We start from the raw sequence: 72,089 nt of genomic DNA on the forward strand, positions 1-72,089 counted from the left end.
GGAGAGATGATCAATAGGACAGTCTTGCTCTTCAAGGACCTTACATCTTTGGCATTCTGAACCCCAAGTAACTTCCAAAGAGATAGCCACTAGAAAGAAACAACAGTTTCTGGGGTATAAAGTGTGTGTGTATTTATTGAAAGGTGGTATGGCATAGCAGTCTTGCACTTGGTGGCAGAAAGATCTGGACTGGAAACCTAACTCAGACAATTACTGCGTAACCCTGAGCAAATCACCTAACCTCCTGAACCTTAGTTTGTCTAATTATAAAATGGGAGTAATAGCACTCACCTCTCAAGTTTGTTGCAAAGATCAAATAAATTGTATACATCATATCATTGTCAGCTATTATTGTAATTAATGTTGTACTCTGTGCTTTAATTTGCTGGACACCCCACAATTTTTAAGTCACTCGGAGATCTGAGATATATCAGAGGGAAAGAATGGGGAAAAAAAGATGGTTGGAGCTTTAACTGTGTTTAAAAAAGAAGAAGAAGCTTAGGCTTAGGAACTGAATTCTCTGTGTGAGAGCTGAAGAACCACGGGAGTTGGGTCTGTACCCGTGAAAATCTAAAGGAAAATAATTTGTCTGGCTAAAGCAGGGGGTAATCATTCCAGTGACCACTAGGAGGCAGTGTGCTACCATCTTTCCCGAGCATTCCAGCAAGTCACAACTGAAATTGCTCCCCTGAGAATCTAGTTGCCAAGGGGTGTATAGGAGGAAAGCAGTTTTATTTGGAGTCCTTGTTACTAGACTAAAGGAACATTCTTCTGAGAGGAGAGTTATGGTATTAGTCCTTGGAACTGTCCTGAAGAAAGGAGCCTGAGAAAATGAATACTTCTCTTTGTGTATGATGACACAGGAAAGGGCAATGTCAGTCAGTTAAACATTTAAGAAGCACCCACTATGTGCCAGGCGCAGTGATAAGTGTTGGGGATGATGTTGTACTTCATTGTCAAAGAAGACCATGACATCAGCGAGGGTGATGTCATGACATTCAAGTGAATTGGATTTAAGTTAGGCAGAGTTGTGCAAAGTCACTAGCCTCACTTTCTCCTCCAGAACCATCTGGGTCCTGTGGCCAGATATAGATCAAGACGACTGGAGATGGCTCTGGTGGGGATACAAAGAGAGGCAAAAGGCAGCCCCTGCCCTCAAGGAGTTCACAATCTAGTGGGAGAATCAATAATTCACACAACTATGTACAAACAGGTTATATTCAGTATAAATGTAAGATAATAACCAGATGAAGGGCACTAGAATTTAGTGGGAAAGGCTTCTTTGCAGAAGGTAAGACCTTGGCTGAGATTTGAAAGAAGCCAGGAGGCAGAGGTGAGGAGGGTGAGAGTACAAGGCATGGGGGGCAGCCAGGGAAAATGGTGGGAACAAGAGATGAGTGTCCTTCTCATGGAACAGCCAGGAGGCTAGTGTCACTCTACTGAAGAAAGTATGTGAGGGATGGGAGTGTAAGAAGGCTGGAGAGGTGGAGGTAGGAGGGGGCGAGGCTAGGAAGGGTTTCAAAGGCAACCAGGATTTTATATTTGACCCTAGAGGAGATAGAGAGCCACTGGAGGTGACGTGGTCAGCCCTGCACCTTAGGAAGATCACTTTGGCAGCTGAGTGGAGAAGGACAGGTAGTTGAAAGGAAGTCATTTTAAGAAGATTATTCTGGCAGTGGTGGGGAGAAGAGATTGGAAACATGAGTTCATAGAGGTGGAGAGACTAGATCATTGGCATACTCATAAGCCCCCCATCACAGAAATCATAGGTTGGGCATATTATGCATATACATTTATGTAGATATGAACACATATACACACATATCTATATCTAGTTAGAGATCTTGTTCCACGGAACTGAAACCAGGCAGAGCTGCAGATACAAAGTGGAGAAAGCTGGAAGTCCAATCAAAGTGGAGAGGAGGCTGAGGGAGGCTGTGGCATAGATCAAGGCTTGAGTTAGCAGCATAGTGATGAGATTAGGGATGATGAGAAAGAAAGAAAGGGAGTGTGAAATACAGAGCAACACAGAGAGACAGAAAAAGGGAGTGGCTGTCAGGCCAGCCTCTGAGCCAGGAAGAGCTAGGTCCCACCTCTGACACTTTTTGCCTGTGGGACTCTGGGCAAAGTGCTAAACCTCTCAAGTGGTCTGGGCAGCTCCTTAAGAATTGACATTTCAGAGGAGGTGTTGACCTGCTTGAAGGAAGGGGTTTTGTCACCAATGAAAGGAGTTCCCTAGACCAATGAAATCACAAGTCTAGTCCCCAGACCATCTATGTTATACAGGGTGTCCCAAAAGTCTTAGTGCAGTTTTAAGATTATATAGCTTCACCAGCTTAAAACTGCACTGCTTTTTGGAACACCCTGTGTTTGAATATCTAATGGCTCCCACTTACATATACCACCAAGGTTTATAAAGCACTTGACATTCGTTATCTTATTTGTTCCTCAAAACCCTATTAGGTAGGTGTTATTACTTTCATTTTAATGATAGGCTTGAAAAGGTTAAGTGACTTCTCTGGGTCACCCAGCTAGTGCCTGAGACCAGACTTGAACTCAGGTCTTCCTGACTCCAAGTATGGTGCTCTATCCATTATACCACACTGCCTCACCTCTAAAGCCTCATTTAAACAATTACCTTCTACGAGCAAGTCTTTGCATGCCTCTTCAACATGAGGATGTGATGACAGTGACGATGATACAATGGGTGGCATTTTCATAACACTTTACAGGTACAACATGATATATATATGTATATATATGTATGTATATATGTGTGTGTATGTATATATACATATCTGTACACTCTGTGTGTATATATATATATATACACATATATATGTATATACTGTCTTATTTGAATCTCATAATCCTAGGAGAGTTGTTCAGTCATGTCTGACTCTTCATGATCCCATTTGGGGTTTTCTTGGCAGAGATACTGGAGTGGTTTGCCATTTCCTTCTCCAGTTTATTTTACAGATGAGAAAAATAAGGCAAACAGGGTTAAGTGATTTGCCTAGGGTCATACAGCTAGTAATAGTCTAAGGCTGTATTTGAACTCAGAAAGGTGAGTCTTCCTGACTCTAAGCCTGGCGCTCTACCCACTGCACCACTTAGCTGCCAGGGAGATGGGTTGTACCACTAAAATAGCCCTCTCCACTAAAATAAATATCTATTTAATAGATAGCAGTCAAATTGAGTCTCTAAGAGGAGCAGTGACTGCCCAAGGACACACAAGTAGTGACAGAGACAATTAAAAAAAAAACAAACTCCAAAGTTTCCCCAAATTCCCCTGCAGATGGTGTTCATTGAGCTGCTGGTGACATTTAGGTTGAATTGTCTTTGGGGGAAAAGGAGTTGGGCTGGTCATATAATGATGATTCAATGAAAGTCTCCAGCGCATTGGCCCATCCACATTGGCAGATTTATAGAAAGATCTGGATGAAAAGGCATGGGGAGAGAAGTCATGATCTGCATCAAAGGTAGGAGAAGGGTCCATCCTGCTAAATGGGTTCTTTTGATCACATGTGCCATCACCTTTACTTGAGCCACAAATGCTGTAGGTAGGAGGAAATTTGACTCATTTTGAACCCACAAAGAAATTTTCTCATAACTTTCTAGTTGCATCTGTTATTTGCCCCCAGAATAGCATTCCTTGGGCTGGTCACCCCCATTTTGTCACGACTTGACTCCAAGGGACTTCTTGGAGTGCTTCAGTAATTAAATCATTGAATCATTGAATGAAGATTTACCACCATCAAAGGAAGAATTATCACTATCTGAGAATATCCAAAAGAAGGTGAAATTAATTGACTTGCCAATGTACCAAGCAGAATGCAGGGCTCCAGAGTTTTCAGAGAGTGTTCCTTCTCCAACACTGCAGCACAGCGATCATGTCAAAGGTCCTTTCTAGAGCTAAATGCTATAATCCGATTAATGACTTCTCTAATGTTTTTGAGCTCTGGAGTCTGAGAAACAGATTTCTTTGTTTCTTCCCACCATCTAGTCTTCCTTGCATTCTTCCCCCACCCCATCCCTCACTTATGTAGCACTAGTAGGGCTGTTTCCAAAAATAAAAAGTTATTAGTCCTTCAGCTACTCTCAGAGGAAGGTCTCCACTCTAAATGTGACTTCTTTGCTAACAGCAGCCAGTGCTGTAAGGGGGAGCCCTACCTGGCTGATGTGTGGCTTTTTTTTTTGTTTTGTTTTTAATTTTTATTCATTTGAACTTAAATACAAACAGACAAAAAAAAAACATTTCCATATACACAGCACAGTATAAAAAGAGGATTCAATATAAAACCATGAATTTCTATTTCATACTGTTTACTTTTTTTAAACTATGTAACAAATACATATTTTTGTGTGCTCATATTATAGTAATAAATATGTAATAAATAAAAAACACATTGTTTTCATAGCTACCCTGCTTTTCTGTGCTACCTTCTAAGTTTTCTTTTGTTCTTTTAATTGTTTTCTCCCTCCCTGCCCACCCCACACTAGAGAGGGCTACTATTAGACACAACTAACGTATTCAGACATAAAACCATACTATACATACTTTTATTTATCAGTTTTTTCTCTTGATGTGGATAGCATCTGCCTTCATAGGTCCGCTGTAGTGGATTTGAGTATTTATGATATTCAAAATGACCTAGTTGTTTAAAGTTGTTCTTAGAACAACATTGCTATTACTGTGTATAATGTTCTCTTGGTTATGTTCATTTCACCCTTGTGGCTGGGGTGTTTTTGCATCACATTTGTTCTTTCGTTCTAGGTGAAACAGATTAATCAGGAAGGAAGGTTTGACCTCGTGAATTTTTAAAGCACAATGATTGGCCTTCGTTAGTCTATCAATGGGATGGGTCCCAAAGATCACTGAGACAAGGACTCATCAGGCAACTTTGGATGTGAACTTGAGAGAACAATGCTAAATGCTATGTAGAAATTGTGTCAAGCCCAAGGCCACTCTCCTCAAAGACCAAGGAGCAAAAGTGTTCCTGAGATGCTGGGGGAAATGTTTGTTGCTTTTTCTTTTCTTTTCTTTCCCTTCTTTTTTTTGTATCCTAAAAATAGGTATTCCTTTGTAAAGGCTAAATTTTTTTTGAGGTTATTGAGTAGGTATCTAGTATATATACTAGGCAAGTGTCTGAATCAGGATTTGAACTTGTCTACAAGATTTCAAGTCCAGCACTCCATCCACTGAGCCACCTAGCTGCTCTCCTAATTACTTATTTTCATAGGGCCCTACTGGCTAAGTGTTCTGTGACATCAGCCTTGCTAAACACATTAAGATGTTAATGGATTGCAAATGGCTCAATGCAGGATGACTGATTTAGAACTGGAGAGGATGTCAGGTCATCTAGTCTAACTTTCTCATATTTATATTAGAAACAAGGGCACAGATTTCTAGAAGTCCACTGGGCAGATGTTTTGGAGCTCAGTGCACACTTGATTGAGCAACAGCAAATGGCATTTCTGGAATGCCTGGCCTTTGTCCTCCTTCGGTTACTGTTTGGAATGGGGACAAGGCATTTGGATAAGTGAGTTCCAGTGGGCTTGTTTAGAAACGCCAGTCTCTACAACCCCACTTTCTTCAGTACTTCCCCAGGCCCCTTTACAATGATTCTCTTTCCAGTTAGAAAGGAGGGATTTTCCTCAACCTGATCTGCCCATAGAAGCTGGAAACTGCCATAAAGGGCACCTTGAAATTAGCACACAATGGACGCCTTGACTAGTCTCTGCTGGCTTCGCCTGCAGTTTTCCAGCCTGACCTCCGACACAGCTTCGTTTCTTCTTTAAAGACTTTCACCCCCCTTCTTCCCAACTTTTAAAAACACATTTAGAACAAGTAATACCCAGCTTTCCAATAGACACAAGGCACCTTTTCCGTAGCGTAAAATCTCTTGTAAACAGTATTATGACTATCATGAGGCATCATGGACCTCGGAGCAATCTATCTATCCATGTATCTACCTATCTCTACCTGTCTATCTACCTATCTGTCCATCTACTTGTTATCTATGTCTTCTCTCTTTCTTTTTCTCTCTCTCTCTAGCCACACACACACACACACACACACACACACACATATACATGTATATATGGATGTATACATGCATATATATGAAATGTTATTTATTCTCATTCACTTGATCCCTGGGTCACCACATCATTTCTTTGGGTCCTGATTTCTTTTTATACACAATGAGGGGAAGGGTAGCAGCATTGGGTATTAGAATGCCAGCTCAATTCGGAGTCAGAGGCCCTGGGGTCAATTCAGGGCTCTGCCATTTAGCATTGTGAGGAATGCTAACAGTTTGGTTCTCACAGAATCAATAGGAAAACAGGACAGAGGGAGATTGGTTTATGGGTTTACCGATTTACACAAATATGTAAACAAGATGAGGGGGAGATTGGTTTTCACAGACTAAAGAAACAATAGATATTGCATTTCAAACACAGATGTTACACGGGATGTGCAGGAATGTTGGGACAAGTTGGAGGTTAAAGTCAAGTTATCCTATATAATCACTTGCTCTGCTTCTGTATAGGTGTATGAGTCCCACGAAGGATCATACACCCAATTCTCGCCAGAATTGACAATAAAGTATCTCTTCTCTCACTCCACAACTGTGATTTTGTTATTACTGGGCTAACTCTTGTTTGGGGAATTCACCGAGCCCAGTCTTGGGCTGAATTCTGATTTGAGTCTGGGGTTTTTATAACACCATGGAAAGCAGCTTGGTGAAGAGAACAATGCCCTGATTGTAATCACAGGATCTAGGCTGAAATCTCAGCTCTGCCACTCATTCTGTGGATGAATTTGGGCAAGTCATGTAACCTCATGAGTCTCGGCTGCTTCATCTGTAAAATAAAAGGGGTGGGCTTGAACTTCATGCATCTGAAGTCCCTTCTACTCTGTAGCTGTGACCTTTGTATATCCTTGGGCAATCATTTAACCTCTCTAGGCCTCAACTACCCCTATTCATAAAATACGCATATTGCCAAAGGAAGTCAACGACATAGGGGAAGGAGCTTTGTATATTGTTAAAAATTATAGCAATTTCTGAGTTCGCAAAGAACTAGTAACAAAGCCGGTGCCCATGGACTGTGAAATGGATGAATAAATCGCGGTGTTTTGGATCATAGCATTTGTACACGTCCATAGAAAACTGACATTTTATGTTTTACCATGCAGATTTCAAAATCTGGACACTTCAGCAAAGGACTTGCTGTTCAGTCATTTTTCAGTCAAGTCTGACACTTTTTGTGACCCCATTTGGGGTTTTCTTAGTAAAGATACTAAAAAGGTTTGCCATTTCTTCCTCCAGCTCATTTTACAGATGTGGAAAATGAGGCAAACAGGGTTAAGTGGCTTGCGCAGAGTCACACAGCTAGTAAGTGTCTAAGGCTGGATTTGAACTCGGTCTTCCTGACTCCAGGCCTAGCACTCTGTGTATTATGGCGCCACATAGCTGTCCCCAAGGACTTATATTACCATAATTCTAGTGACTTCACCAAGCACTTACTAAGTGTCTAGTGTGATGTGGGACACAGAAAAGTAACAGCATTAAAGAAACTTAAAAGCAAACTAATTAATTTATTTGTACCAAACAGACAAAACTATGTCATCACCACTGAACGGTGACTAGTTGCATCCCAGGAATTCGAACAAAGGGGAAAGTGGTGGGGGCCGAAGAAGTGGCTGAGGCTGCCTATTTGGGGTTTCTCTTCCCTTGGCTCAGACCCTGTCCATGTACCCTTGATCTTATTTCCTTCTGTCTCTTCAATCAGAATGCCCCTACAGGCTCTCCCAATCTACTGGCTAGATGGCATAGTTGATAGAGCACCAGATGTGGAGTCAGAAAGACCTGAGTTCAAATCTGGGCTTGGACACTAACTCTGTGCCCCAGGACAAGTCACTTAACTCAGTTTCCTCATCTGGAAAAGGAAGATAATATTACCATTTACTTCTCAGGATTGTTGTGCTGATCAAATGAGATAATAATTGTAAAGTGCTTAATCTAGTGCCTGGCACATAGGAAGGGGTTTATAAATGTAACCTCTGGTCTCCTCCATCCTTGACCCTACTATCCTCTCAGGCTATTATCCCATATCTCTGCTTTCTTTGTAGCCAGACTCCTAGAAAAAATGCAAATGTGTCGACATTGCTTGGATTTCCTCTCTTCTTGCTTATTTCTTATCCTCTTAAAATCTGACTTCCAACCTCATCAGTCAACCAAAATGGTTCTCACCAACGGTCTCTTAAGAGCCAGGTCTAGTTGCCTTTTCTTAATCCTCATCTTTCTGGACCTCTGCCCTCTCTGCAGCAGGTGATGCAGTTGACTGCCCTCTCCTCCTGGATCCTTTCTCCTCTCTGGGTTTTCCTCAACTCTCTGTTTGTTCTCCTCCTACCTGTGTGGCCATTCCTTGTTAGTCTTTACTGTATCATCATCGGTATCCCACCCCCTAATTCTGGGTGTACCCTAAGGCTCTGCCTCAGTTTCTCTTTTATAATAGGGGATCTGAATATTCCTGTATATCAATTTATTCTCTATTTTTTTTAAAGTTGTGGCTAGATTATCACATTACAAAAGCAACCGTGAAGACAGAACGAATATGGCCAAGCTGTAATTTAAAGCACAAATAGCAGAGCTACTCTAAGTATCTAATGATATGCATAATCATCTCATCTAATCAGCTCCCATGGGTTTAATCATCATTTTGATGCAGATGATTCCCAGATCTCTCGGCCTCCGGCAGAGCCCCAGCTTCTCTCCTGACCTCTAGTCCTGCGTCACCGACTGCCTAATAGACATCGTAGACTCAATATTCTAGAGGCATCTTGAACCCAACACGTCCACCCAAACCTCTTCCTCTCCTGAACTTCCTGCTTTCAGTTGAGGGCATCATCATCCTTCAGTCATCCCCAGGCTCATAACCTTGCAGTTATCTTCAATTCCTCTTAATAATAACAATAGCTAGCATTTATATAGCACTTTAAGGTTTGTAAAGTACTTTACACATATTATCTTATTTAATCCTCAAAGGTAGGTGTCATTATTGTTATATTCATTTTACAAATGAGGAAACTGAGGCAGACAGAGGTTAAGGAGGCTTGCTCAGGTCACATAGCTAGGAAGTGTCTGAGAGAGGATATGAAGTCGTGTCTTCCCAATTCCAGGTCGAACACTTTATCTGCTGTGCCACCCGGCTGCCTCCTCACACAATCTCACTTCTCAGTTGCCAACTTTTGTAATTCTACCTCCATATCTCTCTCTCCTGTCCCCTTCTTTCTACTCACAGGGCCACCACTCTAACTCGGGTCCTTATCATTTCTTGCCAGGACAGTTGCAATAGCTTCCCAATTGGTTTTCTTAACTCAAGTCTCTCCTCTCTCCATTCTCCCTCCTTCACACAATGACCAAGGGGATGTTCCTAAAGCAAAGCTCTGATCGTGTGACTTCTTTGCTCAATAACCTTTAGTGGCTCACTATGATACACATAGGTTTGAGCTTCTTAGCATATCAATTTATTAAGCAATGCATGCCAATTGCATAGCAAATTGGGACCAGGTCTCCTTGGCTCGGCATTGGACCCTGAATACAGGGGGATACAGATGTTTTTGTGCATTAAAAGCAAATTAACAGAATATAAACCAGGTTACAAGATTAGGTAATCTAATTTCTAACTGAAGGAAAGATTAGGGGCTTTCCGAGTTGGGAGGGGGAGAGTGAACAGATGCAATTCCCTGAAATCAGAAAAAGAGGTGTCTCACTTCTTCCAACTGTGTTTGTATTTAATCAAAGGAACAAGGAAATAGTAACTGATTAACTAGTTCATGGCCAGTTTTCACTTAAGCCATATGGGTTGTGTGAGATACATAATTGTGAGAAAGCTCCTTGTATCAATCTTCTGGTCTGACTGGGTTTCTGGTCAGCATAACCTTGGTCCTTAGTTAAGAGTCTCTTAAGCATCAGGTAAAGGTGTTCTAGCTTCCCCGCCATACGGGGCTAGGTTCAAACACTGCAAAAAAAGTTTTCTCACAATTCCCATAATTGATAATTCCCATAAGTTTTCTTACAAGACAGAAATTGAACCATAATTGAATAGAAAGGGACCTGAGCTAGATCAGAATTGAATTACAAAATGGAGTCAGTGTGGTTCACTCAATTCAATGAAGGCTATTTGAAAAAAAAAATATGATATGATAGATGATTTGAATATCGCCATTTTCCCTGTATGTTGGCATACCTTATAATTTTAATAGTTGTAGGTAGATGACAATGTTACATGAGCATCTATGAAGATGGAGCAAACATGGTCAGGTTCTCATTTAAAACATGAATAGCAGTGGTACTCTATATAATAATCTCCATAATCATTTGTTTTAATTAACCATAAATGGAAAATCATTCAGTTAAGTTATACTTGTAAGTGGGACATTTAAAAACATAACTAAATGAAGTATTTAAGGGCACTACAGTAGATGGAGAGAGGGGAAGGATGATCCCAGGAAATTAGGGACAAAAGAGTTTTTGGCTCCTAGCCCTCTTCCCTTTTCTCCAGGAGATCCGATCATTGTTCCTCCTGCACCCAAATGTGGGAGGGCAAATCTTGATCTAGCTTTTAATTAGTACTAGAGTTATGGGGAATTTCATGGGGAAAGGTAGTGCCTTTCAAAGGAGATCTACCAGCTAGATTAGTGCTATCAGTCTGGAAGACTATATAGATCCCTGGAAGAGGTGAGGTTTACCAAAAGTTCCTTGGCTATCTAGCAACCTTGGAGGCCTGCTGGGAAGAGGAGGAAAGGTATCTTGACTGTTCATGGACTTGGGTGAGTGTGCTTTTCATTTTGTGTCCATTGGGGGAAACCGTTTGTCCTTTATATGATATATTGTTCGCCTGAATTCTAGACTTGGTACTGTATTCCTTTTCTGGAGAGACCTAGAGTCATTTAATATAAGTCGAATTCAGTGGTTCCAAAGGGAGACTCTAGGTGGGAGCATGAACAGAAAATAATTTGTCTGTAGGCGTGACCCTGGGCAAGTCACAGTTCTTCATCTGTAAAATGAGCTGGAGAAGGAGATGGCAAACTGTTCTAGTATCTTTGCCAAGAAAACCCCAAATGGGGTCATGAAAACTCGGATGCAACTGAGCAACAACAAAAGTTCATCATGATTAAATTTGAACTTTGAGTGCTGGCCCATGAGTTTGAGAAAGGCAAATGCCCTGGGGAAGGTGGAATTCTAGAATTTCAGAGTTCTTTAGGAGGCTAAAGTGACAAGTAAATGTTTCCTTCCTTTGATAAAACAAGTGGCAAGAGAAAAGCTGGATTTTTCACACTCAAAAGTTGCTGTAATGGCAGCTGGAGAAGAACCAAAAAGCAGGGTGGCCAAGAGCAGGAGGGAGACGCTTAAGCAGTGGAGTAGAAATGTAGCCTTTTTGAGTGCAGTGCAATAATGTGGTTTGTCAGCTTGCATACCTAATGATACCCATCCTGGAAGCAAGGGGAATTGGTGGTGGTGGTGATGGGAGGGGAAGTGGGGGAAAATGTGGGGCAGAGAAGTGATTTTGGAACATAGGGCACTAACTCGGGGATTTTGGCTAACCACATAGCAGCATTCTTCCGTCATTCAGATGTCTTCCCCAAATTTTTCCTCCCTCACTCCAAGAAGTGGTCCTTCTCCTTCTCCTTGCTAAGGCAAACCCCTCTCTCTACATATACCCTTGATCCCATTCTATGCTCTCTTCTGCAGGTCATCCCCTCTATTATCCTCACTCTCACTGATCTTCCCCATAACCCTATCATCTACTGGATCCCTTTCCACTGCCAACAAACACAACCATGATTTCCCCATCCCTAAGAAAAGCAAACCAAAAACCCTCACTTGGTTTGACCATATTGTCCTATAGCTCTTCTCCCTCTTCTAGCTAAATACCTTGGGAAAGCCATCCACATATGGTGCCTTCATCTCTTTTCCTGTAACACTCTTCTTGACTCTCTGCAGTCTGGTTTCCTATCTCATCATTCAAAGGAAATTGCTCCCTGCATAGTTACCAATGATGTCTTAATCACCAAATCTAATGGACTCTTCTTGACCTGCATCCTTCTTTACTCCTCTCTAACTTCTGACACTGTTTGATCACCTTCTTCCCCTGGATACTCTCTTCTCCTGAGGTTTTCTTACCAAAGCTCTGCATGATTCTGACCTGTCTGTCCCCTTCTTCATCTCCTTTGCTGGCTCTTCCTCCATGCCACTCCTAACTGTGAAGTCTTCCTCAAGACTCTGTCCTGGACCACCTTCTCTGCTCCCTCTCTACTATCTCCCTTGGTGATCTCATCAGCTCTCATGGGTTCAATGATCATCTCTAAGCAGATAATTCTCAGATCAGCCCTAACCTCTCTCTTGACCTCCAGTCCTGCATCAGTAACTGCCTACTGAACAGCTTGAACTGGATGACCAACAGACATCTTAAACTCCACATGACCAAAATAGAACTGATTATCTGCTTGTCTTCTCTCCCCACCCCCATCCTAATTTCCCTATTACTGTCAAAGGCACCACCATTCTCAGTTCCAGTCACTCAGGCTTTATAGCCTCTCATCCTTGACGCCTCATTTTCTCTCACCTCATACATCTAATCTGTTGCTAAATCTTGTTTCTGTCTCCACATCTCTTGTATATGTCTCTGTCTCCCCATGCACATGGCGAGCACCTCATGCCTAGACCACTGCAATAACCTCCTAGGTGGTCCCCCTGACTCAAGTCTCATCCCACTCTAGTCCATCCTCTACTCATCTGCTAAATGGATCTTTCCAAAGCACAGGTCTGAGTAATGTCATTACCCTGCTCAATGGATTCTAGTTTATTACCTCCAGGATCATTTGTAAAATCCTCTGTTTGGCTTTTAAAGCCCTTCACAGCCTGGTCCCTTCCTTTCTTTTAAGTCTTCCAGAACCTTACTCCCCTCCATATTCCCTTTAATTCAGGGCCACTGGCCTCCTTGCTGGGACATTGGTCTCCCACAACACTCCATTTCCTGATTCTTGGTACTTTCACTGGCTGTCCCTCATTCCTGGAAGGCTCTCCCTCCTTCTCTCCCTCCTGTCTTCCCTAAACTCCTTTAGGTCTCAGCTAAAATCCCACTTTCTATAGGAAGCCTTTTCTGATCCCCCTTCAGGCTAGTGCCTTCCCTCTGAGATCACCTTGATTTTTTTCCTGTCTGTATCTTGCTTGTACATAGTTGTTTATACGTTGGATCCCCCACTGGACTGGAGGCTCATTGGGCACAGGGACTGTTTTTGCTTTTCTTTGTGTCCCCAGTGCTCAGTATCATGCTGGTTATACACAGAGTAGGTGCTTAATAAATGTTTGTTGACTTGGACACCCTGCCCCCCATCTCAAGAACAGACAAATTCTGACCTTTCCTTTTTCAACATTCTAAGGAATTTGGCCCTTGGAAGGGATGAGCCTCTTCCAACCTAGCTGAGTTGGTCAGGGACATCCTAATTATCCCCAGTTCCATACTTTTCAGCTTGATGAGACCTGCCAGAGCTTATACTCCACCGATGTAGCCTTCAGGAATTCAGACTCACCACTCCATACCACCATGAAGCATCACAAAAGGACTGTAGTACTTTATACTAGGAGAAAGAAATATGATCATTGTTTATACTGTCTTCAAAGATGTCACCATGGATGACCAGGATACCTATAATGGGAACTCCTAGTATTAATTTTTAGTGGCTTATGCTTTTCAATGTGATTCACAGACATGATCTCATTTGATCCTTCCAACTACTCCATGAGGAAGACAGGCCTGATAGTGCCATTCCTATTTTACAGATGAGGAAACACAGGCATAGAGAGATTGAGGTGATTTGCCCAAGGGTCCCATAGATAGTAAGAAGTACAGGTGGTATTAGAACTCAGGTCTTCTGATCTTAAATTCTGCCATTTTGTATATGTGTACATATGAATGAACACACACACACACACACACACACACACACCCCTTGTTATGCTTGAAAGACCCAGTGCCGAATTAATAGTAAACACTATATTTGGTAACAGCATCTTTTGAAAAGGTTGCAGGTTGCATGCACATTGTGGTTGCAAAATGACTGGGTGAATTTCCATGATCAATGCATCACCATCTGTATAGTGATGGGGCAGGGCAGGGCAGGGTAGAGGAAAGGGACTGGATTGGTTTCTACGCTTGTCCTACTTCATATCACCATACCCAAAGCTGCTGCTTTTACACCAGTTCATATTTTGAGGAAGTGAAAATCTCAGGGGTTAGGGAGGGAAATAAGGAGAAAAAGGGTGCTAGGAGAAAAGGGAAGGAAGGAATGTAAAAAAAAAATTGCCAAGAGGTCAACTGAGACACTTCTCTCTTTTCTTTCCACCCTCCCCCACCCCCATCCCCTTCTCTATGATGAAGGCAGTTCTATCAATTTTCCAGTAGCAAATTGGTGACTACTCCTATAAATGAATTTGTTCCTATCCACATCCATCTTACGCTTCTGGTCACACCTCAGTGTGGTGTAGATGGTGTTTGCTTGGTGCTTATATTTTTAATTTCCCATCTGACTAACTGCTGGCAGTCTGCACAGAGTTTTGGGCTGAAAAAAATGAGTTGGAAAGGGCTTTGGGATCAAAGTAATACCATCAGAAATTAATAGGACACTTTTCTCTGGAATCTCAAGGTTCACTATAGTCTTTATCTGATTTGTCTTCTAAATATTCCCAACAGATCAGTCTGGAAAGGTGTTATTGCCTTTCCTGGACAAAGGTAGCCCCTGAGAAGATGATTCATCCAACTTAAAGCCCAGCTGCCACCAGACAGCTGAGTGACTTTTGGGAAAAGCACCTCATATCAGGGGCTCTGTGGTTTCCTCATAATAATAGTTGACACTTGCTTAAATACCATAAATGTTCATAAAGCACACTACACACCTTATCTCATTGAACCCACACAACACCCCCCCCACCACACACCCCCAACTACAGCTCTTATTATGTCCGTATTTATAAATGAGGAAGCTGAGGCAAAGTGGTTTGCCTGGAGTCATGAAGCTGATGAGTGTCAGGCAGGATTTGAACTAGTCATTTCTGATTCCACGTCTGGTGCTTTTTCCAGTACATTCAGTTGCTGTCTCACCTGTACAAAGAAGGGATGAAACTAAATGACATAATTCAGTTCAATTGACCAAGAGTTTCCTAAGTACATACTACGTGCCTAGTTTATATTCTGTGGGGTAAGGGAAGGAAGGACATGTGTTTATAAATTTAAAAATATATTTACAAATTACATCAAGCACACACACATGCACACATGTATAAGATGTAATTTCTGAAGGGAGGACACCACAGGTCTAACATGAAACTGATGTATTAAGAATAGAACAGAGGTCCCAGAGGATATGATGGAAGGATAGGAAAGACCATGAGAGAGACCCCGAGAATGGAGCTGCTGCAGATGGGAATGGAGAAGTAGGGAGTAGAAGTCTGGAAAGGAAATGTCTCCCTGGGCAGACTAAGTTAGAGGCACTGGGATTCTGAGTGAGTCACATGGTAGTAAGTTGTCAGCGGATTTAGAGCTGCAAAAGTAATGTTGATTTCATTATCAACTCCTAAGCAACTGGTCAAAAACATTTATTAAATACCTACTATGTGCCAGGCACTGTGCTAAGTTCTTGGGCTACAAAGAAAGCGTAACAGTCAGTCCCTGCTCTCGAAGAGCTCACAGTCTAATGGAGGAGACAATATACACAAATGTAGTACAAATAAACTCTATGTAGGATACATTGGAAATTATACAAGTGAGAGGCAGCGTGGGGAGAGTGGAGAAAGAGCTGGTCAGAAAGGACTGGGGTCAAGTCCTCCTGTCCCTGTCCTGTACTGGCTGTGTGACCCTGGCACCATCCCTTAACCTCTTAGTGCATTGATAGAGGGAACTCCCTCATGTGGGAGTTCCCTAAACCAGTGAAAACACAGGCCTAGTCTCAAGTCCTATCAATGAGCAAGGTGTGGATGGAGGAGTGGAGGTGAAGGAGTGCCACTCATATAGCCGCTAAACGGGCTAAGCCTCTCTGATGGTCAAGGCAGGGGCTGGTGGAGTTAGAGAGGGATGAACTGTACCTTCCCCTTCAAACTGTCTGTGGTTCTATAACGACTTGGAAAATGGGCAAAAAAAGAGGCAACTTGACCTTCCTCCACTGACTCACACTCTTTGTCAAGTCTATCACGTAAAAGAAGGAACTACAACGGGACCCATGACATTATAGGGAAATCAGAGTAGAAGCAACTGCCTTGATCACATACAAACCAGTCTATTTTGTAGTGATTCCTGTTCCAAAGCAGCACCCCAGTCTCTGGTGGAAGATCTTGTAGGACAGTAAGATCACCGATCTAGATTGGGAAGGACATCTAGCCTTTACAGATGAGGAAACTGAGACCCAGAGAGGTTGACCGACTTTTCTAAGGTGAGGCAGTAAGTGTTGAGGTGAGATTTCAGCCAGCTCCCCTGACTCCAGAGCTGATAATCTTTCCTTCGAGCACGCTAATAATATTCATCATTCCATTGGTAGGCTGATCTAATCGTTCGAGGATTAGATCCAATTCGGTATAGCCCAGTTGAGCCATTGATTTTATTTCCTCAGGTAAATAGTCTTAGGCAGTACCTGTTTGTGAAAATGTGATTGAATCATTTTGTGTCCCCGCCCCACCCCAGGGCAGGCTGTGTCCATGTGTCCTGGACAGGTTCACCCGCTGCTGCCCCATAGATCTATCACATGGCACCTTGATCAAAGGATGAGCTCCCATGAGCCTAGCAGACAGAACTCTATCCCTTCCTGCTCTCAACTCCTCTGACTCCATCATTTGATTGTCTTTCTAGCGGACTCTTACACAGAAGCCAGTCCGTACACTGACATGTTTGATAGAAGCCTGGAAAATCTAACTTCCACTATGCTTTGCTGAACACATGGCAGGGAGTCTCCAGTAGTATGGTAGAGTGGAAAAAAGTCAGGACCTGGGTTCCAATCATGCATGTGTACTAGCTGGGTGACCTTAAGCAAATCACTTTATGCCTCCAGATGTCAATTTCTTTATCTATAAAATGAGGAAGATGGACCAGATCAGGAGTTCGTAATCTGGGATCCATGAACTTGGTTTTATTCATATTCTGATAACTGCATTCCAATATAATTGATTTCCTTTGTAATCCTGTGTATTTATATTATTCATTTAAAAACATGGTTCTGAGCATGAGTCCATGGGTTTCACCAGATCACCAAAGGTGTCCGTGACACAAACAAGGGAAGAACCCCAAGATGAAGTGACTTCTAAGGTCACATATGAGCTCAAAGGGATTCTAGGGAATGAGGCTTTGGATATCTTCGAGTAGATGTACTTGCTGCCAAAAGGAGGAAAAAAAAAAGCAATAAGGACAAGAGGATGAGGCCAAGCCTTACTTTAGAAGGATTATTCTCTATATTGGGTTAAAGTTAAGTCTCTTGATATTTGAGGAGCATCAACATCTGGGGGAAATGGGCAAGAATGACAGAATTTTGGGTCCCGACTCCCAGGCTAAGTCCCCTTTCCCCATTTAACACTATCACGTCTATCCCACCTGATAAACTTGTCGAGAATTGTGCTGCCCTGTGTTAGTAGAAATATAGAGCAGAGTGATTTGATAAGAACCTGGACTGCGAGGTGGAGAACGTGCACTTGAATCCTAGCTCTGTTACTTGATCACAGGGAAGCTTTGTCTCTTGTCCCTTTATTTTCTCACCCATAAAATTGGGACTCAGACTACGTGATCTTTCTCCCCAACTCTAAATCCTTTGTTTCCTCATGGGTTAATTTCCGATGTGTTTGAGCAAAAGATTATTGAGGTAGAGAATCCCCAAACACTCCCAACCTGAGAGCTCCTGAAACAAGCTGGAGTAGAGGGGAAAGCAATATCCTTGGGCACCTACTAGAAACTCTTTTGCTCCCTAATGTGGAAAAGGATTGTCAGGTTTCACGGGATGAATATCTGGCTCCCTGTCTCTCACTGTGGAAGAGCTATTTCAGGCCACAATAGCAGCCCTCCTTCTTTCCTTGTTGACAGATAAGTATTAAGAAGGGTTAGGTGGCATTTCTGTCCTTCCCTGGGAGGCCCTCTCAAAGGGCATATATAGGCTTTCACTATAAGCAGTGAGCTACCCACTGGTCACAAGACACATTCTCTCTGGGAGCGGTGGGCTTCAGGCCAACTTTCTCGGGCTTTTAGACATTCCTAAGTAGACATGTTATGGGGAGGGAACTGGTAGACTGGGGTAGGCCCAATGATTCTGATCTGGTCCTGGGCTCACCTCAGATTGCCAAGAGAATCCTTAGTTGAGTTTCCTTCTATATTCCCCCCTCTTACACATATTTCAAACCCTATAAATTGATCGGAGGCCTAGAATAATACCTTGGATATTAAAGAAGTGCTTATGTTAAAGGTGCTTAAAGAATGACATTTATGTAGTACTAAGATTTACATTACACATACATTGTCCCCATTTAATCCCTACCACACCTGTTTAGTAGGTAATTCAGATATTATTGTCCCCATGTCTCCAACATGAAAAAGTTAGGTTTGGAGAGGTCCAATGTGTCAAGGGTAGTAGACGCCAGTCACTTCTGACTCCAAATCTAGTGTTCTTCCCATTATACCACACTGCCTCTAAAGCCGAATGTGAAATCAAGCACAGTTTAGCAGCTAGCTTTTGTCTTTAGCTTAATATATAAAATACAGTGTAATTATTCTGAAAATTTAGGAGGTGGTATTTCTATTGTTGCTACCAAGGGTCACGAATTGAACTGACCGATTTGATGACCTCTAAAGTGCTTTCTAGCTTTAACTCGATGATCCTGTAATCCTGGGAAGTAAAGACAAGAGAAAAGCAGGATGCCAAGAAACAGTTTCGATTCGGCAGTTGATCCGTGTGCATTTTAAGAACATGGAGAAAGAGCAGATCCCAACCCCAGGACTCATGAGTAAGCATCTTTCTGAACCTCCCACCAGGTGAATCAGAAAGGTCAAAGCCTTAGGCCAAGCAAGTCAGACCAATTATGAAGTCAACCTGCCTTTTATCCTGGGCACCACTCCCAGCTTTGAACCATGGGAATCTGAAGTCCAACCTAGTAGTGAGTCACCCGCCAAACCTTGACTAAGACAGAGTTTTGTCTTGCAGATCCCGAGGATAAGGCCTGCAAACGCCAAAAGGGATCCTATAACCTGAGTGTGAAAACCAGAAAAATCCTAAGTTGCTTTTTAGAGAATCCTGGCCCACCACATGAACAGTAGCAAAAGAAATCTAACTCGATGAAGCAAGCAGGGAAGTGAACGGCTGTATGTGGGTGCCAGAAGGACATTCAGGGACAAGCTAGTCTGACCTTTGCTTTCTGCATGTAAGCTTAGAAAGGTGAAGTTACTTACCCAAGGTCATCACCAGATCTCATCGTTTTGTAAATTTAAATTTAATTTGAAAGTTTCACATTTTTATTTTCAAAATCTTCATTTTCTAGATGCAAATGACATAGCATTAATTATAGTGCTTCAATACCTGTAAGAGGTAGGAACATCTCTCCTAGAATAGGAAGGAAGGCTCTGCGATATAATACATAGGGTAGAGGGCTGGGAGTCAGGAAGACTTGAGTTCAAATCTTATTTTTGAAATTCGAACTGTGTGACCCTGGGCAAGTCACTTAACACCTCTGAGTCTCATTTTTCCCATCTATAAAATGGAGACAATAATAGCATTTACCTCACAGGGTTTTTGTGAGGCTCAGATGAGATAATGTATGCTATATAAAGTTGAATTCGTTTCTTTATTCAGCAAGTCACTTGACCCCTCTTGAGCCTCAGTTTCCTTATCTGTAAAATGGCCGTAATAAACCCAGCTGGAATATTGAGGCTTAAATGAGAGGCATATGAAGTACTTCACAACCCTTAAAGCTGTCATGTAAATGTCAGTTACTTGAGCCTCACAGATTATTAGAAAAGGTGCTCATTTTAATTCAGCAGTCGCTTCCCAAGGACTTACTCTGCGGCCTCATTATGTTACCCAACTTTTTATTTGTGTTTCTAAGAAGAGAGATTCTTAGGGGACTCGTGGTTCACTTTGAAATTATGTGAAAGGCTGCTGTGTGGAGGAGGGATGGTTCTGTTTGGCCCCAGGAGTGGGGAGGGAGGAGCAGAGTCAGGCTTGGGTAAGGAGACCATTCGAATGCTTGCAGATGTACTGGCTGTCACAGGAGGGAGTGCGGTCCCCAATCCTAGAAGTCTCCAAGCAGAGGATACAAGACCACTTGTCAGACAGGGATGCTCTCCGGGGTCAAGGGGATTACTCTAGAGACACAGGTGAGACAAGATGACTTAGGAATATTTGAAAATTTCCTAACTAGCGCCTCGGTGTTCTGAGACCAAGGCCAGTGTTCTTTCCATTGCATATTCTTTTTATATATAACATAAGCTCCTTTGGGGCAGAAGCTGTTACTTTTTTCTTTATATCCTCAATATTTATCACAGTTTCTGGCACACCGTAAATGCTTAATAAATGCTTGTTGATTAATTGATATGAGGAAGAACTTCTTGCCAATGAGAATACTACAAATATAAAAACTTACTTTCTTTTTCTCCTCACTCTTTCAAGACTGGGTCTCCCAACCTCATCTAGGCTGGGAGTATGCAGATCTCAGATCCAATCCTGGTACTGAAGCTTTAGCCTGCCTCATTTAAAAAAAAAATACTTCATTTATTTATTTATTTAACATTCATTTTAAAAAATTGAGTTTCAAATTCTCTCCTCCCTTCTAGCCCCTCTCCCACTATTGAGATGAGCAATTTGTCAGTTATACATGTAGAGTCATACAAAACGTTTCCATACTAGTCATGTTGCAAAAAAATAAAAAAATTAAAAAAGCAAGGAAAACCAAGTGAAAAAAGTTTTTCAATCTGCACTCAAAGTTAATCTTTCCTCTCTCTGGAGGTGGATCCATTCCATTTTTCTGATCTGGTTCACCCCTCCTTAACCTGACCATAGACTCTGTTTTGTTATTGTGTGTGTGTGTGTGTGTGTGTGTGTGTGTGTGTTTAAGGCAGTTGGGGTTAAGTGACTTGCCCAGGGTCACACAGCTAAGTAAGTGTCAAGTGTTTGGTCTGAGGCCAAATTTGAACTCAGGTCCTCCTGACTTCAGGGCCGATGCTCTATCCACTGTGCCACCTGGCTGCCCCAGACCATAGACTCTGGAAAGCTATTCCCTAGCCTCAGCTTAATCGACAACAGGGACTCTGGGTGTGTGCTACTACATCCGGCTAAAACATCACTTTCTAAAGCCAAGTCCACAAGAATTAGACCCAGATCCAGTGGTTAATCTTAAACCTTTTCCTGGTAGGCCTTTAAGCTAAGATGCATTGAAATTTCTGTGAGGATGGGAACCAAAGTCAACAGCGGAAACTCTTCCTGTGCTTTCCTGACCCTTTTCAATGCCCTACTCTCATCATGCCGAGGCTTATGGGAAATGAGATGTAGCATTCCTTGAAAATAAGGACTTTAAGAGCACGGCCCCCTTATTTTTGCCAGATGGTGTGGGTGTGGCTCTATCAGAAGGCCGTGTCATGGCCTTAGAGCAACGCTGTCAAACTCAAATAGAAAGGGAGGTGCCATGAAACCATACAAAGGGATCCCTGTGGGCCACATGTCAAGGTAGAAGACCACATTAACATTATCTATGTTCTATTATAGTTTTATTTAATTTGGAAAATACTTCCCAATTACATTTAAATCTGGTTTGGCAGCTCATGGGGGTATCATAGGCTGCATGCAGCTTTGGGCTGAGTGTTTGACACCTCTGGCCTTGGGAACTTCTGAAAATCTCTGCAAATTCTGTAATTCCAGAGGGTTTTTTTCCTTCCAGGTATGAAACAGATAACCTTATTCCCACCTAGAAGCCCGTAATGCTAAGCAATAGAGAATCACAGAATAAGTAGACCAGAATCCACCTCTTACCTTTCCCTATTGGTATCATCATCGAGGGGCTAATATTTCGGCTTTATTGCGACATTTGCAACAATTTCTTGGTGAAGGCTGTCATTTTACATTTCACCTCTAATGGACACAATGATCAACACCAAGTGTGTTCTTTCCTTCCGGTGGTCTCCCTTTTTGCTTGTTGACTGACAGAAGGAAGGTACAAATAGGAGGCATCCCTAGCCTGTACACAGGCTTACGTAAGAATTCATGAGCAGTGGTCTGCAAGTTATAAAGAGGGGTCAGGGAAGGATGTACATCCCCCAGCCCCTACTCCACTCCACCCTTGTGCAACCCTCCAATACAGCTCAGAGGCATCCTTGCATTTGGAAGCTGGCAGGAGGGCCTACAGTACTTCTTGATACATGTGATTTTTATTTAATTACAACCTTGAACTAAGCTAGAGAAGAGAAAAATAAAAGCTGAAAATCTCTGGCATCTTCAAAACTATTTTTAACTTGATATGTATAGCAATGAGCCTCATTTTGTGGTCTACTTTCTCTTAAAATAAGGAATTACAGAGTTCTTTTAGGTATAAACTAACTGATTTAGGAAAATCAAAGATAGTAACATTGATGGAGTGTTTCTAAGATTTGCAAAGTTTCACATATTATCTCATTTGATTCTCCCAATCACCCTATGAGGTAGTTGATACCCATTTTACAGATGAGGAGACCAAGTTGTTTAAATACCTTGCCCTCAGATAATAAGTTTCTGAGGTGAGATTTGGACCTAGGGTCTTCCTGCCTCCACAGATAAGTATGTTTTCTCTTCCATTACTTCCTGGAGGTTATGAATTGGTAAAGAAGTAAATTTAGGTCCTCTCTTTCAAGACTTTTTCCTTTGAGAAGAATCAGATCATAGAGAGGCAGAGGACGGTGCGATGGGAAAAGCACTGTAGACTTGGAATTGGAATTTCAAATCTTGGGACTGCTACTTATTAAATGTGACCTTGGGCAAGTCATTTTCCTCTATGGGACTCAGTTTTCTCATCTGTAAAATGAAGGGTTGAAGCAGATCACCTCTATAATCCATTCCAGTTCTAAGTCAATGATCCTATGACGGCCATAACTGGAATCTGGAATGGTGTAATTCAGCAAATCCTAGAAAGTTAACTCCTTCCATTAATAAATGAGGAAACAATGCCCTGTGAGGGTAAGTAGGTGAGCCTGGATGAGAAATTGGGCCCACTGATTGCCACTTCCAATAGTCAATGTCAATGACTGGTCATTGTTCTAAAAGAATGGCCCCCAAATGGGGATCTAATCTGGGGCCACTTAACCTATCTCGCATGACCCCAATTCCTCTGGGTTGGGAAATTTCCATTCTCAAAGGCTACAGTTTTGTTTATGTCCACAGATTTTGTATATGAAACCCATTCCCCAGACAGATTTATTTGTAGTATTACTTACTGATCCCCTCTATGATAGAACTATGCAACAAGGTCTAATCTCAACTCTTTGAACCTTGATGTGGCATTGAATTATGCATTTTTCATGTATTCTCTGCAAAGGTTTTGCAGCAGGAATCATGGTCTTGATTGATTCGAAAGCTTATTGAGTTCCTATTCTACACAGGGCACTGAGCACTGGGCTTGGAACAAGGAAGACTCATCTTCATGAGTTTAAATCTGGCCTCAGACACTTACTAGCTATGTGACCTTGGTCAAGTCACTTAACCGTGTTTGCCTCAGTTTCCCCATCTGTTAAATGAGCTAGAGAAGGACATGACAAATCACTCCAGTATCTTTGTGACCACATTTGGGGTTTTCTTGGCAAAGAACTGGACACCACTAAAATGACTGAACATTATTGTTATTATTATAGTGGAAAAGGTACTGACTTTGGGACCAGAGGACCTGAGTCTAGATCTGAGTTCTGCCACCTACTACCTGGGTGACCTTGGGCAAATTCAATTAACCTCCTTGGCCCTTTTTTCTCATCTGTAAAGTGAGGAGGAAAGTATAGTAAATGATCTCAAAGGAAGTGGTCTTGTTGAGGTGTGAGAGATTTAGGTCCCTCAAAGACTGGAGTATAGGACAGGGTCATCTGGAATGAATTCACAGACTCAGGCATTCTTTAAGTCAAAATGGCAAAGATTTATTGTTACGCTATACAGCAGGCAGAGGTCCTTAAGGAATTCTTCCATGGTGGGCAGAGCTCCCAAGGGAACTTGCAACCTAACAGGAATGATTCTAAAGCTTATATAGGAAAAGTAGTGGATTATGTGCCAAGTATGCTAATTAGGTCATAACATACAACTACATCATTCACTACTGGAAACCGAGGGGAGGAGGGGGGAGAGAGGGTTCCTAAAGAGTATATTTTTGGTCTGTTATGTCTGTAACAAGATAGTTTCAGGAACTGATGTCTATAACTTGACCTCTGGATCATATGATAACTAGGCATCAGTACATGATAGTTTTGTTGATACAAAATAGTACAAAGGGAAATTCTATAGAGGTCAGTTTGTTCTTGTAACAGGGAGAGCTAGTTTGCCTCACTGGGCCCACTCTTGAGTCACTGCCAGGGATTGGGTCTTTGGGCTGGAGGGAAACTGTCAGGGATAGTGTTTCTGAGGCTACGGAGAAATATCTTGGAAGAGGGGTCCAAGTACAAGCACCCCAGCACCCCATCAATCTCCAAACCTTTTTGATCATATTCACCTTTATCAGTAAAACATTTTTGAGCATGTACCCCTAATGTGTATACTTAGTTATAAATTATATGTATAACCTTCAATAATGATGTATATTACAAAGCTTACCCCAAAATTGAAATTTAAAAGAGGAGAAGATAAACATGAAATAACATTTTATATTGGTCAGTAAGGAGGCATTGGAGTTTCCTGAAAAAGGCACCGACATGATCAGGCTTGCATTTTAGGGATCTCATTGCAGCATCCGGGTATGGAGAATGGAATGAAGGGGAGAGCTTGAGGCAGGAAGACCAAGAGACACACTACTCAATGGTCCAGGATGAGGGTTCCAGATGGGGCAGTGGCTACATGAGCATCAAGGTGATAGATAAGAGATGAAGGGGAGGGAGAACAAAGATTTGGCAACTGATTGGATGTATCCGGTGTGAGGGGATGAGGAGTGGATGATGACACAGATGTTGGGCTGAAATTAACAACCAAAAAGGCTCACAGGATGGCAGTGCCCCAAACCAAGAGAGGGAAGTTTAGAAGAGGAATAGATTTGAGCAGATACACTGTGATAACATCAAAGATACATATTGCATCCCATCGATCCTTGCTTATCCTGTGTACTATACTCTGTAGCAGTCAAAATGAAAAAGCAAATCCTTCCAGGGGGTGCCTGTGGTGGGCGTAGGGATCTGAGACAGGAATTATGATTTTTACATTAATTGATAATGATACATGTAATGGATATACTGATATTTAGTTTTCTCAAGAGCTGCCTCTCTGGCTCGGGCTTCAGAGTTCACAATGCAGCTTGAACACAAGCTCACAAACACTGGACCTTGAGTGAAGTGAATCAAAAATAGTGGAACCCGTTCCCATCACAGAACTCTGGTTCTGTGCCCTAGGGAGGTGGTCACGACCCCCCAAAGATGACTCCAGAATCATATTGTGGGATTTGTGTTTCTAGAGGGAAAACACTGAACGATTGTTTGCAATCCACCTTCCCCACCCCCTCCTTACCCAGCTGTGATTTCAATATATAACCTGTGCTTTTACTTCAGCTAGGAGAGCATTCCTCACTGTGAAATTGATTGATTAAACTACTCGATTACTGGCACTCTTGCTCTAGGCCTGCTTTGTGAGGCTCTGAGCATTCTCAGGTTAGAGACTGGCTCAGTAAAAATCCTCTTAACAGATCAGACCCTCCTCTTGGGATCACACAAACCCATTGCCCTGGGACTGAAAGGTAATCTAAAGCTCATCTAAGTCCAATGTACCATTTTGCAGGGAAGGAAACTGAGACTCAGAGGTGAAGTCACTTGCCCAAGGTCACTGAGAAAGCAAGAAGTAGAACAAGGTCTTGGACTCACTTCCTTTGCTTTCTAATCCAGTGCTCTCTAACCTGAGAAGAAAGGAAAAACCCTCAATAGTGAGAAACCAAGTATTTAAAATGAGAAAAAGAATCTAGCACAGCAGTTTCTGCAAAACATTTATTAGAAAACTAAAGTGAATATGGCAACAAAACTTAAATAGCAAGAAACGATTACAATAACAAATCGAGTTTGTCTCCAAGGGAAGGAAGCCACGTGGAAAATGTCTAGACTAGGGTGTGATCAACAACTAATTCTGGGCCAAGGAAGATTAGTGCTAGGCCTTCCTGCTTCCTAGGGCAGCTCCCTCACAGCACCCAGGGGTTCAAAGCTTCGTTGTGTACCTTGTCTTGTTTTATTCCCTAAGTTTAAAAGAAAAAACAAAAACAAAACAAACAAAAAAAAAAACTCAGCCAAGGGTCAATTTGAAGCAGGCTGAAAAACTGATTCCTTTCCGTGATTAAAGCTCGAAATAATTTCCCCTCCTTCCCTAAAGGACAAATGGAGAGCAAATTGGAGGGAATCTCCTGAGAATATCTCTTGGCTCCTGTTAAAACTGATAAACACACTCTAAAAGGAGAGGCAAGGGATTCTCCTATCCCTAGGGGAGAGGGAGGAGAGGGAGAGAAAGGGAAGCCAGTGAGAAGACAGAAGAGAGAGAGGAGGGAGGAAACAAAGGAGGGGAGAGGAAGAAAAAAGGAAAGGGGAGAAGAGAAAAAAGAGAAGTGAGAGAGGAGAAGGGGAAGAGGATGGGAGAAGAGAGAGGAAAGGAGAGAGAAGTGAGAGAGGAAGAGAAGAGGAAAAAGAGAGAGGATGGGAGAGAAAGAAGAGAGGAAGGAAGAGAGAGGAAGGCAAGAAAGAGGAGGGGAGAGGAAAAGGGAATAGGAGAAAGAGGGAGAAAAGAGAGGGAAAGAGGAGAGAGAGAGAGGAAAAGAGAAGAAAAAGAAGAGAAGAGCAAGGGAGAGAAGGTGACACAGGAAAGGAAAGAGACAGGAAGAAGGAGGAGAGTGAGATAGAGAGATACGGAGAGGGAGAAGATAACCAAAGACTTGTCAAAAAGGTGTTTGAGAATTAAATAAATCCAAGTTCCATTCATTCTATTTTGTGGGCATTTCTCCTGAGGCTCTAAAGGTCTTCTTCAAAACTGTGAACAAGTCAGACCCCTCTATGTCCTAGTTTTTGAATTAAGTGTTTGGGTTTGGGCTGACTCATAAGAGGGTGTAAAGTGGGGGAAGGGACAGAAGAACAAGGGCAGGGGTTGGGCAGTTAAGAGGCAATGGTATAAAACATCAGTTAATCTTAGCTTCTGACAGATGAAGACATGTTTAAGTACAATTTTAAAAACAACACCATTTTATTAAAATGTAAAAGTACGATGCGCTGGCTGACAAATCTATAGCTTGCTAACGCTACAAAAACACATCATGGACAACATGTTGAAATGGTCACGTTGATTCCGAGGTTTCCATTATCGGCAAAGAGATGTGCTATAGCTGTATCAAAAACAAGGCAGTCGCTGTTCAAGATGGCAGCAGCCACCCCATCATGGATGGAACGGGGAGTGGCTTCCCAGGTCAGTCTCCGCCGGTTGCCATTCAGTTCCAGTCGATAAGCAAAGTTCTCTGCTTGCTTCCGGGTCCCAATGAGCAGCACGATGGCAAAGAACTGTTGGTGGCCCTCGTATTTCTCTTGCTTCTCCAGCACCAGCATGAAGTGATGGCCGAAGCAGGACTGCATCATCACCCAATCGACAGCCCCAGGCAAGTTAATGTCTGTAGCGAGGAAGACAATGTCTTCCCCCTGAAGGGTGGTGATGCTCTTGTGAGCGTGCATGAGGTGGGACATCACGGCTTCCAGCGAGCCCTGCCATTTACAAGAGGCACCAGGGCAAGGACAGGAGTATGGGCGGTATTCACAGACGTCTTCATGTTCCGGCTTTTCCGTATGGTGAAGAGTCAAGGAACATCCCGTGGTGGCGTACTAGAAAGAGACAGACACACGCGTGAGCACTTCAGCATTGTCCAGATTTCTACTTTGGCATTTCTACGTGGAAGTTGGGAGTGTGATACGGAAACTGTCCCATTCTTTTTACTTGTATTCCCAGCATCCAGCACAGGACCTAGCACACGGTAGGTGCTTAATACTTGTTAGGTGGTTGATATGAGGGCATCCCTGTGGTGAAGTGGAAAGAGCACTGGATTTGTAACCAGAAGGCCCGAGTTCAAATCCTAACTTTGCTCCTTACTATTTTTGTGAGGGAGGGAGATGAGGGAGATGAGGGAGATGAGGGAGAGAGAAATCTTCATTATCCCAAGCTGTGACCAAATGAGACCAGTAGTTCCTGCTCCTGAAAGTCTTAAATTAATGGTGAATGCTACAAAATTGAATTTGGATTGATCCTCTATGCTTGATGCTGCTAACAATTTGTTAATAAATGTCAGATATCACAGGAGGATACTAGGCCAATGAAAACCCAGAGGAATATAATGGCTGATCTTGGCTTCAGAAGAAAAAGATGAAAACAACCCTCTCTCGTTGGAAAGGAGGTGGGGGACTACAGATGCAGAATGAGAAATATGCTTCCTGTTATAGTTAGTTTTGTTTTGCTTAACTCTTCTTTTTTTTGTTCTAAGTGGTGGTGATAGTAACAAATGACAGCAATGTTTTTGGAACCATTAACGTTTTTGAAGTAATACCATGCTATAAGTTGTCCACTACCAAATACTACCCCATATAAGAATGCCACCATTAATACTTGTTACTTATAAATACTAAGCAAATATAGACTAAAAATTCAATTCAATAAACACTTATCAGATATGCAAGGCTCTGTTGTAAGCAAAGGAGACACAAAGACAAATAAGAAAGTATCTGCCCTTAAGAAACTTACACTCTAATGGGAGTGGGGGTGGATAATACATACTGATAAATAACCCTAACACCAAGCAGATGTGCTAAGTACAAAGGAATGGGGTTCCAAACAGTTATGAGAAATCTGAGGTGGGGAAATTACAAGAATGATTCTGAGTCCTTTGTGATCACTAGAATATCCAGGAACCCGGGTCCCTTTTCATTTCAAAGTAGGTTTTGAGCACTTAGCCCCTTGGGCATGAGGAAAAGAGATGAGCTGATTGATGCCCCTTCCTGGATTTGTCTCTGTTGTAGCCTAAGAGACCCCAAACACCCCTTAGAATACTCATCCTTCTCTATCATTCCCAGTCCTCCAGCTCCTCACCAAAAACCTCCCGGACAGAAAAGGGTAGAGTTGCTTTTAGGGGGTGTATATAACCCACACATGCACATGCTCTCCATGAAAAGCATCATTGTGCTGGCAAGGGGAGAAATGAGCTCTTAATTTCATCACCACATTCACTGAGTGAGTGCCTCTGATGTACATTTGTTCAGTTCAGTAGTTTTTTCAGTCATGTCCAACTTTTCGTGAACCCATTTAAGGTTTTATCGGCTGGAGCAGTTTGCTATTTCTTTCTCCAGTTCATCTGATAGATGAAGAAACTGAGGTAAATAGAGTTAAATGACTTGCCCAGGGTCACACAGTAAGTATCTAAGGCCAGATTTTAGCTCAAGTTTTCCTGACTCCAGGCCTGGCACTCTATTCTTTGCTCCACCTAGCTCCTCATCTGATGTACACACACACACACACACACACACACACACACACACACACAAACGTAACCAATTGGCAAACATTTATTAAGCACCTACTATGTGGAACAGAGGCACTGGGTTTAGGAACAGGAATACAAAGGGGAGAGGTAATTGGTCCCGATCCTCAGAGGTTATGTCCTAATGGGAAAGGAAGAGACACGTGTGTAAGGTAATTGACTAGCTGGCATGGAATAAAAAAATTCACATAGAAGGTAGCACTTGAGCATTAAGCCATCTATCGGTTCTCAGAGGCAGAGATGACGAGGGAATATATCCAGGGCACGGGAGAAAGCTACAACAAAGGTAATGAAGTAAGCTGGAATCAGGCTGACCTAGTCTAAGGCCCAGAACTACTTTAATCCAGTTCACATACAAGTCCAGATATCACCCCATGATGTCGCTGATGCTCTTTGAAAACTAAAGATGAACAACCAACCAGCCCGGACCACAGTCAATCAGTTCAACCAGCATTAATGAAGTACTTGCTACGTGCCAGGCACCCCGCTGGCAATCCAAAGAAGGGCAAAACCAATGCCTGACCTTAAGGAGCTTCCACTCTGACGGGGCAGACCACATGTACTTAGCTAGGTTAATACATACATACACTACAGAAACAGTAGATGGAAGAGAAGCTCAGATGGGAAGATATTAGGGGCTGGGAGGGACCAACAGAAGGTCCTACCCACAGAAGGTAGGATCTGAGCCAAGTCTTAAAGGAAGCTATGGAAAATAAAACCAGGGGTAAGGAAGGAGAGCATTCTAGGCATGGTGGACAGCCTGACACGGCGCTGTGATATGGAGGATATGGAGAGGGGATACTGGGATATAGAAGGCATGAAGATGCGCTGTGGAGGGTTCTGTTTAAGGAGTTCCAAATGGGCCAGTGCTGCTGGACTGCAGAGTGTGTAGAGCATAAGAAGACTAGAAAGGAAGAAAGGGGCCAGGCTATGAAGAGCTTTAAATGTCCAACAATGGACTTTCTACTTTCTCCAGGATCAAATATAGAGTCAGTGGGATTTGGGGTCATGCTTTAACAAAACCACTTTGGCAGCTGAGTGGAGGACAAACTGGAGCAGGAAGAGACTCAAAGCAGAGAGACTAGTGCAAAGACAATTGCAACAGTCCAGGTGAAAGGTGATGAGGGCCTGAACCAGGGCAGTGGTTGTAGGAATAGAGAGAAAGGAGCATAGAGGAGACAGATGTTGGGAAAGTAGGAATGACCAGATCTGGCCAAGGATTGGATAAGTGGAGTTGAGTGGGAGTGAGGAGCTGAGGATGCCATTGGGGCTGGGAACCTGGGTGAGGGAGAGGATGATGGTGCTCTTCACTGCAAAGGGGGAGTCTGGAGGAGGGGAAGGGCTTTGGAGAAAAAGAGAATGACGACAGGAAACAGACATGTCTCATCCTCAAGGAATTCAAGTCCTCAGGTAGAGTAGGATGGCTTACACAATATACACCTTCCTCCCCAATTCATGTTTCTCCTGATTACAAAATTGATTATGATCTTCAGATGACTTTTCCAAACACCACTCCCTCCCCTAGAAAATATTCTGCGACTCCTACATTCCTTTTCCAGTTCTGTTCTTTAAAAAGCTGGGTGAAAGAAACAAAGACCGTGGCAGGTCTGTCCCCCAATGAGTCAACCTTGTCATCACATCAAGATATTCAAACTTATCCTGAGAAAGATGCAAACCTTGGAGAGGGAGGGACTAGGAGTAGGGAAGGGGGAAGGAGCAGGGGACAGAAGAGAGGAGGGGGGGGTTGGAGAAGAGAGAGGGGCAGAGACACACACACACACACACAGAAAGACACAGAGGAGAGAAAGTGTGTGTGTGTAGGGAATCTTGTTCTCTACAACCTTCAGAGAGTTAAAAAAAAAAAACCCACCACCACCTGGTTAAAAAGGGCACATGATTCAGGACATTGCCTGGCAGGTTCTTTGGCTGACATAATTCCTCCAGTTTCATTGGAAAGATTTTTCTAAATAGGCTGATTACTCCCAACCAACCAGGAAGAATCATGGGAAGGAGTTGTCTTTTGGCTGATCTAGAAAGAAGGTGGTGGTTGTTATTTTTCTTTCTCCCTCCCCTGCCTGAAACCTACAAACTATTTGTTGATTTGTTTTTAAAACATGTCATTTATTAACACCAAACCCAGATTCTCCCCTTGTGCAAGCCTGTATGAGTAACTACACATGAATTCTGATTCCCTCTTAAAAAATCAATGGAATAAAAATGGGAAAAGGACCTACATGTACAAAAACATTCACAGTAGCTCTTTCTGTGGTGGCAAAGAATCGGAAATTGAGGGGATGCCCTTCAACTGGGGAATGGCTGAACAAGTTGTGGCATATGAATGTAACGGGATACTGTTGTGCTATAAGAAATGATGAGCAGGCTGACTTCAGAAAAACCTGGAAAGACTTGTATGGACCGATACTGAGTGAAGTGAGTAGAACCAGGAGAACGCTGTACACAGTAATGTGCAGATGACTAACTTTGAGAGACTTAGCTCTTCTTAGCAATGCGAGGATCTAAGACATCTCCAAAAGTCTCATGATGGAAAATGCTATCGGTACAAGTTCGTTCTGCCTTTTAACCCAAAACAACTGGGAAGAGTTTGCCCTTACAATGCTCCACAGGCTGCTGGATAACACTTTAAGATGCCAGGTGGGAGAAAAGACATTTAATTTGAAGCATAAATAACCAGGCTGATGAGGGGAGTAGAAAGAAGCCACACCACCTTAGGAACAGCTGACACAAGTGAGGACGTGCTTGTCTGAACCACCACAGACCACAGTGGTCTCCAGATATCTGAAGGGCTGTCAGAGTGGGCAGTGTGATAGAGGGAAAAGAATATTGGCTCTGGAGTCGGAGGGCCTGGGTTCAAATTTAGACAAATCATTTCATTTCCGTGGAGCTCCACGTCCTCATTTGTAAAATGAGGGGATTGGATGAGATGGCCTCTGACAAAAAGGCAAATTTCACCTCAACATATGGCAAAAGTTTCCTAACAATCCGGAAGTAAAATGTGGTGCATTAAAATGAGTACTGGCCTGGAGTCAGCAAGGTCTGAGTTCAAATCCTACCTCAGACACTTACTAGCTGCCTGACCCTGGGCAAGTCACTTAGCCTTTCTTTGCCTCAGTTTGCTCAACTGTAAAATGGGTGGATAATAACAGTACCTACCTCATGAGAGTTGTTGTTAAGATCAAATGAGATGAAAATTGTAAAACTCTTAGCACAATGCCAGGCACACAGTAAGTGATTAATAAATACTTATTTCCTTCCTTCCTTCAGGACTAGAGGCTGAGAGGCAGCTTGGCACAGCAGAGGAAGAGAGCCTCGATGTCAGGAAAACCTGGGTTCAAATCCCACCTTTGGCTCATGCTGGCTGCGTGACCCTGGGCTAATCACTTAAACCTTCAGAGTCCTGGGCAATTTTCTAAGACAAATCTTAGAAACTCAGCAGGGAAAGTGCCAATCTACACTGGTAGAGGGGCTCCTCAGATCAATTAAATCGTGGGGCTCCAGCCTGTCCTGATCAGACCTGTCCCTGAAAGGCTGCAGGGCAGGAACTACAAGGTAACCACGGCTTAGGATCTGAATGCAGATTGGGCCAGATGGTCTCTAGCTCCTTCCAGCTCTAAATCTATGAACCAGATTTGGTGTCAGACAACGAGGCTCAAACCCTGGCTCTGCCACTTGCCACCTGTGTGACTTTGGTCAAGGTACAAGCCTCCCTGAGACTCAGTCTCCTCATCTGTAAAATGAGGGGGTTAGACCAGATGGCCACTCAGGTTCCTTCCATAGGCCTATGAACTGCTCCCAGGGATCCCATTATACCAGGCTTCTGATTCTTGCTACTATTAACAGTATTTCAGGAGCCCATTAAAAAAGACAAGGAGTATTTTTATAATACAAAAATTCTTGGTTCTCTCCCTGAGTTAACAGTTAACAAGGGTTCCTAGTTGTCTAGGTCTTTCCTTTCTTGTTATTGTCCAGGTAGGGGATTTATTTAGATATGGAGGTTAGGAGAACCCGGCTTCCATGTAACCTTGACAACAGCACCTTTTCCAGAGGGACCAGGCACAATGGAAGCCAAGCTGTTTGGCAGGGCCCCTGAATTGCTGTTTGAAGGGAAGGCCGTTCCAGAGCCTCCTGGCCTAACTGGGGCTCTCTGTTCCAGGCTTTCTGGTGTTGCTTGGAGTATCTTTTAATTGGCTGGCAAGGAGAATAACATGAAGCATCTGGGTGGCAACAAGAATCTGCAAAATGCTCTTGCACCCACTATGTCATTTCATCCTATCTACAGGAGGCAGGGCTCGTATTACTGACCTCATCTTATGTGTGCAGAAGAGGGAGAGGTTAAGTGCTTAGCCCCAAGGTACATAACCACCAAATGGTGGCCCCCTGAACAGAGCTCAGATCTTCTTACGTCCTCTAGTGCTCTCCCCAGCCCCATCCCTGCTGCTCCTCCTCAATCACAGAAATGAAGTTTTTCAAATATTTTAAATTTGGGAGAAAGTTTAAAAAGAACCATTTAGATTTTCATTCTGATTGTGAGTTCTAGCTCAAAATTAAACATAACCAGGAAGGTTTCCAATAAGATTAAATTTCAACTGGCACTCCTGATTGTCCACCCCCCCTCCCCTTTAGCTTATAAAAACTCAAAACAACCTCTTTTTTTTTTTTTTCCTCTTATTGGCTTAGGATGGGAGTAGGTGAAGAATCAGGTGACACCAGCTAGGATTTTTGTTCAAGTGTTTTGGCCAATTTCATTGGGACAGGGAGCTCCCTCTACCAATGCCAATTAGCACCCCTCCTGAAATTTCAATTTAGAGTCTTAGGAAGCTGCCTAGTGCACTAGCCTAAAGTCAGGACGGGGCTTGGTCAGCATTACCCAAGTCAGTATGGATCTCAGGCAAGAGAGGAACCCAGGTCAACCCGATTCTGAGGTCAGCTTCCTTTCCACTAAACAATACAATCTCTAGCAGCTAGGTCACTGGTACAAAACCAATACATTTAAATAAATAATCAAGTATTTATTAAGGACCTACTCACTGTTAGATGATGGATATGCAGATTAAAAAGAAGGAAACCATGCCTACTATGGAGGAATAAGGTATACTCACTTATTAACGTTCAGTCAGAGAATATAAGAGCTGGCCTCAGGGAGCTTTAACTCCACCTCTGATGGTTGTTAGCTGTGTGACCTTGGACAAGTGACTTGTCCACTCTGTGCCTCAGTTTCCTCATGTACAATGGAGATAATACTTTTCAGGGTTGTTGTATGGCTCAAATGAGTTGTAAAGTACTTTACAAAGCCTGAAGTGCCATAAATCTGGCTTCAAACCTGGGTTCTGACATTTATATTCTAAATAGGCAGTCAGTCTTCTTCTGGACTAAATGTCCCTGTCTGTAAAATGAGGTAACTGTTCGAGATCAGAGATGGCCACATGTCGTCCCCCCCCGCAACACTTCTGAGTGTTACCTGAACCAGATTAAAATGTAAACTCTGTATGTTTAGTGGCCCTGTTTGTAGTTGAGTTTGACCCTACTAGTCTAGATGACCTTCCAAGGTCCATTCTAACAGTAACTCTCAACCTAAATGCTTGAGGGTTGGATAAAACATAGCTTAAAACAATCTTTAAGAAAAAAGGGCTTATGTTTAACCTGACTCCCCTATTCTCCTCCCAAATCCCAAGGTCACACCTCTTACCCTTGTCCTAGGCAAGACTATTTCATGTTAACTGCATGGCATCCTGGAAACAACCCTGAGAAATGGACATGAGAGGACCTCTTCATATCCTGGCACTGTTCTCTATTACCCATCTGTCCCTGGCCAAGTCTCTTCACTTGTCTGGGTCTCGGTTCCTCCTCTGTAAAGTGAGAACACTTGGTCTAGATCAGTTCTTCTTAAACTGTGGCTCTCAACCCCACACGAGGTCATGAAACAATGTGGGGTTCGTGAAAAACTTGGCAACAATAAAAGGTTTTTAAATGGGCAACGACCAAAAATAAATTCAAACTCAAACACGTAATGAATCCGAGCCGTTTGTGGCAGCCTGGGACTTCACTGCAGCCTTGGTTCTGAACACACCACGTGGGCACTTTATACTGCATGTGCAGTCATACCACTCAACGCCAACAAATGCAGCCAGAAACACCTTGGCTCAGATTCGAGACTATTGTGTTTAATAAATCATAAAATTATATGTATACTAAAGAATTATTTTAAAATATTTCTTTATGATTTATTATCTGTAAATGTTTCATATACCTATATGCACTGGGTCACGCAAAAATTTCTCAGGCAAAAAGGGGTCATGAGTGGAAAAAGTTTAAGAAGCATTGGTCTAGTTGGCCTTGAAGGCCCCTTTCCATCTCAACAGCAATGCAAGCTTACGAATGTCTCCCTTCATATATGGAGCCTCCTGTAAGGAGTCATGTATGTGGAGTTTCCATCTGGGCCAAAGGCTCTCCTCATCTCCCCAAACGGAAGAGAAAACACAGGCTTTTAAGACACTGGGTTATTCTACTCACTCGGATACCATGAAGTACTGTTTGTTTTAAAAGAATCTCAGCTGAAGGCTTGGGACAGCTTCAGGGCAACACCTGAGAAGTAGTTATTAAGTGATAAATACAGATGAACATTGTAGAAGAGAAAGGAAACCAGGGAGGAGGGGGAGGCTGTAACTTAAATCGAGTCACTTACTGGCTGCACCTGATTGTACACTTCAGAAAGTAAGTTGGTTCTATAGCGTTTGGGAGATAGAAAGGACATTAGAGAGTATCTAATCCAATTCCTTTCATTTTCCAGATGAAGAAAAATGAGGCCTAGAAAAACTTAAGTGACTTATCCAAGGTCACACTTCCTTCAGGTCTTGGCTAAAATCCTACTTTCTTCAAAAAGCTTCCTCCAACCTCCCCTTAATGCTAGTCTTTTCCCCCTGTTACCCCTAATTTACCGTGTGTGTGTGTGTGTGTGTGTGTGTGTGTGTGTATCTTATCTGTAAATAGGTATTTTGCATGTTGTCCCCCCCCAATAGATTATAAACTCCCTGAGAGCAGGGATTGAGGTTTTCCTCCCCTAACTTTGTATTTCCTGTATATGGCACAGGATCTGGTACCCAGAAGGCATCTAATAAATGTTTGTTGACTATGATCCAGAAAGAAGGGAATTTCAAGGAATAAGGGCACAAACAATGGGATATTTCCTAGGGAAAATTTATATTCCTTGACTTCTCCATGATGAGAAACCAGGTGCCCATGATGAAAAAGTCAGGAGAAACAGAGGGGCGGAGGACATGACAAGATGCCGCCTTGTACTCCTTTAGAAACTCTGCATGTTGCAATGGCACAGCAAGTTTTGTGCAAACACGTCCTTCTTCCTTGAAAATAGATCATGCCCTAATACCATGTACATTTCAAGGCCTTTGCCCAATGTAGGAACTGACCCAGTTTCTTTCACTATTGCAGGCTGAAATCTAAGCTTTGAAGTTACTGCAGGACTCTATTGTATGTGGACACAAAGTTAATACTGTAAATTGTAAACATCTCTAATAAACAGAAGCACTTCTCATTGTCCATTAATTAAATGGAGATGGGAATATTTTAAGAGAATCCTTTCTGTAGGATGCCCCAGGGCACAAAATACTGACAATGGAGTCAGAGGATTTGGGTTCAAACCCCAGTTGACTTGAGACAAGTCACTTAGCCTCCACGGGCCTCAGTTTCAGCATTTACATAATAATAGTGAACATTTACATAGCACCTACTATGTTCTGGGCACTATGCTAAATACCTTTTACAGTTATGATCTCATCTGATTCTGATAACCTTGGGAGGGGAGTGTTGTTATTATCCCCCATTTTACAGTTGAGGAAACTGAGGCACACAGAAGTTCAGCGACTTGTCCTGGGTCATACAGCTAATAAGTTCCTGAAGCCAAATTTGAAGTCAGGTCTTTCTGAGGTCAGTCCCAGTGCTCTACTATGCTCGTGGCTGCCTGTAATGAGGGGACCGGACGAGATAGCCTCTGAGGACCTCTGCATCTCTGCCCTCGACTGAAATGGGAGTCAGGGGTGCTGTGGTAGACTGTGGTCAACTGATGTCCTCTCTCTTTCTTTCAATTTCTCTGCTTCCGATAAAGAAACTATGTCTTACTGCTTATTTACAAGAACAAGAAAAGATACTGTCTGCTCATTTGTAAGGAAATAAATTAGGTTTAGTAACTCACTTTTTATAAAGTAGCTGTGTGAAATCCTCAAATGAAAAGGGCTTCTGAAATACAAAGTAAAATCATCATTTCTGCATTGGTATTTGTTAATCTATTTTAAGTAATAATAAAAAAATGAATTCATCTCCTGTTCAATGCCACTCTCAATCAGATTAAACATACCAAAGAATCCAATGGCTGGCTCAGTCTGGATTTTCTCCCTCACTCTCCCCCAAATGCCTACAGTATAAAGGCCAAACTCGTTGGCTGGGTGTTCAAGGCAACCCCTGCCCGCCCCCCCCCCCCAACAGCACCCCTCCTCCATCTTTACGTGATCCTCCACTACTCAATACAAAAATCTAAAACTTCAAGCAGGAATTCCTGTTCAAATTAGTCACTGGCTTAGCTAGACCCTTGCTATCTGTCATAAATGGTGAAGCAAAGAGGGTCAATTTCAATCCCAATCTAGGCAGTCCTAGAATAGATTTCTTATTGTGAGATAAGATTTTTTTCATAGCTATTTAGGTATAATCTTTACAGAACTTCTGAGGAAGCCTTTAAGAAAGTTATCAGACAAAGGATTTTATAATCTTGGATTAAGAATTTTGCTATCGTTTAATTTTCGATCCAGACTCATCCTTTCATTGGGGTAAGGGATTCCTGGTGAGAAAATTCCCTCTCCCATTGCATACCTGCCCCTGTTCTGCAAATTATAGCTTTAGAGAGCTGCTGGTTAGCTGAATGGAGAAGCAGCCTGCCCAGGGTCCCACCACCAGAAACTAGCAAAGGCTCTACTTCAACTCACATCTCCTTAAGAAATTCTAAGGCAGGCTCTCAAGCTCATTTATTTACTGGGGGAAAACAAACAAACAAACAAACAAACAAATGAAATTGCATATAGCTCCAGCTTTTAGTAGCTCTAAAGAGAAACAAACCTGTTATCCTCTGGGAAGGACAATGAGTCTGCAGTGCAAAAAGTAGACCTAGGATGAAGTACTGATGTTGCAAGGGCTCTCTCGCTTCTTCTGATCAGCTAACACACTCTAAGCAAACCACGTAAACTTGGAGTCTTCTAGTCACCTTCTCTGAGCCTGTAACATTGATTTATAGCTCACTGTTGGCTTATAAATACATGAGGGACTTGGCTGCAGCTACCCTTTCACACTGACTGTCTCCAGACTCCCAGAAAGCCAGAACTCCCTGATGGGACAAATGTAACAATGAGTAATTCATTTATCTCATACATTTCCTCTAAGGAATACAAAGTATTTTTATACATCTTGATGCTGGGAGGCCCAACTGGTGACTTCTCCATTCCATGGCTTTTCAAGGCTGGGTGAGAACATATGTGAGATAACAGTCAACAATAGAGTAACAATTTTACTGATGATGAACTGAGATTGTTGCTGAAGAAAGCACAATGTTCTTCCAACAGGGAGGACAAGTCAGGGAGGGAAAAACCAAATTGCTACATATTTACCTCAAGTCCCTCAGCATCTTTCCTCTGAATTATTGTTTCCTACTTCTTGTCTCCCCCTTCTCCAAGCCATCTACCACATGACCAAAATTAATCTTCCAAAGCTATGAGGGCGGCTTGCCTGCTCAAGGATCATCAATGGCTCTCTATTGCCTCTGGGACAAACCACAAATTCCTTCAGCCTGGCATTTACAGCCCTTCACAGTCTAACTCTAACCTATTTTACTTTATTCACCTTCACACATTTTCCATTCTACCAAACTGACCTACTAGCTGGTCCCTCAAACTCCGCATTCTTTCTCCCAGTTCTTTATCTTTATAGATCACAACCAAAATTCACTCCCTCCATTTTCATTTCTTACAATCCTTTGATTTTCTCAAGGCTCAGCTCAAGGGTCACCTCTTAGAGGAGTCTTGATCCCCTGCCTTATCTGTTAGGGAACTACAAGGAAGGAGTAAGTCCTGTCAATAAATTGTCCCCACGATAGAATGGAAGCTTGAGGGTAGGGACTGGATTTCGTTTTTTTTTCCTTTGTATCCTGGGCATCTTGAACAATACATCTTGCTCATAGCAAGCATTTAGGGAAAGGAAGGGGAATCCACGTTTATGTGGTGCCTACTATGTGCCAGGCATTATGCTAAGTGCTATACAACTATTACCTCTTTTGAGCCTTTAATAAAAGTTTGTTAAATTGAACTGAATTGAACTGGACTTTCTCAAAGTACTTCTGGCAAGACAATTCCTTTTAAGAGCTCTGGGTAGACCGTGGCCGTGAATGTTGGGAAAGCCATTCCTTCCCCTTTGCCCAACTGGCCACAGAGAGAGAAAGCTGAAAAGCAGCCCATTACAGATGATTTTCTTAGGGAAGGAAGGTTGGCTTGGCTGGCAAGATTGGGGGAGGAGGGGCAATGATATTATCATGGAGACCTGAGAACTCCTGGCTAGGGGGAAGATAGAGCCAGGCTGACTCTGTTGCTATGGTTTATTGCCAAAGCTCCCAACAGAGATTGCTTCTGACTGATCAAGCCAGTCCCACACCAGCCTGAAGAACCAGTTCTGGAAGATCCCTTCTGAGTAATGTTTAAGACAACAAAACCACCTGGAAAAAGCCGGCATGAATAATGGCTCTTGGAGGCAGGGCCAAACCACCTTAACCACCCCCATTTCCCACGTAATGTAATGACAGGGAAGAATGAGAACTGGAATTCATTGGTGAGGAAATTCCCTCTACCAATACAGATGGGGATCTTCTCTGCAATTTATTTTCTCAACTGCATGCAGACTTGCCCAGGGTCACACTGTCACTACATGTCAAAGGCAGGGCTTGAACTCGGGTCTTTCTGGGTTTAAGGCCAACTCTCTATCCATCATGCTGCCCTGCCTCTCAATAGAAGAAAAGCTGACATTTACATATGATTTTAAAGTGGTAAGTGCTATTATCTCCATTTTACAGGTGAAAAAACTGAGGTGCAGGGAGATCAAGTGACTTCCCAAGGGTCATGTAGTATATAATCCCTGTGTAAGGTAGGACTCAAAGTCTGGGGCACCACAGAAAAAGTCCATGAATCAAATAATGCCATGCTATCATCTTATTTCAGATGATATCAGTGTTTCTCAAAACTACACTGTGTGAGTATACTTTCTTTCTTTCTTTCTTTTTTTTTTTTTTGGCTAGGCAATGGGGTTAAGTGACTTACCCAGGGTCACACAGCTAGTAAGTGTTATGTGTCTGAGGCTGGATTTGAACTTAGGTCCTCCTGAATCCAGGGCCAGTGCTCTATCCACTGCACCACCTAGCTGCCCCCTTGAGTATACTTTATGTCAGGCCACTACCCACATGACAAATCAAATTTAGCTCCAGAGACTGCATTCCCACTTCCACCCTTCTGCCACTTTTCATTCAGGATGGTGATACCAGAAGTCATCACTGCAGGCACCCCCAAACCCCCAAAACGAAACAAAACACAGATACTCTGACACACACATGCTCTCTCTCTGTCTTTCTGTCTCTCATATTGCTCCCTGTCCTCTCCCAGAACATAAGCTGCTTGAGGGCAGGGGCTTAACTATTTTTATCACTATGTCCCCAGTACCTAGCATAAGACCTGTCATGTAATTAGTGCTTAAAGAACATGTGTTGGGGCAGCTAGGTGGCACAGTGGATAGAGCATCGGCCCTGAAGTCAGGAGGACCTGAGTTCACATCTGGCCTCAGACCAAACACTTGACACTTACTAGCTGTGTGACCCTTGGCAAGTCACTTAACCCCAATTGTCTCAAAAAAAAAAAAAAAAAAAAACATGTGTTGACCAATACGAATTCCCCAAATTCTCTAATTAGATTAGGCAGTCTATCCAGCAAAAATGGAACAAAATAAAAACCCAGAATCCACCCAGGAATTACTAAGACAGCAAGGTCTTAGGAGGTCCATTTGGTATCTGGGCAGAACTCTCAAGCACAGAAGGTCCAAGTGTTCACTGGCAATGGCAGAAGGGCAGGCAAGGGCCAAATGCCACCCTGGGGCATGAGGCAAGGCACAGGGTGAGGAAGGAGTAAGACTAGGTCTATTAAACCAGGGCAGTGAAGTGAGAAGCTGGATAGGCAACCTCCAGGGAAGGTATGTGGGTAGGGCAAGCAGCAAGATGGGGAGTGGAGAGGAGAGGGCCTCCTACCAGGCCAGAGAAGGAAGGAAGTTAAGATCAAAGCATTGAGGAAGCAATCAGACTAGGAATGATGTGTACCATTCTTTTTCTTTTTGAAGGATTAATAAAATACGAAACAAGGAGACAAAGGAAAGTTAGATATGAGAAAAATGAACGGAAACTTAGAATGAGAGGCTGTTTTTCTTCAAGTTGATGTCTGGGTCCTGACAGAGACCTGTCCTCCTACTTGCTGGATCACAGCTTCTTCCCGGCATCCCCCACCCCCAAACCTCATTTTTAGAGCAAGGGCCAGAGTTAAGATGAAAACCAGTGACTTCCTCCTCCTCCTCCCAATCCAAAAATAGGAGTCCTATATACTAAGTTTAAACTCTCAGTGTTCAAGTCTCAAAGTATAAGACAGGGCAATAAGCATTTATTAAGTACTTACTACATGTTTGCCACTGTGCTAGGCACAACAGAGGCAAGACTATATATGGTGAATAAAAATGGAATTCTCTCCCACCTTTGGCCCAAGGCCAGCTCTGTGAAGGGGGGTACAGACAGACCTTTATCCCATAAATGAATGATACCTAGCTTAGATATCACTTGATATACTCTTCATGAGTATGGAGAGGTCAGGTATGATGGCTGCCCAGTTGTGAAGGGACTTGGGGCAGGGAGGACAATGAGAACAAAGCTGATGGAATTTTGCCAGTGGATTTCCAGCTACTCCCTCCCATACAGGGTTTTTCGAAGAAGTACATTCTGATCTCCTCAAAGAAATACATGTGGGTGGGGAGAAATTTCTTAGGTTTATTTTCACACCAGTCTTAAAGGTAGAACTACATTATGAAGGCTGGTGTCAGGGGGTAGAAGAGTGAGAAATGAAACTCTTATTAACTAGGTAAATACATCTGGCCAAATCTAAGTACCCAGGCATTTTACAGTGCAAGGAGTTCTTACTGTATTTATAGGCATATATTTATGTTGTTATTATGTTATTATATAATAATGGTTAAGATTTACACAGCACCTACTGTGTGCCAGGCACTGTGCTCAGCACTTTACAATTATCTCATTTTATCTTCACAATAACCCTGGGAAGTAGGTGCTTTTATTATTCCCATTTTACAGATGAGGAAACTAAGGCAACAGAGGTGAGGTGACTTTTCCAGGGTCAAACGGCTAGAGAGTGTCTGAAGGATTAGATTTTTATTTGAATCGTACTTTTTAAGGAGTTTCTACCTCCTATTTCCAGCCTCATTATACATCATTCCCTTCCAAGGACCTATGCATTTTTTAGTCCAATTAAACTGGCGTTCCTGCTGTTCCTCATAACCTTTGGATGACTCCCTCCTCACCTTTGTCTCTTGACAATCTCTGGCTTGATTCAGACTCAGCTCAAACTTCTGCAGGAGACCTTTCCTGCCACACCCCTGAAGGTTAGCCTGTATGTTTTGTACATTCCTATATATGTACATACAGTGCAACTTAGGTGACACAGTCCAGGCCTGAGCAGGAAGACTCATCTTCATGAGTTCAAATCTGGCCTGAGATACTTACTGGTTGTAAGACCCTAGGTAAGTCACTTAACCTTGTTTGACTCAGTTTCCTCAACTGTAAAATGAGCTAGAGAAGGAAATGGCAAACCACTCCAGTATCTCTGCCAAGAAAACCCCAAACAGGGTTACAAAGAGTTGTACATAACTGAAGATGACTGAACTGAATATATGTACATGTTGTCTGTACCATTAGCATGTAGACTCTTTGAATGAATAGAACATTGACATTGTAAAACAAGCAAACAGTTCTGAAGGACTTAAGAACTCTGAAGACAATGATCAATCACAACTCCAGAAAAGGCTCTTTAGGCTGGGGGTTTGGGGTAGGGGTTGAGGGGGAAGTGGGAGGGAGGAAAAAAGTTTGATTTTTTTAAAAAGAAAATTTAATTAAAAAAAAAAAACAAACCATGAGGCAAAGAAAGAATGGAAGCTCATTGAGGGCATTTTACTTTCAGTCTTGGGATCCCCAGTGCCTGGGACCTAGTAAATGTTTAATAAAAGCTTATTGGATTGGCTTAGATTCTTATCTCTAATACTGGTAGAGCACCACAGGTTTACAGCTGGAAGAGACCTTAGACATCATCTAGTACTAGCCCCCTCGTTTTGCAGATGGTGAAACTGAGGCCAAGAGAAAAAGTGACTTGCAGAAGGTTATACGGGTAGTAAGCAGCTGAACTGGGATGCTACTCCCACTCCCAATCCAGTGTTCTTTGAACTGTACCAAAATAAAGTCCGGAGATACCTACTCTAATCTCTACCGCTCATGGATAAACTATTATCTTGCAGTTTCTGGGAGATTTTAATGCTGCTTGCACCAAGAATTTTTTTTTCCCTGCTGAGACTAGTTATCCTTCCCACTAACTCTAAAATAACAAATGTTTCCTTTGGTTCTGGATCACAAGGAACTGTGGCCAACTAGTTACAAATAGCACTTTATTCAAGGCTTGTCCTTGGATCTCGCTACCTCTGATTGCTGGGGAACAGCACACAATGTCGATCAAAAAACCTGACTGCTTGTGGAGTTCAAGGGAGATGACCTTCTCTTCTTTTTGATAGAGAGGAGAGGGAGAGACATGCATTGACAGGAATGGAGGGGCAGACAGGGGAGGAGGAGAAGAGGAGAGGAATGGAGAGAGAGGAAGGGAAGGAGGAAAGGAGGAAGAGAAGAGTTTCCAGCTGGGTAAAATTCCATCTCATCTTTTGCCTCTTAAGCTTTATAGTCTGAATTTTGGCTGCCCAGTTAACCCATCTTGAATTTCTGACATTTTTCCCTCTGATCTAATACCATTGTTTTGTCCAACTTCATGTTTTTGTGGAACCAGTTGGCAAGGCTAGGCAAGTCTCCAGACTTTAAAATTTCAATTGACTAGAACTCTACTACCCAGAAACCCCAATAAACAGAATCTACCTCTCTATTTGACCTTTTTTTTTTAAAGAGGCAAATCACAAATAGAGCTATTATTTCAAATTTTCTAGTCCAATTTGAATCTGAGACCCAGAGTAATTTGCCCAAAGACTCACAGGTAGCAAGGAACAGAGTTGGGAATTGGACCCAGGTCCTCTGTAGATGTCAAATCCAGGGCATCCTTTGGATACCAAATCTGCTGTACCAACTTTTGATCCTTCAAATCAAGTAGGCAGTCATGTCAGAGATATTGTCAAAAATCAGTGTAGTCTGGTCAGTACAGCTGGAGGGCAATCTCTCACACCTTCTGCACCAACAGCTCTATCAAGGGTGGGATCAGGGCTCCAGGTCAGTGTTAGCTAAGCCCCTGGATAGCTTGTCATTCATTATAACAAAGGAAGGTGGGTAAGCTAGTTATTGCTACCAGAGAGACTTTGATAATTTAACACTCCCCCCACCTCACCCCATGGGAAACCTTGCTGCCACTCAGAATGGACAAGTATCCACTCAACTTCTAATCAATTATCCATTAATATTTTAACTTTCTCAGAATATTCCAAAACAGTCACTGAGCTTAACTGACTTATCCAGCAGCACATACACTCATTGGTCTCCTCACACTTCCTACCATTCTCATTTGATTTTTTTCCACAAAATATTATAAATTGTTCTGCAATACTCAGCTCAGATGAAGAGTTTGGCTGTGATACTGGATTAGTGTGTCTGCAGTCTGGCTTTTCCCTTGTAAAAGAAATAAAAATGCCTCAACTTAGCAGGAATCAAGAGCTCTGAGTTAATTCTTAGCTCCTATACATGGGAAGCATACTACTGCACATACCTTGCACAGGGCACTCCATTTCCCACCTCCATGGCTTAACTGGTTGGCCCTCATGCCTGGAATGGTCCCTCCTCACCTTCTCACTCCTGGCTTCCTGCAAGCCTTACCTCAATGCTCACCTGCTGCAGGAGGCCAGTCCTCCCAGCTGCTAGACTCTAGTAGCCAGAGCTCTCTCCTCAAAGGTTATCTTTCTATCTCTTTATATCTTTTATGTGAGAGGAGGAAGGAGCCACGTTGTCCCCTTCTCAGTTAAGTTCTTGGAGAGGCAAAATTGTTTGTGCCTTTCTTTTATTCCTCAGGGTTTTGTCCAGTGCCTGGAACTAGTACCAAGTGCTTAGTAAATGTGTGTTAATTGAATAATGATCCTGAAACATTGCAATTTACATGGTCCTCTGAGCACTCATATAATCCTATTTAGCATATTGACTCTACTTAGAAAGAAGAAAAGTGTCTTCAAAAGATTTTCAGCAACAAGGCTGAACAAAAGGGTTAGAGGGTCAGAAGTAAGTACAACACCTTAATTCCTCAAGCACTTTCCAGTTGACTGATCTTTCTACTGTAACTGGGTAGAAACTAGACACCTTGGTGATTGCCCCCCCCCAAAAAAAGTGCCCTCTATGAAAGAAGTGACCTTGGCCAAGTCACTCTATAACTCAACGATTCAGCTGTAAAATACAGGGTTTGGATGATAGTATTTCCAAGGTCCCTTCCTGCTTGAAAGTTATTTAGTGATGAATCTATTCAATTTAATCCAACATGCATTTATTAAGCCATCACTGCATAAGATATCATGATAGATTCGGAAGATACGAAGACAAAACAAAACAAAATTGTCCTTGCCTCACGGAAGCCTACATTCTATTGGGGAAAAGGGAGCTATGGAGGGTGAGAGTGGAGATAGAAGAGACTGTTTTGGTTATCGCCACAGAGAGAGCTATTTTTTTAAATACATGATTTCTCTTGGGTCAGAATTCTCCTAACTTGAGAAGCTGCAACCCAGTTGTGTTGACAACTTAAACAGTGTCTCACTTCATTACGTTCCGAGGCATACTATCCTGTGAGGGAAAAAAAAGTGTGAGAACCACTAGGCTAAATATTCATTTTCAACCTGGCTTCAGTTTTTAAAAGCTGATTGCAATAATCCTTATATTACTGTTCCTAAGTCAGGTATTTTCATGTCATTATAGCTCCATAAGGTATTTTAGTATTGGGAATATTAATGTAATTATATTAGTACAAAACTGTAATCAATCATGTTTTGTTCTACTCAATTCAACCCAGTAAGTGCATTAGGCACCTATATGCCAGGTGCTGAGGCATTCAGTCCAGGATACACAAAAACAAAAAGTGGTCCCTGTCTTCAGGAAGCTTACATTCTACTAAATGTCTAAGTTAGTAGGGCTGTGGCTCTCAATGAAAGCACTCTCCTTTTCATTAACAGTTAACTATAAATGCATTTTTCCCCAGGAAACAACTTTGACCACAGGAATGATCAGCCACAGCCCCCTGCAGGGCCCCAACCCTGCCTGCCTTAGGGCCAACCTCTTTTTAAGGCTCAAGAGCATGGAGCTTGAAAACTCCATTTCAGTAGAGTTCATTTCCTCTGTAATCCTATGTGTTTTATTTTATGCATTCAAAAAGCTTGTTCTGATAAGCAGTCCATAACTGGTATCTCCAAACCCAAGGCATCCATGACACCCAAAAATTGAAGAGCCATTAAGGTCAAGATGTTCCATTCCTTGCCAGGGCATGATCTCCCTCCTGATAGCTGGGTGACTTGGCTAGTTGGTCCTTTGCCACAAACCATGATTCCTCATATGTATCTGTATATTTGTTTTAGATCACAAACTCAAAAACAATAACAGTGTTATTTTTCACCAGTAAAATGGAAACTCCTTGAGAGCCCAGGCTGTTCTTTCATTTTTGACTTTGTACAATATCCCCAACACCTAAGTACCACATCAGCACAAAGAATAGGCTTAATAAATGCCCAAGAAATCAAATATTCCAATGCTAGGAAGGCACCTGACACAACCTAAAATAGAAAAGAAAAAAAAAAAGCCAGCATCAAGATGACCTGAAGAAATAACCCGTAATTACATGATACGATACTTTTATGTTTTACATAGGCTTCAGTTTCTAAAATGCTTTTATTCCAGATCTTATGTGATAGGTTAAATGTTTACTGAAATGACCATGACAATTCAACTTCTGTCAGTACTTCAACTGCTCTCTACTTTATTACCAATTTAGCTCTTTAACATTCATTTTATATTATTTTCCCTCTGGCACAGTAAGTACCAGCCAACCTGACCGATTGGCCATTCCATGAATTCCTCTATCTATCACCCCGACCCTTCCTCCTCCCAATGCCTGGAATCTGCTCTCTCTTTACTCCAGTCAATTAGAATGAATTCCTAGCTTTCTTGCAGGCTAAGCTAGGGTACTCCTACTTGAACAGGCCATTCTCAGTTGTTAGTTTCCCCTCTCCTGGGTGCATGTTGTACACATTTCTTTCCGCCCCTTCCCCCGGGAGAATGGAAGTTCTTGGAGGGCAAGAACGTTTCCCTTTATTGATCTCTACATCCTCAGTACTTTGAAGAGAGGAATGATGGGTAGAAGTTACTGAACTCTGGCTGACTGCTGGAGGTAGGACTCAATTCAATTTAACAAACATTTACTAAGCTCCTATTTCTATCCTGAGGCCAAACAGAAAAAGTTCCTGAGACAGCCAGATCTTCTTTTCGGCAGGCTAACAGCATATCCAAAACTCAACTCACCTTCCCCCTCCAAAACCTGTTCTCCATACTCCTCCACCTCAAAACGACCAGGACTTCTTTTACTTCTCTAGAGGTCCACAGTTAATCAGTTAATCTTGCCATTTCTATTTTGGCCCTCATCTTTACACACAACACTCTCCACTGTTATTTTCACTGGTTGTCTCTCATGCGTAGAATCCTCTCCCACTTTGTCTTACCTCCTGGCTTCCTTCCACTCTCAGCTAAAATCCCCATCTTCAAAAAGCATTTTCTATGGCTAGTACTTTCTCTCTCTGATTAACTCTACAAGGGGCCTTGTGTCTATCTTGTTATTTGTATATTGTCTCTGCCATTAGAATGGAGCTTCCAGAGGGCAGGGGCTGTTTCTGCCTTCTTTTGTATCCCCAGTGCCTGGCACATAGTAAGTAAGCTCTTAATAAATGCTTGTTGACTTTCATACCTATGCTCTTTTCATTCCTACTGCTGCCACCCTAGCTACGGCTCTCATTACTTCTTGCCTAGATTATTGTATTCACCTCCATACTGATATCTTAACCTCTAGTGCAGGAGTTTTTTTTTTTTTAAGGCAATTAGGGATTAAGTGACTTGCCCAGGGTCACACAGCTAGTAAGTGTCAAGTGTTTCGTCTGAGGCCGGATTTGAACTCAGGTCCTCCTGATTTCAAGGTCGGTACTCTATCTACTGCACCACCTAGCTGCCCCCCCCCCCCGGGTTCTTAAAACATGTGTGTGTGTGATGAAAGGGGGGAAAAGGAAATGAATAAGTATTTATATAGTGCCTACTAAGTGCCAGGCACTGTGCTAAGTGCTTTTACAAACAGTACCTCATTTGATCCTCACAACAACCCAACTGAGGAAACTGAGGCAAACAGAGATTAAATGACATGCCCAGGGTCATAAAGCTACTAAGCATGAGCATCTAAGGTCAGATTTGAACTTAGGTCTTCCTGACTCCAGGCCCAGCATTCTACCTCCATTGTGTCATCAGTTGCCCATAAGCCTAGAGGGACTCATTTGTAGCCTGGTGAAGCCTATGGACCCTTTCCTAGAATAATGTTTTAAAATGACTTAAATAAAATGCATAGGATTACAAAGGAAATAAATTCTATTCAAATACATTTATCAAAATATATTTAATAACAAGATCATGGGATCCCCATTAACAACCCTTGCTTGAGTCTCTCCCCACCTCCACTCCAGCCTACACGTATCCCAGATGAATCATTATCATGGACAGTTCTCATGTGTCATAGCCTTGCTCAGAAACTTGACACCCAACCCTCAGCACCAGTCCCTAGGTGTGATAGATCCCTCACCCCCTTTCCGCTCTCCCCAGGTAGAAAGCAGTGCTTGGGGCTCTAGTATGGCCTTATCTCTTCTGCCATATCAAAATGAAAGCACTCATTTTAGCTGGGCATTCGATTCCCATCATGCTTTGGCTCCAAGCTCTCTGTCCAGCTCACATATCCTATACTCCATCCAACCTATGCTATTTATTGTTCCCCATACTTTCCCAATTCCTTGATCGGGTTCATACTTGCCTGACATGCCCTTCCTACCGTCCTTGCTGCAACCTGTCCATTAACCTTATCTGTTGCTAATCTCACTTGGACTCTTCTCTCTCATAGTCAGTCAGTTACAACATGCCATTGATTCTACCTCTGCCATAGCTCTTCGGTATTTCCCCCAACACCATCCTTATTACCATCTGCCTGGAACATTCAATAGTCTCCTAAATTCTCCCACTTGATTCTCCTCCCTCCCTCCTCCAATCCATTCTTCATAATCTTATGCACTGGTCATGTAACTATGAAAAAAAAACCCAAAAAGAAATCTTCAGTAGCCTCCTATTCCTTATTCAGTCAAGTTTAAACCCCTATGCCTGGGATTCAAGGCCCTATACAATCTGGCACCTACCTACCACCATCCAGTATACTTCACTTTACTCTCCCTGTGTATTCTATGTTCCTGACAAATCGAACTCTTCTCTGCTTCCAACATACACATGGTGTTTTTATAGTCCTCCCTATGTACTTTCATTCATGCTTTCCTCTTGGGCCTGATATTCTCTCCACTCTCCCCACCCTTCCAACTTCCCTTGCTAAATCCTTCTCATCCTATAAAAGCCCAACTCAAAGGCACCTCTTTCAGAAAGCCTCCCGTGGTTCCACCTCAGCCTTTACTTCCCATCTTTCCAATTCCCTTAACCGCCCGCTATTAGGTATCAGTTATCTACTTTGTATCTCCACCCAATGCACATCAAGTGCTGGGCTTAGAATTAGGAAGACTCCTCTTCCTGAGTTCAAAATCCAGCCTCAGACTCTTATTAGCTGTGTGACACTGGGCAAGTCACTTAACCTTGTTTGCCTCAGTTTCTTCATCTGTAAAAAGTGCTGGAAAAAAACAAGACAAAAAAAAAAAGCACTGGAGAAGGAAATGACAAACCACTCCAGTATCTTTGCCAAGAAAATCCCAAATGAGGTCATGAAGAGTCGGACATGACTGAGATGGATTAACAATAATAAAAACAGCACTTAGTAGGCCATAAATATCTGTTGAGGATGGAAGTCAGTGAAGCTCTGCTTTCCTAATTCCTGCTCATTCTTCAAATCCCTGATGAAAAGTCATCTACTCTATGAAGGCCACCCAGATTCCCCTCAGTTGGAAGTTGACACCTTCCCTCCCCCACCACCTTCCCAGTTCCAAACAAAGTGCTTGGTCATAGCTGTTGTAGCAGACTTTCACTTTTTTTGGTTGCTGTTGAGACAATTGGGGTTAAGTCACTTGCCCAGGGTCACAGTATCATGTGTGTGAGGCCAGATTTGAACTCGGGTCCTCCTGACTCCAGAGCCCATGCTCTATCCGCTGTGCCACCCTCGCTGCCCCCAGACTTTCACATTATTAATAATATTTAGCATTTACACATCTTTAAGGTTTGCAAAGCACTTTATAAATAGAGAGTATCTCCTGAGTCCCCCAAATAGTTTAAAACTGAACTACGGCTTTGGGGATCCCCTTTATTATCTCATTGTTGCTTATTTGTATATTTGCATATACTGCATACTATATGTGTGTATATATATATATATGTGTATATATACACACACACACACACACATATATATATATATATACATACACACACATATATATGGAGAGAGAGAGAGACTATGTACTATATAGCTGGAAATACCTAAGGGCTATGACTCCATCTTATTCTCTGAATAGCTTACACCAGTGGTGGCAAACTCAAATATAAGGATCCATGTGGGCTACATACACATTAATATTATCTAATCATTACTGCATTTTTATTCATTTTGTTAAATATTTCCCAATTAATTACATTTTAATCTGGTTCAGCCTTGGAAGGGTCAGGGGCTGCATGCAACCATCAGGCCTGTCTTCGACACCTCTGCCCTATAGGACCTATCAGTGTCTTACACATAGCAAATACTCAATCAATATTTGTTGAAATAAAACCTCTAGCCCAATCGCCTCTAGCTACAGAGGAGGAAATTTGAGTCTCAAAGCATGACTTGCCTAGTGGCACACAACTAAGTCATGGCAGGGCCTAAATTAGAACTCAGGGCTCCTGAATCCATTTCTAGGGCTTTTTCTACTATACTCTACTAGAACATCTACCCAAAGAAAAATAATTTCACTGCAAAATTACCTGACAGAAACGAGGTGGCCAGTCATGCCTGGAATCCGGTTCTCAACTTAAGGGCCCTTATTCTTTTCCCAATATATGCCTAAAGCATGTTTTCAGACACTACTAGCCCTGTGACCCTGGGCAAGTCACTTAGCCTCTGTTTGCCTCAGTTTCCTCATCTATAAAATGGGGATAACAATAGAGCCTACTTCCTAGGGTTGTTGTGAGGATCAAATGAGATAATATTGGTAAAAACGCTTAGCAGAGTGGCTGGTATATAGTAGGAGCTATATAAATGTTACCTACTATCATTATCATGATTGATGATGATCATGATGTTCTAATGCACTTCACATTCTGGGGCAAATGCACATGAGAACTTTCGGGTTCTGAGAATGATCCTGAAAATGACGGAAAGAATCATTCTAAACTTCTTCTGGTGTAGTGGAAGGGACTCTGGCTTCTGAGTCAGAAGATCCAGGTTATACTCCTGGAGACCCTGATTAAGTAAGTCACTTTAGTTCTCTGGGCCTCAGTGTAAAATGAGGGTGGTGGGTAGATGGTCACTTAGATCTCTTTTGGGTCCTCCTGAGGTCCAAAGTCCAGGAGTAAGCTCTTGAATTTTCTTTCATTCAGGTGGCAGTAGAGTATAGTGACTGGAGCACTCAGTTTGAAGGAAAAAAAAAAAAAAGAGCTGGGCTTGAATTCCTGGCTGTGTGTCCCTGGACACTTAGGGTTTCTTGGTCTCCATTTTCTCATGTCAAATGAGGGAGTTAGAGTGGCTGGCCTGAAAGTTCTCCTTCAGCACCAGGTCTGTTGTCTTGTGTTATCCTATGATCTGGGTTGAACTTGGCTTTTCCTAATGAACATAAATAACAGCTCCATAAATAGCAACTACTGGTCACATAAGCTGTGGGCTCCCAGTGATTTTTAACTCATAGCGAACTGAGATGTTAGAAACTTGAACCCATAACAAATACAAACAGGCGGGGGGGGGGGGATCCCCAGCGAAGACTATCATTGACAGCATAGGTGAGCCAATGTTGTCCCCAAAACAATCCCCACACAATTATGTGTCAGTCAGATTGTACATGGCTGATCTGAATTAAAAGCAGCACAGGCTAGAGGCAATTGATTCTCTTTTTTCTGACCTACTCCCACACAGACACAAACAGACACAGGCTGGCTTAAGATATAACAACTATTTCAAAATATTTCAACCACAGAGCGACTCCTGGATTTACTAAAAATCCTTTTACAAATGTACCTTTCTCTGAAAAATATCTCTTCCCCTGCCCTCCACGGGAAAGGGGAACTTGCCCTGAATAATGCTACTTCTCCACTGTCCTCAATCAAAGGGTCTCACTTCAACCATTTTGTAAACAATCCAACAGCCAGGTCAGATGGTGATTTGTCAATAAGTCTGTCTGACATCAAGATTTAACCAAGAGAAATGATGGGAGCCTAGAGGAGACCATAGGAAAGTTCTGACATTGAGTTATTTTTTTAAGACTCCTCTACAAAATTCTTCCCAACTAATTTTCTAGAAAATGATTTTTCAACAACTTAGTGAAATTCTCCAAGCATTCAAAGGCACATTTCATACATAGTTTTCCCCATTCTCCTAATTACCAGAAGCTTTTGGGAGGCTAGTGCCAAATTCTTGCTCTATGTCCCTCCCTTTTCCAAGACCAGAGAATCTGAGATTGAGATTTTTGGGGCCATCTAGTCTAATGCCCCCATTTCACAGATGAGGATATTATGCTCAAACTTTCAAAGTTCTATATGTTTACCTTTTCCTATTATAGAATGTTAAGTGCTGATCATCTATAGTTCGAACCCCAAGCCATATCTGATTGAGAAGGTAAGAAGGGAGCTACCTTTTAGGATAATATGATTCAAGACTCTTATCGCTAAGCACAGTACCCGGCACACATTAAGACACTTAAATGCTGGTTGACCGATTTCTCCAGGCCACACAGGAAGTAAGTGACATAGCCTGAAGTGAAACCTAGGTTTTATTTTTTTTTTTACTCCAAATCCAATATTCTTTTCATACACACTCATTTTTGGAAACCGAGGTCAAGAGAGATGAATTGACGGGGCCAGGATCACTTAGTTAATGGTAAAGTTGGGACCAGAGCTCAGTCCTGCCAGTAAAACACACTTTTTCCTCTTTAAGTTCACACATTTGTATCTAGAGCCTTCTTAAGTTCACACATTTGTATTTGGAGCCTTCTCCCTTTCTCCCTCACGCTACTTTCCATCACTCAGCTGGCCAAACTGAGAGATGTTTGGAAAGAACTGTAAGACAGTTCCCTGACCACTCATGCCCTTTGCGCAATAACTAACTTCACTGAGGGCTTGGGAAGAAGAAGAGGAAGCTTCAGTTTGGACCTCAGGACAACCAAAGCTAGGGGAAAATGATACCAATTCCATAAATCATTTCCAGAGAAACAATGACACCAAGCCAGATTCTACTAAAGCTTGGTATAAGGCCACTGAGGTGAGTGGTGAGCAGAGTGTCTCTTTTATATTAAACAGCATTTATTTTAGCTTGCAAAATGATTCATCTGCTCATTGCATCTCTCCCTACAACTTATTCCAAGAAGCTGCCAAATCCCTAAACTGAAAGTTGACTTCCCCCATTTCTACTCTTATCCATTTTTCAAAGACAACTTCACCTTGAAGAACTTCTTTTGGCCGAACAGAACTGGACAGCTTAACCCATCCTGAAAGTGAAATTTATGACGTTAATTATACTACACTAGAAATTACCCTTCCCTTCCTCTTTGGTGCAATCACAATAGTTTTTTGAAACCAAAGGAGATTCTTTTGAGGGGGGAAGGGAAAGGGAAAGAGAAGTAATTATCTCAACACTTACAGAGAATATTTCTCTTAAATTTAGGTTTGGCAATTGAAGTTCATTCCAGTCTAAATCATGTATTTTCCATTGGCCATTTCAAGGAGAAGGTGAAATTCACCCCTTACTCTCTTCCATCCAGCACGGAGTTTCACTGTATTTCTAATAGGGCAAAAGTTTTCCATCATATGTTTATCTCTACTTTCTATACTGCCACATCATTCTCATGGGTTTCATCAAGTGTCTCTAAGAAAACTCCAGAAAATGTTTTTCCAAATGCAGTTTATAAAAGAAATTCACAGAGTGAATTGCTAGAATGAAAAAGTGAAGGGTTAGTGGCTAAGCTGAGCTTCTCTGAGGATGTAAAGAAGTGTGATGTAACACTTACAAAGTAAAAAAGATGGTCTCTGAAGCCCTGTGTGGGATTGTGTGATGGGTAAAAAGCAATTTATTGCGGTGAATTAGGTTTCACAATTCAAGTGATACTGATTTGCTTCAAAGCCTTATATAATACTTTATTTTAAGCTTGCTCTGTGACAGTATAACACCAAATTAAGTCACTCATTTTCACCCGACTACAATTCCCTAGCTCTAATTCCCCAGTGGATTTTCAATTTAAAAGAAGCGCTTGTCCTACAAAATATGAAACACCAAGGGACAAATGACTCCTGAAATGGCCCATGAGGATGCTTTGTTTCTCCACTCCCCAAATTCAAAAGTATGAGAGTGTTTACAGAAGTTTCTAAGTTTGGGTTCATTGTCACTAACTTTTCTGAGATGAGTTTCCTATTCTGTAAAATGGGGGTTAACAACATCTGTAGTACCTACTTCAAAGGGGATAATTTATAGAAAGCCCTTTGCTAACCTGAAAATGCTAGGTGTCATTTTTTTTTTTATTACTATGATGATGGAATAGCTGTAGCAAAGTAATAAGGCGTAGAGACTAATGGGTTAATTCAGAGGTACTTCTGAAAATGTCAAAGTTATACCAAAAAGCAATCTCTGGGTTCCTCTTTTGGTAATAAATAACTGCATGAAAATTTAATTTCAGAGCACTTCACCTAAGACATGTAACAAATTTTCCCTGATGGTCTCATCTTCAAGTTGGAGGAGGGGAGAAACGTGTTAGTGAATGCACCTGATGCTGGGGGAGTTAAGAATGCCCTTAGAAGCCCTCCACAAACTACTAAGGAGGACTCTCCCAAGAGTCAGTGAGCAAGGCAACAGGAGATATTTTCAGGCCTAGGAAGTGAACTCCAGATCAAGGAAGGAGAATTAACCAACTCTTGTCAAGCCCTGGGAATGAGGGACCATCTTTCCTTCCTCCTAAGCACCTTGGAACATCTCAATCCAAATTTTATTTTGGTAGCAGTCTCCAGAGTGCCAACAAGAGGGTATGTATCACTAGGAGAATTCCTCAAAAGAAGCCAGGAGGGAACAGGAGTGGGCTGGGAGGGTGGAGAGAGGAAGAGGAAGTTATACATTTGTACAGTATTTTGTGTGTCAATGGAGAATGAGGCAGGTAAAGGAAGAATGTGGGGAATCCAATCACCATGCCGTGGTTTGGAGGTTGGGTGAGTGTGGTCCACATGACTTGTAATACAAAGTTTTAGGGGAAAGATATAAAAACATAAAGAGGGTACCTTAGATCATAGATCTCGAATTGGAAGGGACTTTAGAGGTTCAACTATCCCACTCTACTGATGAGGAAACGGGCTCTGAGAGATTAATCAGCTTGCCAAGGGTCACACGGCTAGCGGTGACATTTGAACCCAGGTCTTCCAGACTCCAATTCCGGTGCTCTGTCTACTCCACTCCACCTAGGTGATGGTCGTCATTGGCCTGCCTCTCCTTACCAGCCATCTGGAGCAAGCACGCGCTCCTAGATACGCGGCAGCTGAAGGGCGGTAAGAGTTTGCACGCAGCACCTGGGGCTTACTTACCTTGCAGGGAAATAGCACAGCAGAGGCCACTTTTTCCATGGCCAGGTTCCTGATGCTAGGGGTCAGGGATCCCCGGCACGTCGGGCAGCAGCTCAGCTTCTGGCGGCATTGGTTACAGACCAAGTGCCCGGCCTGGCACTGCAGGATCGGGGGTAGGACATAGTCAAAACAGACCGGGCACTCGAAGAGCGAAGTCAGCTCGTGGTGCTGGGGAGAGACCGGCCCGCCGCCGCCGCCGCCGCCGCCGCCGCCGCCGCCGCCGCCGCCTCCTCCGCCAGGGCCCGAGATCACTGCGGCCGCGGCTGCCACCGCGGACGAGCCAGCTCCGGCAGCCGAGATGGTGACGGCGGCCGGGGGCGCAGCCTGGGGCTGGGCGTGCTGCTGCGGCGGAGGCTGCTGCGGAGGCTGCTGCTGCTGCTTGCCACAGGGTTTGTTAGCACCGGGTCCGGCGGAGGACGGGCGGCTCATCGCGTTCTGAACCAACCATCGAACTGTGGGCGCCGATCGGCCGGGGCACGGAAATCAACCCACTCCCTCGCCGCTGGGGTGTCTCGGTGTGAAGCTGCAACCGCGGCTGCCCCGGGACCGCCCACTGCTCCGGGGAAGCGAGCCGGGGTGAGGCAAGAGGCGGGGAGCTCCGGGGAGCCGTCTCTGCCAGCCACCGCCACCGCCGATGGGACGCCTCCAGCGTTCCAACGATATCTCGGGGTCCCAGCGACGTCTCGGCTCTCCAAAGGCGTCTCCAAACGCAGCTGCTCCCACTGGCCCACGCAGCCCCGGCGCGCCCTCCTCTCTCTCTCTCTCTCTCTCCCTCCAGCCGGCCAGTGCCCCGCCTATCCACCCCCCCACGACAAGTCCCACCTGCCTGCCCCCTTCCAGCCCGGCCGTGTGTGAAGCCTCAGCCCAGCCGCTTCTGGAACAGTATCTGACGCAAGAGACCGAGGCGACGTGACGCCGCGGACACGTGTGTGATTCCGCCCAGACACTTCGCTGCGGGGACTGGCAGGGGCCGGTTGCCCACAGAGCTTGACTCCACCCGGCTTCGCGGCGGGGCGTGGACTGAGGCGTTCCCCGCCTTGATGAGGGAGGGAGTGGCCCTGGTGGTTGTGCTGGCCAAGTTTCCTGGCTGCCCCTGGAAGCTGCCCTTGGCGTTGAGCGGCTTCCCAGCTTCCCTGCTTGCAGCCGCCGAGCTGTCGGTTGAAAGAGTGGGGATTTCGTGGCTCGGGGTTTTAGCTGCTTCTAAGCTCTAGAGGGAGGGAGCGACACAGCCCAGCCTAAGCGGGCCCCCTGGGATTCAGTCTCCCAAGACAGCTGATCCTGTTTTTAGCCACGCCCAAACACTGGGTAGCAACACGGGCAGCGTCATCCAGAAACCAGAAAGACCACTGTATACTGTGCCAATAGATTTTTTTTTTTTTTTTGTATCTCCACTGCTTGGCACAATGCTGGGCGCGTAGTCTGCGCCTGATCATCCTTATCGATTGACTGTGCCTTGTGTGCTCCGTGGGGGCACGGAAGGTGGGTGCTGGAGCCCTAACGTTAGGCCTGCTGTCAAGGGGGGATGGAGGTTTTCTTTGGCAGCGGTCAGACGGCCCGGCTGCCCTGTGGAAGGTTTGTGGGAGGGGAGTAGCATTTCTAATAGGTCAGTTACACGTGTGGGAACTGGTTTTGGCGGCCATGCAGCTGGCAAGCACAACAGGGAGGTCACGAAGCTCCCTGACCCTGGACCACGTGCTCATCCAGTGTGGACTGGCTGTGCTTTTTGCAATTTGGCCAGTTTTCTGAGCAATGGCACTTTTGCTAGGCAGGGGCCAGAGAAAGGAGCTGAAACAGCTGCCCCACCCTCCACTTCTTAAACCAGCTTGTTAATCAACCTGGTAAAGGCTACTTTTGTTCAATGTTAACCAATGCTTTTTGAGTGCCTACTGGAGAGAGTTCAGGGACCCATGGGGAAGGAAGGCTAGCATTCAAGGGTGAGCTGGTAAATATTTAACAACCAGCTCTCCAAAAAAAAATTATGACACATATTTGAAACTTTAATCTGCGTTAAGATTTTCTCGTTTTTTCAGTCTAAACAATCAAAACAATAAATCAAGTCATTGATACACATCAATCATTTGTAGCATTTGCTGATTTCCCAGGTATAAATGCTCTCACTCGTCTCAGAGCCAGGCTCTAGCAAACCCCTGCTTGCGTTCAAACCCCACCCCTGATATTTAGAAGCTGTGGGACAACCGTCAAGTTCCTTAACTCCTCTGTGGTTCTTACTACCCAGTGGTGGTGAGGATCAAATAGGATTATGGATGCAGAGAGTGCTCTGCAAATTTTAAATCACTGTGAAAAAGTTATCATTACTGTGTCACTAAGTGATATTCCTAAAGTACAGATATTCCACTGTCACCTCCTTGTTCAATAAACTTCTGTGGCTGTTAGTTCTGGAATCTAAAACAAACCCTTCTGCTAGGCATTGATTTAATGTACTTTCAAACCTGGCTGCAAGCTTCCTTTCCAGCCTTATTATACATTATTACCCTTCACACACCCTGTAGTCCCCCCCAAACAGGCTTGATGTTTATCACATGGAATTCCATCTCCTAGGCTCCTGCCTTTGCAATGGCTGCTCCACATGCTTGGAAGGACTCTGCCACATAGAATCCCTACTTTCCTTCCAAGTTCAGTTCATGGGTTTCATTCTAAATGGGGCCTTTTCTGATTCTTCCCACGTTAGGGTTTCTCTCCCCCTCCCCAAATTATCTTGTATTTATTCTGTATACACATATATTTATTACACGTGTATCCCTTTTCCTTTCTCCTCCCCCATCTCAATTCTTAACGTTTTATGTATCATGGATTTCTTTGGCAGTCTGAACCCTACGGACCCCTTCTCAGAAGAATTGTTTTTAAATGCATAAAATAAAAGACATAGGATTAAACAGGAAACCAATTGTATTGAAATGTCTGTAGACAAGAAGACTGCAATCATGTGTGACCCAGCAGGTAGGTTTAATAACAGCAATCTCAAAGTAATGATGATATTTTGAGATGAGCTAAGAAATAATAAGATTATATTATAATAAGAAATAATAGAACAAATATGTAATATGATATGAAAATATCTGTGATTTCTGTTGGTGACAAAGTCACAGGTCCTGCAACCATTACTGTAGTTGGTTGCCTACATTTGTTTTTGAAGGAAATGCTAGAATTTAGTTCAAGGTTAGTGAAAATAAAGATGTAATTTTTTTCCCATTCAAGTTCATGGTCCCCTCAAAATCTGTTCATGACCCTTTGAAGGTCCATGGACCCTGGTTAAAAACCCCTGCCATAGGGGGCAGGTAGGTGGTGCAGGGATAGAGCACTGGCCTTGAAGTCAGGAGGATCCCAGTTCAAATCTGGCCTCAGACACATGATACTCACTTAGCTGTGTGGCTCTGAGCAAGTCACTTAACCCCAATTGCCTCACCGAAACACACACACACACACACACACACACACACACAAACAAACAAAAAACCCTGCCATAGAAGGCCAGCTCCTCCAGGGCAAGGATACCTTGAATTTAGGGTGGCCCATACTAGGCACTTGACTGGCTGAATATTATGCACTGATAAGGAACAAGGAGTTGAAACCTTGGATTGAAAACTAATGTTTCACTATGCTAAGTACTTTAGAATTATAATTTCATTTAATTCTCACAACAACTTTGGGAGGTAGGTGCTATTGTTACTCCATATTACAGATGAGGAAACTGAGGCAGAGGTTAAAGTGACTTGTCCAAGGTCACACAGATAGTAAGTGTCTGAGACTGGATTCAAACTCAGGTCCTCTGAGTCTATCCACTATGTCTTCTAACCAACCCAGGTGACTAAAAGGAGATATGATAGTCTTGGCTTTCTCTGTATAGGGTTCATGAGGTCAGTCTTGAAGATCTCAAAAGATTATGAGGCCTCTGGGAAAACATCAAGGGGTCTTGCCTCTGAGAAAATGCTGGGGGAGTGTGATGTCTCTGCATCAGAGTTTCTAAGGATTTCCATGACCTTGGGGCTCTGATGAGGAGTTGCTTTTGTTTTAAATAGAGTGTTCTCTCAATTGGCTGCATGAGTCAGAAGACATGGGGAAAGTATCACACAGTCAGGTAACTGGAACCATGGTGTTGTCCCGTGTATTCTGCTGGGAGCTGGGATACCTGAACTTTGGTCTGGCTTTGCTAGTAACTAGAATATAACTGTGACCCTTGAAGTCAGGACTGTCTTATCTAAACTCATACCCCAGTGTATACAGTAGAAGCTTCATAAGTGTTTACTGGCTGGGACCTATCTGCCTTGCCCAACCAAGATCTTGTTGCTCTGGTCACTGCTGATGCAACTCAGAGGGGATTGTTTTGGCTTTCTCATTCATAGGAAGAGCTCGGGGTCAGCAGATAAAGAAGCATATATTAAATGCTTTTTATATACATTATGCTGAGCTAGGGCAATCCAAAGATAAAAGTGAGAGAATCTCTGCTCTCAAAAAGCTTACATTCTGTTGGGGAAAAATACAAAAAAAAATTTAAGAGAAGGGGGCAATAAGAGTCCTAAGTGCCAGACATAGAGTCTCCCCAGCAGTGGCCACAGGACTGAATTTGGCTGGGCAGGAGTGCAGTGACCCACTGTGCAATAAACATCCATCAAGCACCTCCTAGTGGATGTGCTGACTCCTGAGAGTTTGGACAAGTCATACTCTTTGCCCTCAGGGAGCTTACAGTCTATTATGGGGACTCTTACAAAGACAATTGTAATGTACTGAGAGCAGGATGAGGTGAGGAACACCTCACCTCTATAAATAAATAAATCCAGTTAGACTGGAATGTAGTAGGAAAGAAGGCATTAAAGGCAGGTTGGAACTAGATTGTGGAGATCTGTAAATACCAAGCTGAGAGTTTACTGTATTGTAGCCTGTTGATAATAGAGAGCTACCAAAGATTTTTGAGTAGGGGAGGGACCTTATCAGATTCAGCAATGTGGTGAAGGATGATATCTTATACACCTCGTTAATGAGGGACAAAACAAAATGATATTTCAGTGGAGGAGGGGGAGAAAAGCATATTATGCCATGTAGATAAAAACATGATATATACATAATATACCTCTGCCCAGGACCCTAGACCTGGAGTCAGAAGAGACCTCAGAGGTCACCTAGTTTAATTCAACCATTTTATAGATGAAGAAACTGAGGCCCGTGGAGGAGGAAGCCACCCAAGAGTCTTGAGGGATGGGGGCTTGGGTCCTCTGACTGCAAAACCAGTATGCTTTCCAATGACCCATGTTGCTTCCCATAAGCAGGTACATATTAGAGCGAGATGGGGCCTTAGCCTAATCTAATGGATCATTTTTATGCCAATAAGGGAATGACTGTCTCCAGCTCACCCAGATGTTGTTGACTCATTTCATTCATGTCTGACTCTTCCAGATTCCATTTGGGGTTTTCTTAGCAAACATACTGGAGTGGTTTGCCATTTCCTTCTCTAGCTCATTTTACAGAAGAGGAAACTGAGGCAAACAGGGTTAAGTGACTTACCCAGGGTCACACAGCTAGTAAGGCCAGATTTGAACTCGGGAAGTTGAGTCTTCCTGATTCCAAGCCCAGTGCTCTATCCACTGTGCCACCTCAAATAGGCTCCCAGTTAATGGCAGGGCCTAGTCTATGACCCAGGCCAGTGTACTTTTCTATATCATGTTAGTTCACCGAGGAATATACATTCTTAAGCCTTCTTTGGAGCCATGGCAGTTAAAGTAGTGATGATCCTTTGAAATCCCCCGTGGTCCGGGGGATGGAGTGTGGGATATTTGGAGTCATCTGGGAACGAATTCTGGTTTTGCTATTTGTTAATTTGCATGCATGTAAATCACTGTGATGGAATCCTAATAAAGCAGCTCCTAGCTCCAATATTTTAACTTCTTATGGGCCCCACTGAACAACAGCCATGTCCTGATTTAACGGCACAATCTGGCTTTAACCACACTACAGGTCCCCAGCCTCAATCAGGCATCAGTGAATAGCAGGCCCACTGCCCCTACCTAGCCACTGCCACCCCACCCCCACTCAATATCCTAACTTCCTCATATGTGTCTCACTGCTCACTAGAACAGCAGGTGTGTCCATGTGATAGGATCCCAGACACTACCTCTAGCTAGCCACTGCCCCAGACCCATTCCTCATATTTCCCACAGAAATAACGGGCATGTCCATCCACTCAACCACAGCTACATCCATCCAGTCTCAGACAGGACCACAATAGCCAGCCAATCAGAAAGCAGCATCACCAAGATGCCAGGAGCAGGATGTGGACCCCCAAGACAATAGAGGAGACTTTTCCTAATTAGACACCTGTGCAGTAATAGTAAAGAACCGGTCTAGAGTAAACTTATGGTGTAGAGAAGCTTATTATAATATCATTATCATACATACAAACCCCTCCCAGGGGGTTTTCTGAATGCATTGTGGGTAACTGTATTCGCAGTTCCATTGAGACTGGGACCCCTCCCCCAATACCTAATCCTTTGACAAACCCCTCCTGCCTTTTTAATATTCATAACTTCTGTTGTGTAATTAGCTTCATTGCACTATAAATTTTCCTGTGTTACCTTACTAAGTTGCTGGTTCCTCTTGGAACTCAGTCCATTGGAGGTGTCATTCCCATTAAATGCCTATACTTGGGTAGAGGTGGTCTGATTGAATTCTTTGAGATGACAACCCCCACAACATACCATAAAACTTCAACAACTGGCCCTCTCTGGTCCTCAGCTTCCTCATCTGTAAAGTGAAGGGGTTAGACTAAGGTTCTATCCAGCTCCAAGTCTAGAATCCCACTGCCCAAGAGACATTTATGTCCACATACTCTTCAGAACATGCTTAGAGAGCCCTTCTCTCTCTACCTGTCGGTTTTTTCTTCATCCCCTTTCTTTCTCTAGGTGAAGTCATCCGATCCTACAGCAGCAACCTTTACACGGAAGGCTTTCAAATCGATATTCTAAATCTAGCCCTATTCTCTGCTCTGAGCTCAAGTCCTACATCTCCAACTATTTGCTAGACTTCTCCACCATGTCCTGTTGGCACCTCAAACTAGCTGTGCCCCAAATGGAACTCGTTTACACCCTGTGCCTAGCCCCAATCCATCCCTCCTCCAAACCTCTGTTTCTGTTGGTGGCACCAGCTTCTTCCCAAGCACTGGGTCTCAAGACCTCTTTCTTCTTTCACTTTTTCTTCCTCTTTACCATTCTCCTCTCTCCCCCCCAAAAGCCAATCAGTTAGTTGCTGTATCCCATTGATTCTAATCTGGGGCAGCTAGGAATAGCTAGGGTAGAGCGCCAGGCCTGGAGTTAGGAAGACCTGAGTTCAAATCTGGCCTTAGATATTTCCTAGCTGTGTGACCCTGGGAAAGTCACTTACCCCTGTTTTTCTCAGTTTCATCATCTGTAAAAGGAGCTAGAGAAGGTAATGACAAACCACTCCAGTATCTTTGCCAAGAAAACCCCAAATAGGGTCATAAAGAGTCAGACATAGGGCAGCTAGGTGGCACAGTGGATAGAGCACTGGCCCAGGAGTCAGGAGGACCTGAGTTCAAATCTGTCCTCAGACACTTGACACTAGCTGTGTGACCCTAGGCAAGTCACTTAACCCCAATTGCCTCACCAAAAATAAAAATTAAAAAAATTTTTTTTAAAAGAGACAACTGAAAAATAACTAAACAACTATAAATTTATTCTAAATCACACAGCATCTCTTACAGTGCCACCACCCCAGTGCAGATTCTAATCACCTCTCATCTGGATTAGTGTAGTAACTTCATGAGTGATCCCCACGTATAGCCTCTCCTTTCACCAAACCACCCTTACATATTTACTTAATAAATCTGATGAGGTCCCTCACCTGCTCTAAACTCTTTCTTATTATTCAGCTGTGTCCAATTCTTTGTGACCCCGTTTGAGGTTTTCTTGGCAGAGATACTGGAGAGGTTTGCTATTTCCTTCTCTAGCTCATTTTATAGATGAGGAAACTGAGGCAAACAGGGTTAAGTGACTTGCCCAGGGTCACACAGCTAGTAAGTGTCTGAGGCTGGATTTGAACTCAAAGATGAGTCCTCCTGACTCCAGGCTCAGCAATCTGTCCACTGCAATGCCACCTAGCTGTCTCTAAGTCTGTAGTGGCTCCCTATTACCAAAGAGATAAAATACAAGTTCTCAGCTCCATATTTACAAACCTCCACAATCTAATTCAAAACTATTTTTAATACTAGACTTCTTTAGACTTTGACTTTAGGACTTGGGCGACCTTCCAGACCAACTGGATTTACTTATTCCCCATCTCATCCTACTCTCAGGCACCTCTGGGCATTTAAACAGCCATTCCCCAGGCCTGGAATGCATTCTCTCCTTTTCTGCACCCACTGAAATTCTTCTCTTCAGTGCTTTTCTGCAACCTCCCCTCCAGATCCCATTGGGGTCTTTCTCCTTCTTTTGGAGATCTTCTTTGCTCTATCTTAAGCTATCTCTTGTCAATCTTATTTATATTTAAGACATAATTTCCTAGTGCCTACCCTCAATTAGATTATAAGCTCCTTGAGGGCAGGGACACTGCCAATATTCATCTTTGTACTCTCCAGCACAGTTCTCTGAACACAGTATGTACCTACTAGATGCTTGTTGAACTGTATTTCTGCTCCATTTTCTCTGAGGCAGCTAGGTGCCACAGTGGATAGAGCACTGGTCTTGGTCAGGAAGACCTGAGTTCAAATTTGACCTTTGTGATACTGGGCAAGTCATTTAACCTCTGTTTGCCTCAGTTTCCTCAACTGTAAAATGAGGACAACAGTACTCCTGTCAAGGAGTTAGGATTAAATGAGATATTTGTGAAGTGGTTAGCATAGAAGATGCTATGTCTCTCCCTTTCTGTGGTAGCCTTTCAGAAAAGATTTATTCTCTTTTCTCCCCTCTTTCTCCTTTTCTTCTTTTTCTTTCCATTTTCCCTCCCTTCCCTGACCATGTGCAAATTAAAATCTATTTTAAGATATTTGTTGTACTTATGGAAGATAATTTTGTGTTCTCTGTTCTTAATTTAAAAACCAAACTGAGCCTTCTATTTTCCTCTCTTAAACAAACAAACACCCCCAAAACTAAATTTAGTTGTTGATGTTATTTTAATTTGTGTGTGGTGGTGATTTTTCCTTGGCCCAAGAGCAATGATTAGGGACTTGCTGTTAGTGGATAGTTGAGTTTTCTTTGCCAAAAGATAAAACAGAGACTTGTTTCCCTGGGAGACATCCCTGCCTAATAAGAATATATTTTCTCTTGTTTCTGTCCCTCACTCCTTCATGTTGGCCCAGGATGTGTGATTTCAAGATACAGCTATTGTTGTGTGAAGCAGTGTAGCAAGAGGTAGTCAGGCTTAGGATCAGGGAATCCAGAAATGGAAGGGACCTTAGAAATCATCTTGCCCAACCCATTTCTTTTACAGATGAGGAAACTGAGGCCCAGAGAAGGGAAGTGACTTACTCAAGGATATACAGATGGTAAAGTAGCAATACTTATTTCTCCAGGATCTCATCAGCTTGCTGCCCTGCAGTCATCTGTCTTTAGTACTTCCTCTTTATCCTTTTAGGTTTTTAGTCTGGAGTAGGGTTTTTTTTTTTAACAGGAAAGTGTCTGACAGCTCCCTATCTATTCCACATTGTTTCTTATTGCTCCCAACAGCAGCCATTTGATTTAGCTAGGCTATCCTAGAAAAATACTATGCATTTTCCTGTAAGTTTATTTTTTATGCAAGACCCAGAATCCTAACCACTTCCTCCCAGTCATGACTGCCCCCCCCATCTCTACTATCCTTCCCCTTTCTCCTGATCAAAACCTGTCCATCTTCAAAGATCCAACTCAAATCCCATCTCCTGGGGATCTTACCTTGAACTCCTATAGTATGCCCCATCTGTTTCACACATTTTGTCACTTAAATAAGAAGTGCAAAACAGTATGTGATAAACTATTTTGGGTGTGTATATCTTGTCTCCCCAAGTAGACTCTAAACACAGAAAGTAGAAACCCTACTCCATCTTTCTTCTTGTGTCCCCACCCCCTTTCCCCATGAGAACCTACCATGGGACTATAAGCACATGGTATGTACTGAACACATATGGGGGCATGAAATGTTCTAGAAATTGTTGAATGTGGGAAAAATCGCCCAAGAAACATAAACAAATATTTTAAAGAAAAAAGCCCATGACCTATCAGGCAAGATGTCATACAGACATTTCTAAATTCCCCAGGAGCTTTCTCCAATCAGAAGTTTCACCAGACCAAGCTCTGTTGAGTTACTGAGTCATCTTTAAACCAAAAGAAGGAAAAGTGCCTCATTTTGTTCAGCAAATGCACACAAATTTGCCTGCCCAGTTTGTCAGCGTACCATGGCAAGGACTTATTTATTAAAAGCAATAGCATCATCGTTACTATCATCATCATTAGTAATGTTTCTTAGGAGATGGTGGCATTTCGTCTGCTTTTCTTGTTAATATACAATTAGGTATTCAGCTGTGATTTTTTTACAGCCCATTCTGACATGTTAAGGAAGAAGAAAAAAGGAACCCTTTTACTGTAACCTCCAAACCACCCTTTAAGAAATTAGTCTGGAGGGGAAGACCCAGCTAAGGAAAAGTGTGTCATAAGGGGCAGGGTGGGAGTGAGAGGAAAGAAGTAAACCTTTAATATACAAGAATTGTAAAAATAAGTCACGTGTCATAAAGGAACACAAAAGTACTGCCCACTTGAACTCCTGTAAGCCCCAAGGAACATCTGAATTTGATCTTCAGTGAAGGTTTGGTTAAAAACACTTTTACCACCTGTGGAAAAGCATCTCCTTAAAAGAAACTTAACCAACCAAAGTGTACTAGAGCTTTATAGGTCCTTATGTTAAAATATTGGTGTACTGGCAAAGACAGCTTTCTGCTGGCTAACTGCTGGGAAGACTAGACAATGTGGTAAAATCAAGTCAAGAACTCAAACGTTTACTAAGCAAACACCTGTGATGTGCCAGGCACTGTGCTAAATGCTGGAGATACAAAGAAAGGCAAAAAACAGCCCTTTCTCTCAAGGAGCTCACAGTCTAAAGAGAGAGACAACTTGCAACATGTACAAACAAGGTATAGACAACCATGTACAAACAAGGTGTAGACAATCATGTACAAACAAGGTATAGATAACCATGTATAAACAACGTGTAGACAGGGTAATCTTAGAGGAAAGATCACTGGTGCCAGTGATAAGGAGGATCAAGTAAAGTTTCTTGGAGAAGGTGCGATTTTAGCTGGTACCTGAAAAAAAAAAAAAGAGCCAGAATAGCCGGGAGGCAGAGGTGAGGAGGGAGAACTTTCTAGGCTTGGAATCCAGCCAATGAATGGAATGGCCTGTTCAAGGCACTGCAAGAAGGCTGATATCACTGGAAGGTAGGGAGGTGCAGGAATCAGCTGGAAACCCATCTCTAGAACCGATTATTAAATTTTCATTGTGAGCATTTACACTTTGGAAATCGACAGACACTTATAAATCAGGCTTGATCTTTTGTTTTTTTTTTTCAGACTTAGGAAAATGATGGAGACAATTAATAATTTAAATTAAACTTAAAAAGATGTTGCTGCATTCATTTTTTGATAGTCCTGATGTGGTTTGGGGAGAAGTTCAGAGGGTGATAAAGGCAAAAGCAGTGGTCTAGGCAAAGGTCCATATGCATCTGGAAACTATGGAGCAGTGTGGAGGCCACACTGAAGAATTGAAGCCTATATTTACAAAAAGAACCCATTGGAAGCTTTTTCACCCAGAGAATAATGTGACTAAAAAAAAGAAGGGCAATGCATTAAGGAGAGATCACAGGGTTTGGAGTCAGCTGGGTTTCAATCTGAGGTCTGCTCCTACTGGATGACCTTGGCAATCTCTCTGGAGATTTCTAGTGGTCATCTATAAATTGAAACAGTTGAAGTAGATGACCTCTGAGGTCCCTTCTCCTTTAGATCTCTGGTTCTGTGATCATGGGATCAACCTGGCTATGGTGTGAGTTGAATGTGGTGGTGTGATTATTTAGAAAAATAAAATTAAGGGATGAGAAAGAAGAATGCACTAGGAGAAAGGGGAAGGGAAAGGTGGAATGGGATAAGTTATCGGACATATGAGTCCTGAAAGAGATTTTACAGTGGAAGAGAAAATGGGGGAAGCAGGGAAGGGAGCACGTGAACCTTATTCTCATAAGAATTGACTCAAAGAGGGAATAATATACACACTCAGTGAGTGTAGAAATCTACCTTTCCATGCAGGAAAGTAGGAAAGGAAGCAGATAACAGAAGGGGTGGGGGATGGAAGCTGACAAAAGGGAGGGCGGTTTGGATGAGGTAAAAATCAGAAGCAAAACACTTTTGAGAATGGACAGGGTAAAAGGAGAGAGAGAATGATAAACGGGGAAAATAGGATGGAGGGAAATACATAACTGGCAATAATTACTCTGAAAAAAACCTTTTATACAATGAGTTTCTCTGATAAAGACTTCATTTCTCAAACATATAGAGAGGTGAGTCAAATTTGTAGAAATTTGAGCCATCCCTCAAATTGATAAATGGTCAAAGGATATGAACAGGCAGTTTTCGGGCAAAGTAATCAAAGATACTACAGTCATATAAAAATGCTCTAAATCACTATTAATGAGAGAAATGCAAATTAAAATACCTCTGAGCTATTACCTCATACCTGTCAGAGTGGCTAATATGACAGAAAAGGAAAATGACATATGTTGGAGGAGGTATGGGAAAATTAAAACACTAATGTACTATTGGTGAAGTTGTATACTGATTCAAACATTCTGGAGAGCAATTTGGAACTATGCCCAAGGGGCTATAGAACCATGCATACCCTTTTGACCAAGCAATACCACTACTAGGTCTGTGTCCCAAAGAGATTAAAAAAAAAAAACAAAAAAGAAAAGGACCTATATGTACAAAAATATTTATAGCAGCTTTTTTGTGGTGGCAGAGAATTGGAAATTGAGGGGATGTCCATCAGCTGGGGAATGGCTGAACAAGTGGTTGTATATGATTGTGATAGAATACTACTATGCTTAAGAAATGATAAGCAGGATGCTCTCAGAAAAACCTGGAAAAACTTACATGAACTGATGCAAAGTGAAATGAGCAGAACCAGAAGAACATTGTACATAGTAACAGCAATATTGTGTGATCTACTATGAATAACTTAGCTATTCTTAGTAATAAAATGATCCAAGACAATTCTGTAGGACTTAAGATGAAAGGTACTGTCCATATCCGGAGAAAGAACTGGTAGAGCCTGAATGTAGATCAGATTTTTTTCTTTACCTCCTTTATTTTTCTTTCTTTTTTTCTTTGTCTATGATTTCTTTCAAAGAAATGTGGAAATATGTTTTGCATGACTGCACGTATATGACACTGTGTCAAATCAATTGCCTTCTGAATAGGGGAGAAGGGAGAGAGGGAAAGAATTTGGAACTCAAAATTTGAAAAAAAATGTTAAAACTGTTTTTATATGGAATTGGGAAAAATAAAATATTAAACCAAATAAACACCAAATAAAATGAGCATTTTCAATATGCTTGGCAGAATAAAAAAAAGAGGATTGTCCATGAAATTGTGAATCTTTATGTACAACTTTTCTTTTTAAATACATATCCAATTCAGCATTTAAATTTCAAATCTCTTATTTTTGTCTGATTCTTTCTAGACTTCTGTTTGCTTCTCTACGTTAAAAAAAATTTCCATGACCCTTTTCTATTTCCTTTCTTTTCCTGTTTTTGACACAACTCTTACCCCTTCTTTTGCTCCTGCCTTCTTCCCCAGTGAAAAAGAAAAGAAAAACAAAACCCTTGTAACTATATGCATAGTGAAGCAAAACAAATTCTCACATTAGCTATGTCTGAAAATGTTTATTTTATTCTGCAGCTTGATTCTACCACCTCCTGTCATGAGACAGGCAACAAGATTTATCACTGGCTCTCTGGAATCATAGTTGGCTATTACTTTGAACAGGATTCTTAAGTCTTTCAAAATTTCTTCTCATGAATAAATTATTCTCCTGGTTCTGCTCACTTTACTCTGCATCAATTTCTCAAAGTCTTTGCAGGTTTATCTGAAATTGTCCCTTTCAAAATTTCTTTTGTTGTAGTAACATTCCATGTTCAGACATACCCTAGTTGGTCATTCCCTTACTTACCAGGTCTTTGCTATGCCAAAAGAGGAGATGTTATAAATACTTTTCTACATATTTGTCCTTTTCTTCTTTGGCATCTCATAGGGTACAGGCTTAGTAATTTTACCACTAAGTCAAAAGTGTGCACATTTTAGTGACTTTGTGGTTATAGTTCCAAATTACTTTCCAGAATGTGTGGACCAAATTCACAGCTCCACCAACAATGTATTGTTGTTCATTTGTTTCATTTGTGTCTAACTCTTCCTGACTTCATTTGGGGTTTTCTTGGCAAAGATACTAGAGTGATTTGCCATTTCCTTCTCCAGAGCACTTTACAGATGAGAAAAATGAGGCAGAGAGAGGTTAAGTGACTTGCCCAGGGTCACACATCTAGTAAGTGTCAAGTGTCTGGTCTGAGACCAGATTTGAACCCAGGTCCTGCTGACTCCAGGGCTGGTGTTCTATCCACTGTACCACCTAGCTGCCCCTAAGGTCAAATTTGAACTCAGGAAGATGAGTTTTCCTGACTACAGGCCCAATGTTCTGTCCAACAGTACATTAGTGCACATGTTTTTCCCGTAGTTCCACCATCAATTTTCACGTTTGCTTTTTTGTTCCTGTTTTTATGTGTGATCATCTCTGCCAAATTGATGTGGATCCTCCAAGTTCCTTTAATTCATAGCAGACAGGTGCTCTAGTCAACTCTCTAGATTGTCCCTTACA

At 42.7% G+C, this 72,089-nt stretch overlaps 1 protein-coding gene and 1 long non-coding RNA gene across 2 annotated transcripts; both read right to left on the minus strand.

Annotated features, from left to right (window-relative positions):
- Positions 1-27,415: 27,415 nt before the first annotated feature.
- LOC114053007 (E3 ubiquitin-protein ligase SIAH2) lies at positions 27,416-57,702 on the minus strand. The gene is made up of 2 exons (XM_027875802.1): positions 57,142-57,702; positions 27,416-28,071 (listed from the first exon to the last, which is right to left on the minus strand). Exons 1-2 carry the CDS (start codon positions 57,607-57,609, stop codon positions 27,514-27,516), a joined length of 1,026 nt encoding a protein of 341 aa, XP_027731603.1. The 5' UTR covers positions 57,610-57,702; the 3' UTR covers positions 27,416-27,513.
- LOC114053008 lies at positions 29,815-39,726 on the minus strand. Its single transcript, XR_003570334.1, has 3 exons — positions 38,913-39,726; positions 37,999-38,042; positions 29,815-29,895 (listed from the first exon to the last, which is right to left on the minus strand). It is a non-coding gene; the product is annotated as an uncharacterized LOC114053008 (long non-coding RNA).
- Positions 57,703-72,089: the final 14,387 nt, after the last annotated feature.

Source organism: Vombatus ursinus, unplaced genomic scaffold, assembly GCF_900497805.2.
Source record: "Vombatus ursinus unplaced genomic scaffold, bare-nosed wombat genome assembly UNPS02014810.1, whole genome shotgun sequence".
Classification (NCBI taxonomy): Eukaryota; Metazoa; Chordata; class Mammalia; order Diprotodontia; family Vombatidae; genus Vombatus; species Vombatus ursinus.

Coding starts and splice junctions, on each gene's coding strand:
- LOC114053007 (XM_027875802.1), bottom strand. CDS start 57,609: ATGAGCCGCCCGTCCTCCGCCGGACCCGGTGCTAACAAACCCTGTGGC. Junction 28,072..57,141: donor CTGTGCTATTTCCCTGCAAG/GTAAGTAAGCCC, acceptor GTCTCTTTCTAG/TACGCCACCACGGGATGTTC.